The sequence below is a fragment of the Chaetodon auriga genome, chromosome 17, assembly GCF_051107435.1.
Source record: "Chaetodon auriga isolate fChaAug3 chromosome 17, fChaAug3.hap1, whole genome shotgun sequence".
Taxonomy (NCBI): Eukaryota; Metazoa; Chordata; class Actinopteri; order Chaetodontiformes; family Chaetodontidae; genus Chaetodon; species Chaetodon auriga.
In genome coordinates, this window is record NC_135090.1 from 4,951,413 (window position 1) to 5,023,501 (window position 72,089).

The following is a 72,089-nucleotide window of genomic DNA, read 5'->3' on the forward strand; positions in this document are numbered from 1 at the left end:
TCAGGATTCAAACTGACCTATAAGTACAACTGTGTCAAGTTTTAATGCGTATTGGCGGCATAAGGCATGAGCTGCACAAAAAGTAAAAGTGATTCTTCGAAATTCAGTGTGTGCACTCAGGACATTAGCATTAGCATTAGCCAATCACTTGAAAGAGTCAAATTATGACCATGACCAGTTTAATAAGGAAGTGATGTATGATGGCATGTTGCCATTAAGGGCTTTATCAATAAATAGAAAGCAATGTCTGTTGCATCTTTCTGTCAGTGATGCCCAGCCAACCTTTTCATACAGGACGTAATGATAAGTGGAATAACTGTCAGCAGTGATCAATCTTAGGGTGGAGTGATGAACTGAAACTAGGGGTTTAAGAGCGGAGGCAGAGACGGGTCTATAGATAACATCACCATAATCCAAGACAGGCGAGACAGGAGGATTTGCTCCGTTTCTGTACAAGTATACACTTTTTATGGAAGCTTGCTGACAATGTGTAATTTGAACATAAGTTTTTGATCCAGCCGGATAACAAGATAGTGCTCTGTTGCAACTGTAACCACATCCAACAGTGATGTCACTGTGCACTGACCACACACTGAGTACACTTCACATCACTGAAAGAAGTGAAGATGAAGATGAGAAATTAAACCACTGGAGGTCTGCCAAAGTAACATCACCAGCAGACATTAAGTTCCTCTTTCAGTATGTTTTGAACTGCGCTCGCCTCAGCCATGGTAGCCACTGCTCGCTTGTTTAATCCTGGTTCTCCTTCCGATTAATTTAAAATATCAGTATTTCCTGTTAAAATGTGTAAATTCAGCCATTGTCTGTATTTGATATTGCACACTTCAGTACACATTGATATTCAGTATGTGAATTTGCCAGTGTGGGAGTGTGTTTGCTCTAATGGGAGCAGAGTTTATTGTAAAGTCTGACAGCAGCAGGAAGGACCTGCAGCATCTCTCCTTCACACACAGCAGGTGAAGCAGCCTGTTACTGAAGGAGCTGCCCAGTGCTGTCAGAGTGTCCTGCATGGGGTGGGACATGTTCTTAGCCATCCTTTGTCCCACTACCTTCACTGGGCTGAGGGGGCATCCCAGGACAGAGCTGGCCCTCTTAACCAGTCTGTTTCTTCCTGTCAGCAGTGAAGATGCCGCTGCCCCGGCAGACCATTCTCCAGAATTTGGCTGGTGCCACCACAGAGCCAGAAAGGTCCTCAGGAAGGACTCTTTTTTCCTTGAGCCTTTATGTCAGGAGTAATCCAGGGTTTGTTCTCGGAAAGAAGAACAAGTACAAGTAGTGAATATTCACATATTCCCAAGCAAAGGCACAATTAATTAACCTATCACAAAGCAGCTACTGCACAGAGAAGCTTTGGGGACCCTTGGGGCAGTTGCCTACTTGCCAGGTTGGCAATCGAGCCTTGGCAAAATCATGATGATGATTCATAAGTTTCAGAAATTTCAATTTGCATCTCACTAAATGCTAAACTGTTGAGTGTTTATTATTTAGAGAGTAGTCAGCGAAAGAGTGTTTTGCATAGAAATTGCCTGAACAAATTGTAAGTTACTGCAAACACAAACAAAACAATTACATTCATAATACACTGACGACTTCCATGAGTCAGGCAACAAATAAACAAATGGAACAAAATCATCATCTTGGCTGCAAAATGTAATGCAACCTAATATTTCAAGAATCAGCAGGGTATTCACTAACACTGATGTTGAAGATGTGGACAGCCACACATTTGTCAATTTTAATCCACTGCTGTTAATTAGGACCTTTCCATCCACAAAAGGGAAGGCTGATGTATGAGCAGGCGATGTTAGGATTTTTGAATATTAGTGGCATTATACAGCAATGTTTTGATAAGTGTGGAGATTGTATAGACTTTTCCTCTCTTACCTCTTTCATTACAAATTTTTGGTGCCTTGTAGGGTCAGAAGGTCTGTAATTCCCCTCCACAACATCCCTTCTTTCCATACTTCATAAATAAACATGACCCAAAGAGAGATTTTGAGGTGAAAGGTAACGTGTCAAAGTGCATTCTCTATAATGGTAATCAGTGTAAAGAAGCTCAAATGGGTTTATTTATTCTGCAAGATCCTAGTTAGCAATCTGAAGCAGGCTGAAGAGATCTGACTGAGGCTCATGTGAAAGATGCAACTGTAATCCACCACAGATCAGAAAAAAACAATGTATAACCTCATCCAAATCCACAGAAGAGAAAAAACCTTTTGGTAAGTACATTTCTCAAATGAAACAGAAATGCCCTACTGTGTCAACCTTATCACCACCAACACCCACAAGTACGCCTCACCACGCCTCAGGAAAGGTGGAATTAGCTAATTAAACTAACTATCTCTGATGTGTTATTGTTAAAATGGTCACATTTATCATCCATTTACTGGAAAAAGTAACACTGTTAGACCATCTCAAAGCAAAATTTGCTCCTCAAAGGAACACACAGTGGATATCAGGTCCTTGGTATTGTCAGAGAAGCCATGTTTTGTATAACATAAAACACACACACACATCCAGGAGCCCTCAGCATGAACTCAAGGAAATAAAAAACAGACGTCCTGATTTTCCTTTTTGTCGGACCACAGGACAGCAACATCAGTGTTTTCTCCAAGCAGCGGGGAATGTATCACCAGCCATGACATATGCAATTTTGATATGCCTCAGCAGCTGTATGACCACATGTTTCACCCACTGACTTGTACGGTTGATGTTTACCACATTTGCCTGCCAACAACTAGCTGAAAAAAGCTCCTCAGGAGCACTGAGGAATGGAGCCTTTACCTTTGCCCCTTTCATTGCTAAAGCTGTGATTAAAGAGCAGACGTGACCATCCCCTCTTCTTATTTCTCAATTTTTACATCCTCACTCCCTTTCCTTGCCTCCTCTCCTTGCCTCTTAATCCCTTTCCACTGAGATGAGAGCAGGGGAGACAAGTAAGGGAATCAAGGAGTGAGGATTTGATGCAACTGACATACAGCAAAATCCTTGCTTTGGTGGCATCAATTAAATATGATGTGTGGCACGGATGCATCATCTGTCCATTGTTTTGTTATAGCCTGCTGTTACATTTTATGATCTCTGTCAGATGAACATAATACTCTTTGTGACGCCTTATATATCTACTCTCAATCACATTCACAGCGTGACATTATGTGATAAGAATGTATAAATGTCATCAATTTTATTTACCTAACACAGATATAGCCTTGATATATCTTATTGTGTGAAGTACTGCAAATGTTTGTAAGAAAAGTACTGTGCAAATAATGGCATAGATTATATATGACTATGATGAGTGACAAAAGACACACTCATGTCTATCTATCTAAGCAAAGTATATTTATAAAGAAAGTATATTCTCTCTTCCCCTCTCAGTTTTCTTTTTCTCTCAGCCCTGAGACTGATAAGAGGGAGCATTTCCTCATCAGTTCCTGTGCAAAATGACATGACGTTTAATTGCGCCTTTGATCATCTTGAGTAACTAATACAACTCCTAAACACAAAAGGAACATTAGTTCACAGTTTGTATATTCCAGCTGTATTTCTCGCCTCTTTTATATGCAATAGGGGACAAAAAACTTCTGCAAAGGCTACATCTGTGCGCCCTCGCTCACAGCTCCTCCGGCGAGGCTCCCCTGTCCTCGCTTCTGTCTCCTCAAGATGCATTTTAATTAAGAATTAAGACATTCTTTAAGATGTCCTGCTGAGATCGATTTCCACAGGCAGGGGCACGGAGGAGAAAAGAGACGAGGAGGCACAAAACAGATAAATGAGAAGAGCCCTGTGTGAGGAGTGTACTGAGCATTCGCTAAGGCTCTCCCCTGAACAGCCACTGTCCAGTTATGGTTAAAGCTTTGGAGGTTTTTAGAAACAATTTTCATTTCAACCTTTATAGTTTCACAACTGAACCTGACGTTGAATAAAGGACGGACAGGAATAGTCTGACATTAGTGTTGCGAGCCTCTCATTTCATCTCTCATAGTGGATGTTTTCAGTGGATCCTTAATCACACCTCAGCTAAATATCCATTTACTTGTGGGTCCCTGAAGGTTCTATTCTTGGGCCTGTTCTATTTTTCAATGTAATCATGGCAATGATTATTATTATTATACAACATATATATTGTTGAATATGTTTTAAAGCCACTTTTCAAGCTTGCAGAGGCTTACAATAAATGTATCATTGAATTTGGTTTAAAATGATATAGCTGTGTCTTTGTGACTCTTGTAATAACGTATTTTTACAAGCTAGCAACACCTGCAAGTACAGTCAGCCAATCAAAATGCAACAAATCACTGAATACAATATACATACTATAAGAATACTGTGATGATGAGCGTGGTTCCTGTTTTCATTGTTCTGTATATGGATCAGTTGTTGTTGACGGCCTGCAGGTCAAATTGTATAACTTGTGATAAAGATTCTAATGTGAAGTCTTCAGATCCACTTGCTGCCAGTCGTTCTTTTCAGATTCTTTTTAAATATGTTTTAGCTTTGTTTTGCAAAGTTCACTCATCTCAGATTCTCTCTGCAGTCAACCTGTCCATCCAGGATTTCAACCTAACTCAGTTCTTTTTCTTCTCCTTTTGGCATTGTCAGCAAAAACTGCAGTGCATGTAAACAGTGCAGGCTGCTGTTTGTTTCCATATTTATCTGATAAAAGAGCACAAGACAGTTGGCATTCTCGTGGGATTCACAGGGCCATCAAAACCCCAGTGCTCATTCACTAGTGGTTCAGTGTAATTACTTCATTCCAAGGTTTCCATTCCTTCCTGACGACCAAAGACTTGAAGAAATCTGTGCCAGTCAGTGGACATGACCTTCATATGTGGTCAGTCCAGTGTTTGTAGCTTTCAGACAGCCTTCAGGTCCGTCCCAAACTTTAGCTGTAGTGTGAAAAAGTTCTGTCTCTGACAAAATGTCCTTAACTCAAGGTTCGCTTGCTACCTTTTTCCAGACCTTCTGAGCATGTCCCACAGTGTTCTCCAGCACTGTGATTGAGAGGCTCAGCAAAAACTGGGAGACATACAGTAACAAAAGCTGAGCAATGCTACCCATGTGAAAATAATTTTAAGAACCCAGCAGAAGAAACGCAATCAGTTTATTTACCAAGTGAGTATTGTGCACATGCATTTAACTCATCCTAACAAACACCATCAATGAGCTGCTATTGTGCAGTGATTAAGATTGCAGAAGTTACTGAAAAAACCCAGAAAAAACCCTCAGTGAACTCAAGCCAGCACTTATAAACTGCACACATAAAAGTCCCAGGCAGGTCCAAATTGAGACCACATAGCCAAGCATTAGCCAACATCTCTTTTATGATCTTTTATTATTACAGCAATTTAGAGACGATTTTATAGTAATTGCAGGCATAAAGCTGCAAAGGTTAGAGCAGTCAGAGTGAGGGGAACAGTTTTAGACACATTAGACAAATGTTTTGGGAGTATCTAAAGGACAGGCACACCACTTTTATCTCCATCTTTGAAAAATAAAATTAAATAAAGTTTTACAGGCTTTATAAAATTTAGTTTTACATGATTTCAGATGGGTTTTGGCCAGGAGAGGAGGTGAACTTTGGTCTCTTGTTTTTAGTGAATGAAAGAAGCTCTTGTGGGGAGACTAACTCTAAGTGGGAGCAGGATTAACAGCAGCAAAGGGTGAAGCCCTCTTGTAGAGAAACAGGAAATTGAAAAAGCAGTCTCTCAGCGGACCTGCACACATAACTGGCAGTAGCTGGAGCAACCTCTAATTACTAATAGAGATGCTACTATCAACCAGCTGAAATGATACATTCTGTCCAGACTCTCTGCAAATGACAGCGCATCATGTGAAAGTGCACAGTGAGCCTATAGTAAAAGATGGCTGCATCTCTGCATGTGTAAATCAACACAGCAACCGTCCAGTATGTGTTAGCGTGTGCATGAGGGCAGCTTTATCACCTCTCCTCACTAGATGTGCAGGGAATGTTTTTCATTGTGTCAGCAGCTGTCAGTACCAGATGAAATGCTGCTATCTGACATGTAGTGTTGACTGCTGCAAATTGGTTCATGCTTTTATGGTGTATGTGAGAGAGAGTAAGACAGAGTGAGAGAGAGAGAGAGAGAGAGAGAGAGAGAGAGAGAGAGAGAGAGAGAGAGAGTGACAGCTTTACTGACTTAGTAATTCAAAAAATTCATGTGCATTTACATTGACCAGGCTCTTTAATGGCATTTCAGGCAGACATTCATGTCAGGGATTTATAGCGCATGGTGAAACAGACAGATTTGGCGACAGAGGCTCTGCTGATTGAGGGCTCTCTGATTTGAGCACTGTGTTTGGAGTGGTGAAGGGAGCCGCTGCATGAGTGCATAAGCAGAGTTTGAAAAAGCATTAGAATGGGATATTAGAGCAAGCTTCAGGTTTTAGTGTTCATACTGACTATTTTTGATGACTGATTTGTTGCCATCTGCATCAAGACTTTTCAAGGAGTGCACAAACTGCTCCAGCTGTCCAACTTGTTCTCATCCCAGCCTCTGTAGCATGTGGCTAATGTTGTTAAACGGTCGTCATTTGAGTTTGTTTCGACATTCGTTTTTAATGTCACTCTTGGTTTCTCCTGGGACATGAACCCTGGTCTACTAGGTGAAAGCTGAGTGTTTGTTTGAGCCATCAATCCACCCCACTTCACTCATTTGTAGACTTTCTTGCTCTTTATACTACGTCACCTTATTCTTAGCTTCTAATACTGCTGCAAATGAGTTTACAGTAGCAATGGTTGAATCAGTTAATTTTACTTACATTTGAATCTGGTTCATTTATTATAGGTCAATCATACAAATAACAAGTTATATAATAATGATTTCTTACAGAACTAAGTTTGCTGCACATGTATTTCATTGGATACAGTTAGAAATATTTTATGAGGCTCATCATCTTTAAAGTAATTACTGTGCACCTGCACAAACTATTAAAACTATTCTATTAAAACTATTAAATCAAGCCCTGCTGGTTTGTCAGTGTTGATATACATTTTAATATTGTAAAGCAGACATGAGGACATTCTACAGTTACTTTGTAACGTCCTTATCAAGCTTGACAAACATTTCAAACAACTGGCACATTCAAAGACAACATGGTTGGCTTGACATAATAATGATTCAAAGACATGAGGAATCAAATGGACGAGTGTGTACAGTGAAGGCTGTAAAATTGATTAAAGCTTCACTTCTGTTTTTACTAGCCCAGATGACCTTATAGTTTTTATATTCAATGTAAAGCACTTGTTAGCAGCTTCCTTCCTCACCACCAAGCACCATGACTTAATGACATCTTAATGTAGGCAGGGTCAACGGAGGCTTTTTAATGAAGTGTGGCTATTAATAAGCAAGCTAAATGTCACGGATGCAGACGGCATTTCCTCCACCTTCTTCAGCACCTTGTGTGATGAAAATGCTGGTGCCCTTCCTCCCCACCCTGTCTCCCACCCACTCAGCTCCAGCGGCGCAAACGGACAATGGCATTTGAAATGCAGCTCGCCTCCAGACATTTTCTTTTCATTTTGGTTCTAATGATTTCACTTGTGTTATGAACGTTGAGTCGGCGCCAGCTACTCGGACTCATTAGCAAGAGTGTCATGATCATTAGGGGGAATCTTTGAACTGTGGGACGAGGCGAGTCAGGGCCCATAATGGGTGAGTCCACCCCATTCAGAAAAGGTCTCTTTCATATTTTCTGGTCTCTGAGAGAAGCTGCAGACATGGTGAATGGATTTATTTTCTAAACCATCCTTTAGCTGATGGTTGCCAGTTACAGACGAATGAATGAAGCGGAGCTTAAAGTTTCTGATGGTTTGTTGCCATATATTAACTGTGGATGGCTCCCCAGAGATGAAAAGCATCTGTGGATGCAGAACATAGAGCGTTGAGCATTTATATTATCTTTCACATACAGTGGGTCTTAACTCCAGAGTGTAATATCCACAAGAGCAGTTATCAGATTTGTTTTCTTGTATTTCTCAGGGATTTCCAGTTTGTATAGAAATGTATACAGCTGATAAGACTAGCTGCTGGAGGATCAGTGGTGGGAGTTGAGCCTCATGAAAAGGAATTTTCCCTCCTCTCTCATGTTGTATCTTTTAGTGAAATGCCGCAGGACAGAAATCGTGATAAAGCTCCCTATGGCCATGGCAGATTAACCTGCCAGGGGGCCCAAGGGCAAAAATGTGTAGTTGGGCCCCCTTCTATTCCTCCTTTGTTAGATTAAAACTGTGTATCAATTACTTTGAGGCAGTTCGATAAAACTTTATTTAGAAGTTTGCACCATATGAGTAAAGTCTAAAGTAAAATGATCAGTGTCTGACAACTGGAGTCTGATACAGGACATCTCTACAAGGCAGCACATTAGGACCTGTCCAGTGGGGGTGGGGCTCCCCCACTATTCAAAATCCTGTTTTTGTTTCCGATTTCATGAAACGTTTGCAGAGCCAATTTGCAATAAAAGCAATGGTAATGAAATGCAACCGGAGTCAAAGAAACACTACACAAATGAATGCTTTAATAGATGTCACACTAAATTCAGTAATGTTTTGAAGGTGGGATGTGGTCATGTGTGCTTAGCGTGGTAATATTGTTACAATTGGATTAGAATCAAAAATCTGTCAATGTGCTGTAATGCACAATAGAAAGATGAGTAACTGTTATCTGCCATTTTATAATAATAAAATCCTAATAAATCTAATGTTATAATTATTTAATAATGCCTCTATTTGTTAAGCCACCTACTCTCACCAGTTGACCACATTATTGGGCCACCTCAGGTATGTGGAGAAGAAAACTGCTGCAGTCAAAGCGTTAAGGTTTTGTCTCTTGCAGTGGAGTGGTGGACAGGCCATGGCTGGCTGATTGGCAGGAAGACCACTGGTGAGCTTCTCTTTTGTCTCAGCACCCATAGGGCCACTCATGCGCTCAGTGAGAGCCGTCTCTATCAGCAGTGACAGCCACACACAGTCCAGAGTGAAACCCTGCGTGAGTCTGATAAGGTGGGAAGCTAAATGTAAGCTGCAGGGTAAGTCCTGTCATTATGCCTGCATGCAGTCTACCATAAATGATGACGCCCATCTGTTTTTGATTTCAATCCCTCACAGAGGTTAGCTCTGTGGATTAAAGCAATCATCAGTCCGGCAGTCACGTCCTGCTGGCAGAGCCCCACGTTGGTCATGGACTGGCAGGGCTTTCTGTAGTCATGACAACTTTGGTTGAGAATAATGCTGTGCAGCAATTTTAAAGTTTAGCTGGAGCAGCACTTGCCAGCATTTTCCTGAAGCACCTGAACCTACACAGGATATGAATCCCACATAGGTTAACATATATACAGTATTTGGGACACATTTGTATAATCCAAATGTCACATTGAAATTTGAAATACTTAAGTAACTAAAAGCCCTCTTTTGAAACATAACCTTATCAAACAGTGTGATGCGGTGACAAAGACATAACTTTCCACAGCCTATAACAAATTGTTGTTTAGCTTTGCTTAGATAAAGAAAGTTTCTGTTTCCAGGACATGTGGCTCTCTATTTGCTGATGGCAGTATCCATCACCATCTTTGGCTACAGGCAACAATGACTGCCACAACACAACATAAAACACCCTCATATTAGCCTGCTAGCTAATATCTCCTTAGCATGTTAGCTTGCTCAAAGAGCTAAACAAGCATTCATTTTGGAAAATTACACTGCTAACATCATGCACTGGATAGCCAGGGTAGTAGTCTGTCTTAGCACTTAGCACTGTTAACAAAATACTGTTTGTGATTAGCTTGTAAGGTTGTTTAAGGCTGTTTATAGTGTCATGGTGTAATTTCCGTTTCAGCTGTCAATACAACATGTAAAACACTCTGCCATTTTGGGGTCTGGAGGCTAAAAGGAGCATATTTGATGTGTTTCTAAAGACCTCAGTTCTTCCAACCAGTTATATAAAGTATTAACAACAAATCTGCAATTCTCTGTCATGATTTTGACTGCACCAAGTAATTTCAGCAAGAGTTTAAAGCTTCAGATTATTCTGTAACCTGCATGTTATTTTTCATTTCAGTCTCTTCCTTTGTGATTGCTGTAGAGTTAATAATACAAATAATATGTTGGACTTATCACAGAACTTCATATCCAAGTATGATCACTTTCTAATTAAATTATATCATACAGAGGGAACAGTGGAGCACATCCACCCTGTGGTTCAAGCCTTCCTCTTTAAGTATAGCTCACCACAGTGAACTGAGACAAATTCATCCAGATTCCAAACCAACTCTGCAAAACAATGGCTCAGTCTTCACTTTACTTGGAAAAAAAGTTTGAGGTAAAATTCAAAGTATTATAGTGTTAGTAAACATAGTGAGACCAAGATCCCCCGACCCAAGGATTTTGAGAAAATCCATCAGCAAGGCAGCCAATTCAGATGCAGGAGGACTTCTAATGGAAATCTGTGTGCTGGCCCGTAACCTTGGGAAGGTAAGATTAATGGGGGTTGCTAGTGTTTGCGATAAACAGTATGAGGAGGAGGAGGAGGATAACACTAATGCCAACCTTCACCAACCTTGGTGTATATCCGCTAACTCCACCAACTCTTAATACTTATAAAACACTATGCAAATTTCCTTGATGGTTTTATGATTTACTGATCTTGTTGCATTGCATTGCTGCTTTCTATATCCAGTCACATCATATTGAAATTTAAATGCAAAATACTGTAATATATGTAGCTGAGAGAAAAGATGACAACAGATGCCACCTGAACTCCTTTGTATGTGTTTGACTGCATTCCTATTGTCACTATGTACATTGGACATAATACTCTTTTTGGTGATAGGAGTGTTTCCCACAGGATATTGTGAGGCTGTAGTGGGTGCATCTCGGACCCTCTGGGGTCCAAAATTAAGAGGCTAAATCTATGAAGAACTTTGTAGTCCTTTTGTGAACTTGAAAATGACTCCAGAGCTAACAGGGATGTGTTGAACAAGAATATTATGGATAACAAGTCGATGAAACTTCCTTTTCAATTTCTTTAAAATCTTCCATTGTTGAAATGAAAGGGATATAATTTTGATTTTAGCATCTAATGATCATCTAAAATGCTGTAGTGAAAGACGAATGTATGTAATTCAAATTTCCCCCCAGAAGCATTTAAATAACCGTCGCAGCCATTCAAGTATAGATTTAAGAGTCACAATGCAAAGCCCTGGAGCGGCAACCAGCCAGGCCAACAACAGGAAGCTTGTATGCAGACCACTGCAGCTGCCACAGCAGACTTAAGCATCAATGGCAGAGGAAAGCCAGGCCCACAACTTAACAATAGTCGTCATTTTCCTCCCACTGTTATTCTCTCATTACATTACATTATTATACAGCTATTGCGAAGAGTGAAATGTTCACAATATGACCAAACCAGCATGAACATTAACACAAACAACAAACAATGACAATGGTATGCTTCCAAAGCAACAGAAACACCAACTCGTGTCCCATTTGCAGTGAAGGAATGCGGGAGTTAGAGATGCTTTCCTAACGCAATGACCCAAAACACAACATGAGAGATGTTCTATATACTTATGAGAAGCATAAAAATATTCAGCTCATTGTGAATGTGTGGTGGCCCATCACAGTTTAGGTAATTAATGGAAACACTTTTACACTGAATCTGCCATTCTGTATAATCTCTACATAGTGAAAAGAGCTCTTCATACTGCATGCTGTCAATTGCTTGTTTACCAGTTTTGATGTGCGATATTTTCTCTGATGATCACAGGTGTAGCTAATGATTGTCTCTGAAAGGCATTTACACTCAAGGATTCTCTCTTCACCATTTCCATTAGCCTGTTCTCCATACATGCTCATTATTTGAACTAAATGGCCTGTTGATGTGTGCTGTCTCACTATTACAGTATCTGGCTCCCCTGAAGATACTTCAAAAGAGAAAAAGCACTCACCCAGTTCAGCATTCAACTAACTCTTCACTAAACTAGGCACTGGCAGGCCTGTCAAGCATCTCTCTACATGGTGATGTGGTGTGCACGAGGCTCTAAGAAGAGCGATGCTCAGTATCTCAAGTGTTTGGAGCGTGGTGTCTTTTTGTCTTTCAAAAACCAGAAACACAAAAACAAAATGAGAGGTAGAAAAATACCTGTTCAGAACTGACACATCGACAGTTTGTCAGCCAAAATCCAAATATATCTGAATTTAGAGCAATGACCGCAGCTCAGTCCTGCTCTTTGTTTGTTTTGGTGAAGTTCACAATCCAGCAGCTTGAGGCAGACCTGTGTTAGATACCACACATTCGGGCCTATCAGCCCCGACTTGCAGTTGAGGACACCATCATCTACCTGCTTAACTGTGACAGAGGGTTATGTTTTTTGACTTCTCCAGTGCATTTAACATCATTCCTCCAGCTCTACTGGGCAACAAGCTGACAGCAGTGCAGGTGGACACCCCCCTAGTGTCCTAGATTGTGGACTACCTGACTGGCAGACCACAGTACGTGTGCCTACAACACTGTGTGTCAGACAGAGTGGTCAACAACACTGGGACCCCGCAGGGGGCTATCTTATCTCCCTTCCTCTTCACCCTCTACACCATGGACTTCAACTATTGCACAGAGACCTGCCATCTTCAGAAGTTTTCTGATGACTCTGCGATAGTTGGATGTATCAGTAAGGGTGATGAGGATGAGCACAGGACTGCTGTGGACAACTTTGTCACATGGTGTGAGCAGAACCATCAGTGTGGACATTGTGGAGGATTACAAGTACCTAGGGGTACATATTGACAATAAACTGGACTGGGCAAAGAACACTGACACTCTCTACAGGAAGGGCCAAAGTTGGGACTGAGGTCCTTCAACATCTGCCGGACTATGCTCAGGATGACCTCTGAAAGGCTAAAAAGAAAGGCTAAAAATCCAACTCTTAGAACTAAGTTAAAAGGCTAAAAGACCAAGTGTTAAGACACAGACTGAGAGCAAAAACACAGAGGAGGAACCGGAAGTGGATACCTGACCAAAACATCACCGATACATATATGGAGCTATTGGGAACATCACATCAGGGGTATGAGCCTTCCCCCCAGTTGTTAAAGTGGCCAGCCCTTGGTTAATCACCAGGGAGGAATTCTCTTCTCTTGTTGTGGATAGAGCAATTTGGGTAATTGATAAGTGGCTGCCAGTGAAGAAAACCCATGATTAAACAGAAACTCATCAGCTCCTTCACTGGAGCACTCGGTGGAGATGGTGCTGTCGGTCTCCATGGTGACTGAAAGATGCTGGTCTGAAGTTGCAGAGGAAATGCAGAAGTGGATGTTTAATTTTCTGATTGCGGTGGATAGCACCCTCTAGCACTCAGAGCGGCCTTGGGCATCTCTTGTGTGTTTATCTAAGCACGAGTGGTAACACACTTTGCAGTCCAATGTCATGATGGACGGATTTGAAGCACTCTCCACTTTTCTAATTGAATCATGGTCATGCAAGATGGATTATTCCATTATGTGCACAGTAATCTTCAAGAAAATACGACGCTATCCCATTACCCAGTGTTTCCAGGAAACCAAAACAGAGGCCTTTCAGAAAAGGACATCATGCAGTTTTCTCTCAGCTTCATTTTATTTTCTTTATGTTTGCCAACAGTTTAAGTAAAGCTAGAAACAGCTGTTGCATTAGAAATGTTTTATACAACAAATACACCAGAAGAAGCTAAAACGTAATAACGCTGCAAAATAGCTAGATTAGTATCGAGATCAGCACAATTGCCTTAAATACTGTACTGCTGTCATGGGTTACACAACAAATTAGCATCTTACACAAATGTACAGTTATTTATATTCATACAGGCTTTTCAGTGTTCCATTTTCAGTCTTACGTATGTTTTGTATCAAATAGAGAAATGACAAAATAGTTAACAACAACAATGTAAGGTAAATTACTAAGGTACAAAAAGAAGAATACAGGAGTGCAATGAGGGAAGGGGATTAAAGGAGCAATCAGTAAAAATGAAATCTGCACAAACAGACTGACAACAGACAGAAACTCTGTTTAGCATATATTCTGTGTGCGTATGTTCTCTGCTGGCTCACCACACACACCAGGTTCTCTCACTGTTCCCTCCCACCTCCTTGTAGTATATCCCAGACACCTTATAAAGTGTTTCACACGGTATGCTTGTACCAAAGAAGCTACAGTTAATGGATGGAACACAACAAACCAGGACTGAATGAATAACTGCCATACAGTGAAATGCCATGGTTTGATACTCCCAGAAATCACATTGGTCGTTAAAATCTGAAAATATTAACTGACAAAAATGTCATTAAAAACAAAATCCGTGACTACCCATTACATTTCAAAACACAACTTGGGTTATGTAAAAAAAAAAAAAAAAAAGAAAAAAAAAAGAAGTAGCCTATAAACTGAGTGACCATATATTCAAACCCTCACCCATAAGTGTCCAACACATTCGCTCATGTATGCGCATATGCTCGCACCACAGTGTTTTCATCAGGATGAAGGTCAGTCACTTCGGCACTTTGCACGTCTATGCACCATTCAATACCATGGAAGCCATGAACGCAGCATTTTTGATGAAGAGTATTTATGAAGGAAGGAGTAAGCCTCCTGGAGCTTTTAAAAAAAAACCACTTTCTCTTCAGCATGATAGCTAATCGTTAGCATACTAATAGGTTCTGTCAGAAAGAGCTGCAAATCTTAACCAAGGACTGTGAGTGACCAACATAAGCATTTAAAGAACCATACCCCAGATGCTAGGGGATATAAAAGCGGATCTTGTTGGAAAACAAATGAAAGAAGCTGTCATTTTGCAGGTCAGTAAGAACTTAATTAACTTTTCCTAATTATGATAGTTATAAGGAGACTTCATCCCCATGGTTATTCCATAGTAAATGAGAGTGAAGGTCAGAGGTCACAGGGGCCCGTGGGGCTCGAGGAGGGTGGGTTTAGTAGTAAAATACCCTGAGGTGTGTACCAGACTGCTTGTTTGTAAAGATTGAAGCCTCTGGTGCCGTTAGGCAACACTGGATGATCAGCATTGATCAGTTACACTTGGATACCTCTGCCTCTGATACTTTGTCATTGTCACTTTGTTCAATGAGGGTGTGAAGTATTACTGATTGTTTCGATTAGACTCCACCATGCAGAGAAAATTACAACGACAGCATGTTAACCAACAATTGAAACCATTTGAATCTGATAGAATGACGAAGTATTGCCAATGAGATTAATTCTGCTTATACAGTGTGATGAAAAGCAACACAAGGATTCATGTGTTAATAAAATGAAAATCATGCACACACACACACCCACATACCTCAACTCTGAATCTGAATGTGCTTGGTTTCTTTAATATTTTCGAAATTCTAAAATCAATTTATTTGAAGTAATAAGCATTTGTTTATTTGTCAAAATATAATACACCCTTGTCATTCTTTTTAGGAAAACTAACTCTATACACTTCTGTCATTCTGCCCTTATATAGCTTGAATTTGCAAAAGCAATGGTAGCTGAGAGACATCCTGCACTCCTGACAGATGCAGCACTTGACAGAAGCTAAGCAGAGAGCAGGTATATACAATACACTTTAAATCACCACTGTCATTGTTTGCACACAGAGTCCTCAGTATCTGCTGAATCTGTAAACAGAGCATTTAAGCACTGGATTTTTTTTTTTTTTTTTTTTTTTTCATTTGAGCCACATGAGTCAAAAGCATTGTTGTGACATATTACAATCCTAAAAGTGTAAACAAAGCGTACAGAATTACGGGCACACCAAAGTCATTTCACCTGTGGCTGAATCCAAATTTCTTAAAATGCGAAAGCTTTTTATTATCTACAAAGTCACATTCATTGACTTTTTTCTCCCTTTTGTTTTTCAAGTCAATTCTATTTGTATAAGTATAACCCAAAATCACAAATTAGTCTCAAGGGGCTTTGCAATCTGCGCAACATACGGCATCTTCTTGCCTTAGACCCTCATCTTCTTTGATTTATATTCATTAACTGTCTCACTTTTACCATATGTGTCATAATGCTAATTCAACATTTCAACATTAATCAAATCTATCGCATATTTTAACGTTTGCTTGTCAACTCATATTTAGCCTTCAAGATATCGCCACATGACAAAAAATATTCCCATAAAGTCTGCATTATTACCTTTGACATGACTCATCTGGTATGCAAAGTTGATATGGTCATTAACTTAATGGCATCCACTGACTGATGTCTCCCAATTGACTGATGTCAATGTTGGAGTAAATAAATGACCCAGAATAAATTACTACTCTGGTTTATGCCATTCAGTATGTCTTCAGTGTGCTATAGATATTCAGTGTGACAGATTGCAGGCTTTCTGCTCATTTATAATGCAGATCGATAATCTCCTTGAAGCAGTTTGTTTGTAGACATCAAGACAGACATATCTTTCTACACGGTTCCACTGCTCTCCGTCTAAACTTCAGGGTTTTCCTTGACTTCCTCAGTGGCATGTTTCCTTAGTGACTCTGCTCAGAGTCTCAATGCGGGCTTGAATCCACCCATGAAAGTCAAGTAGGCCATCAGAAAAAAGTCAACAGAAGCTCAAGCTTCTGTTTAGTTTCTGTCCACAAACTAAGCTTGATTATGACTTTATGATGGATATTTTCAAACAAGATTTCCTTTCTTCTCCATGTAGAGGGTGGTCGACCATCTTGTGCAAGAAACTATGCCGTAGTTCATCATCCAGCTGGGTATCATTTGTGTGGGTCTGCTCTGTAAGGCTCATATGTTTTGTGTTAATGTTAAAGACACAGATGAAAAGGCTTTCTCTGATGTTGGTTTTTCTCCTTCAAAATAATCACCAAAATCTCATTTATAGCTTTGAATGCACAGGAAAAGTGTTCCTTATAAGGAATGACAAAGCTTGAATTGAAAAGCTTATTGATTCACGCTTCTGTCGTTTGTAGCACATCTTCACCCTGACAGTCAGTTGATTTTGTTCCAGTGCACTCTGACGAATGGTAACTTAATGATGTGGTCGGTGCTTGACAAGAGAAGAACCTGTAGGTGTTTCTTTGTGCTTTTTGCATCATTCAAAAGTCCTGTACTCTTGTACTCTGGTCCTTTGGTCAGAAAAATGATAAGACAGGGAATTTCTGTTTCGTAATCTTGCTTTAACATTTGGATACGCTCTATGGGCTATCATCCATCTACGGTCATGGCCTTTGTAATGCATCATATTTCCACTTTGTTGTGAGAAGACAGAGAGTGAATTTCCCTTTATCTTTAGCTCTGCCTTTGAATGTCTAGTATGTCAGCCAAATTGAAGAGAATAAGTGATATGACTCAGTTCTTTGATTTTCTCCTAAAAATCTCTTAGAACTCTGTTGTGGAGATCTGGGTGACCTCTGATTGCAAATCTTGCTGGATCCTCCTCGAGCGAGAGCTGTGGGGGACCCAGTCCATGCCTAGTCATGCTGGCTTCTTCCCCGCTTCTGTTGGAGCGCAGATGGATACCGGCTCCCTGGTGGTGTTGCGGCCTCTGGTGAGAGTGTTCTGCTCTACGTGGGTCCGGCAGGGAAGGCAGAAATCCCTGAAGCACCGCTTAAAATTTTCATCCAAAAATGCGTAGAGGACAGGGTTCAGGCTGCTGTTGGTGTAGCCCAAGGCGATGCACAGGTGCCAGCTGGCTATCACAAAAGGGTTCCTGCTGTCAATCTCCACCATGGTTTTCACAATGATGAAGATGTGGATGGGGGTCCAGCAGATGATGAAGGCTGCCACCACCACCAGGACCATGCGAGTGATGCGGCGCATGTTGCGGTCTTTCTCCTTGGAGCCTGAGAGCAGACGAACACTTCTCAGACGCAGGATCATCAGGCCGTAACATATGGTGATGACCATCACAGGAACCACAAACGCAAAGATGAAGACGCAGATCTTTGTCACTGTGTCCCAGTACCAGTCAGGGTCAGGGAACTTCAGCATGCACATGGTTTTACCTGAAAAGAGTGCAGGTAGAATTAGAAAGAATTTGTTAATGTATGGTTATGGTTATGTTCCTATTATGATACTGATTTGTGGTTTTAAAAGGCCAAAGCTACAGAAAAACATCTGTACTCACAACATACTTCAACCCCAAAATACTACTGTTGTTGCTGATGTGCAAATTAAAAACTATCAAGAATATATTCTATGCATGTACAGATATTTTGCCTTTTCAAAGTTGTGACGTGAGCTGTGAGTTGAGTTGAAGTAATCTAGACTAAGCAATCAAAATGCCTTAAAACGTATGTAGATGTACAACAGACATCTGGAAGATTTTATATTTCTGGGTGAATTAAAAAGTGGTACAGTACCCTGAACTACTAATGAAAAATAAAGTATTATCCTCAGGTTGGATTGGAGGGTCCAGTGGCCTAATGTTTCAAAGGCTTTTCCACTCACTCTGAGTCCAAAATGGGACTAGGGACAAGATTCATAATAACCATTTTTCTTGCTTTCCCTTTGTGTGACATGTAAGCTCTGATGAAGGCCTTAAGGACAGGAAACTTGGCCTAATAAATGCTAATTAAGCTGATCAAGAAATGTTGAAGACGGAGGAACTGTGAATTGTGTCTGTTCTTTAGCACTTTAGCAAAGATGCAGAGTTGAATCTTTATGGCTCATCCAGTTCTGGAAGACAGCTAATACTGCTTCTAAGCATGAAGACTTGAATTGATAATGAAAGATAAAACAGTAGAAGAAAACACTTTCTCACCATTGTCTGAGACTTTGGTCACAGCCATGATCATAATAGGTACCCCAATCGCAGAGGACACAACCCAGATGAGCACGTTGATCAACTTAGCCTTGACCGGCGTCCGGAACTCCAGCGCCCTCACAGGGTGGCACACGGCGATGTAGCGGTCCACACTCATCATGGTGAGGGTGAAGATGCTTGTGAACATGTTGTAGTAGTCTATGGCAATAATGAGCTTGCACAGGACTTCCCCAAAAGGCCAGGTGTTCATGAGGTATTTGGCGCTCTGGAAGGGCAGCGTGCTGGTAGCCAAGGCATCGGCAAGTGCCAAGTTGAAGATGTAAATGTTTGTGGCTGTCTTCATCTTGGTGTATCTGGTTGTGATCACAGAACAGAGAGAAAGTGTTGCCAATAAGCAGCAGCCGTAATGAGAGCAGCTGGGTATGAAAGTCTCTGTTATGGGATATGGGGATTTGAAAGTGATTTTCACTGTGGTGCATTTTTTTATGGCTTGGATGAAGACTTAATTCCTTCATGCTATAGATTTGCAGGGTAGAGCTGTGACTGTCTAATGCTCATTCTTTACAGCTTAGTTATTTTTTCTAAATGAGTGATTTGAGATAATGGCCACAGTTGGCTTGTTGGCCTCTGATCAAATAGCATACTTGCACAAAAAGCACCAGAGAGTTGTAAAAAGAAATATTACTGGTATTGAATTGAGGTTCATATATATTGTATGTGTTGGACATTGCTGTTAGCATGGGACTGTGAGCGCCTCTGTATGTGAGATGAAGATATTTATGTCACGTATATGAAAAAGTAATGGCCATGAGCACGGAAGTTGTTTCATTTGCTACGACATTGGTTTATTGGGTCAGGATCCTCCTCTGCGATATAGGGCTTATTTTCAAAAAGGCTTCTCTTGTCAGCAGCCTAGCAAGATGTATTCATATGGTATATAAATCATATCTCATCTAGTTTTCTAGGAGATTGCAGAATTTTTAAATCACTGCATCCAGAAACAATCCAACTTACATGCGTAGCAGACTGCCCGAATTTTAAGATATACTGCGTAATAGTCACAATGCTGCATGAATACATTAAGTTGATACTATATGGCAGTGAACAGACTCCTCTTTTGTAGTTTTGAATGATAAAGAATTGGCTGAATGAACAAAAATGGTAGATAACACAGAGAAGAAAAATGAGGAACATCATTTATATTGGTGTGTGTAATCTTTGTTGTTCTGTTCCATTAGAATACAACCAAGCGCGGTGAGTCAATGGATGTGTGAATGGATTTTTTCTTCTGCAATGTCACACAGGCAATATAAACAACAACCTAGGGGTCTTGGTGGTTGCAGTAATGGGAGGGGGCTTCATATTTTCAGCAAGATATTTCATTTTTGGGGGATGCTGTGTAAAACTTTAATAAAACAGAATGTGATAATTTGCTTTTCATTTTGACATATTCTCAATTGAAAACAGTACAAAGACAGTACATTTAATGTTTGACCTCATCAACTTCATTGATTTTTGTAAATATCGGCTTACTCTGAATTTGATGCAGCAACATGTTTCAAGTTGGACAGCAGCGACTAAAGACTGGGGGAGTTGTGGAATGCTCCAAAAACACCTGTTTGGAACATTCCACAGGTAAACAGGTTGATTGGTAACAGGTGATAGTATCATGATTGGGTATGAAAGAGGCATCCTGGAAAGACTCGGCCATTCTCAAGCAAGGATGGAGCGAGGTTCAGCATTTTGTGAACACATGATTATATAAAGGATATTACTACATGAGCCCAGGAACACTTTGTAAAACTGTTGTCAGTAAACATGCTCTGAAATGATTGCATTCTGTTTTTATTTTACACAGTGTTTCACACACTTTTTGGAATCAGGGATCCTTTTTAAGCATTATTTCTGTATACAATAATCTAAGATTTTCTTTTGCTATCTGTTTTTTTTTTTTCTTCTGTAGTCTTTATTGGACTTAGTCAGCTTACAGGGGACTTTTACTTTACTTTTGAGTCAATCACCATGTCTTATTGGTGGAACTAATTAAAGGCTTATTTCTTGCACACAATAAATGAAACCTGCACGGTTTGATGGCTTGGTATAAAATTAGTGTCATGTCTTAAGTAGCAAATATCTGATCCAGCCATGACAGTCAAACTCCCCAAGCAGGATAACACTGAGGGCTGATCAATAGAAAGAGGCAGGAGTTTGACACTGAACTAGACAGTACTGGTGAATTCATGAACCTGCACTGGCATGAGTGTGAATAACAGTGATAGTGTCAGGGGATAATGTCCTAACTGTACACTTGCATGAATATGATTGGATTTTGCAAGCTGCACAGCTTGTGAATAAGCCAATGATTATAAACATAGTGAAAGCAACCAATCAGCTGACTAATGCTAGTTAATAATGGAGTTACGAAGCAAGTTAGCGTCACGAACAAGCTTTAAATGTCATAACAAGCTATCTCTGCCACTTTCTGGTGTGAGTCTGTAAGGCTGTGATGCTAATAATTTATTGGATTGCTCTTCCTGGGGTCCATGAATGTGATGTCTTTCTGGGAAACCAACACTAAGCTCATGCCATGCTTGTGTGATTGAGTCTTCCTTCCAGCTCCTTCGAGTTCCCTGACAAGAGTTTGTGAGCTGTTGAACTCACAGATAAGATTTATACCTAAGCTGGAAATAAGGTCATCAAGAGTTGAATTGATGATGTGTATCAAACCCTTTTGGGAGTTGGTCCATTGATGATATATTAGGGACTGAACTCTGTGAGATTTTGTCTCATATAATAAATCAGTCTGATGTGAACATAAGCTTTCATCTGAATCAGAAAGTAGAATTACAATGACTGCTGTCGAAGAGTCCCATCAGTGGTTCCATTATTAACGGTCAGCTCCAACATCTGTCTCCTGACTACTGTCTGTGTCTCCTCTGTGCAGATGGGGGGAAATCTGGTTCAAATTTATAAAATGAACCTGAGATAAAATAGAAATAACATTTCTAAATAGTATTTAACCATGGGGGGGAATAGGTCTGTTGATGTCATAGAAAGAAAAGAGAAGGTGTAATTACGTACATAATTAACGGCTGCATTGTATTCAGGGAAGCCAGTAACAGCGAGGTGCTATTGAGCATGCTGGATCAATGACATGACTTACTGCGACACTTAAATGAAATTAAAGCCCCATTCAGACATTTATTTCTCTGGGGGAGGTGGGTTGATTTTTCATGCTACCTGCAGTGTCCTCTTTTCAGTAAGCTTTTTTGTGAAATTTGACTTTTGGTTGAAAATGCAGTAGTTAAAAGATGGTGTTGCAAATCTGATGGAGGCAAACATGCTAACACCAACATAAAGGCTATCTGTGAACCAATATGAAGACAGAAAACAGAAAGGAGGGCAAGACCCTGTAAAACTCATGAAAAGTTCAGGTAGCGAAGTTACTGTTACTCTGTGCTTAGAGAATGATTTTTTTTCTGCCAATATTTGCTTACATTTTGGCAAATTGGCATCTTTAAAAGGATGCGAACCCTTCAGTGGTCTGAGCACCAGCCAAGAGGCTTTTGGCTTCCTCTGTTGGCTTTGTTGTGCTGAAGGTCTGTGTCAATTACAAAGCACACCCTGTAATTTCCTGACTAATTTAAAGTGCTGTCTGGAAATCTGAGTAAAATTACCAGAGGGCACTGTGAATATTTCATCTCATGCTTTACCTGTAATGTTAATCCCATCCAATTTGGGCTCAAGTCATATTTACTGTCAATAGTTACAGCTTTTTTTTTTAATGCTATCTCTTCATCTTGTAGATCAAAGGTGTGTCCATTCAATGTGAATTTGCAACACACCTCCATAGGGCAATGACTCTATAAAATGAATTGAGCCTTATTTTTTTCATCTTTCAATCTAGACAAAAGGAAACAGTGAACTCATTGAAGTCAGCAGCAGATGGCTGGTTTTGAACATCCCCTTGTATGTTTGATCTTCCTAATCCGATGTCTATATTAAGTTCGTCTTACAGAAAAAGACAGCAGTGAGCTCTTGATAGTTACGTAAGGGCCGTCTATGAAACAAGCACAATATTAATGGAATGCTTTGAACTCTTGGAAAACACATAAAAACCACCACATAGACATTGAGGTAAAATAGCATCAGTCATTGATAGGAAAAGGAAAATCACCATTTTTCCATCACAGTCATTATATGAGACTCCAAAAACTCTATTATAGACTCACACAGTTGACAAAAAGAGCTGTCTGTTTACTTCTGCATCTCAATCTGTTCAGAGCCTTTGGTTCAGAGCCCAAAGCCTGCCTTTTGACATGGGGAGAGGATTATTCTTATCGTCACTTTCATAATTGAACCGTGATTCCATAGAAATTGCTTTCCGCTCTGTCTCATCCAAGACAGGCCTGCACACAGTGTATCCCACTTGGCGGCAAAACCTTCACTTTCTCCCTCCTTTCAGTAAACAAGTGCTGGGTTTATCTTAGATGCAACGCTCGCCTGGTATATTATGACCCCGTGGAGATTTGAAATGAAATATTGGAATAGGGGTTAAAAATGATGTAAGTCTGTATCCTTCACTGTAGGGTCTGCTTGTACACACAAGTATGGTAAATCATAAAACAAACGAGAATTGAGATTGGCTGGTGTAGCTTTCTTGGCCCCGAGATATTACATCACATCCACACTGGCACAAAAGAGCTTGATTACATTATGAGGCTATCAAAGAACTCATAGTGTGCCATAAAGTAGGCAGAAGTGGTGGCCGGGTAGCTATTTTATGCTATTAATGCACGAGTCAGTGCATTAATAGCATCACATCACTGGTCATGAGGTTATGTTTTAGTTAGTTGTTCATCATATAATTTAGAGGGGAATGCTCTTAAACACCCATCTTTCTTTGTGCAGGCTCGGAGAAGCATATATGTGCCAAGAAATCTAAATGTGATGCCTTTTTCACGTTACATTGAAACATGTTTTTCTTTGGCACAGTCACACTCTGTGATGTTTTAATCACCCACTTCCTTTTTTTTTGCTTCCTTACAGCGTGGACCCCCTGCTACAAGGCTGCCATGGCTATCCAATCCCTTTCTCCTCACACAAGGTGCCACAAGAGAAGAAAATAGTCTCAAAGCTGCACATGCTAGAATGCACATGTACAGCCTCCACTGACTGCGGCAAATACTAACCATCAGTGACCTGAGGAAAACGGAATATGTCGTGTTAAATGGATAAAAGTGAGTTAATGACATCCTAAAAAAAAAAGGAAAACTAAGGAGTTTAAAAAAAGAATCAATGAAAGACAGTTTTATTTATTTTATTAACTGACTGGAGGTTAGTAAAAATCTAATGTTTAATGTTGTATGTCTTCATACATTAACATTGCAATCATGAAACTAACTATATTATCTCTTGATGTATTCAGTCATATTTTGGTTCATCTGATAACCTTTTACAGTAGAGTTTCTCAATAATATAGGACAGCCTATATATATATATATATATATATATATATATATATATTTTTTTTTTCAGTAGCCTTAGACTTTCCCTTGGTACGTTGCTTGTTTTCTATTGGAACAGCTAATTAAAATTCTTCATGTCTTGCATTTTTGATTGGCTGCTGTTTGTGATCAATAACCAGATGAGACTTAATTAGAGTCTAAATGTTAAATTTCTAGCCATTGCATTTGGCATTTGCAATAACAAGAGCCAATTAAAGTTTAAATGTTAAATTTCATTTGTTTAATGCTCAGAAATATAATTTCTCTTCACATGGCTTTTAATGATATTATTATTATAATAGCTGTTGTTTGGAATTGAATGATGAATGATTCTTTTTCAATAACATAACAGAATAATAGTCAACCCTAATATTCAGGAAAGACAGTTAGCCTATAGACACATTTATACATCCAGGAAGTGATCATTCTGCATCCAGGGGAATGTAAACAAAAGCAACAGATACTGTATATATATTCATGCATTGTATAGTGCTGTAACATCTGTAACATCTCGTAACTAGGGAGGCCACTGCTACATAAGGGACAAAAAGTGGTGGATATATGGAGACACAGATAACCTGAAAACATAAGTCATCACCGTCTTGTTAATCCTACAGGTGATGAATTTAAAGGAGCTTCTGTATGCAGAGACTCACAGAAGAGAGACTCTGTATTCATATTGTCATTCAACTCCAAAGGCAAACAGTATGTATTTAGTCTACAGCTTTTCTAAAACTTCATCATCAGCAGCAAAAATCAACATACAAAGCAACAAACTCTCATTTCACATGCAAAAGAGGAAAAGAGGGCCATGACTCACCAAGTCCACTTTTTTATTAAATATCTTTTTTTTGCTGCTCTTGAATGATTCAAGTTGTCTTTTGTCCTTTTGCACAGCCAGAGAGAGGTCCTTACAGTTACAGTTCAGATATTTGAAGTTTGTCTTTGATCTGCTCTTCAGTCTGTTAATGATCATCGGAGATAGAATCCCCTCTACAAAGCATTTGAGCCTCTCACACTGCAGACAATGAGACAATCTTGAACATGATATTTTGGAAAATTGCGACCCACTTCTTACCAGTGGATTTTGTGATATCCTGTCCAACTGTCTATACTTCCCAGCTAGCACCAAACTCTTCATAGAGTTGGTGCATAATGACTGTCTCTGTTATTTTGAGGCCATCCTCCACCTGCTCCAGGGCAGCAAAGGAGGGCTCCTCATGGAAGCTGATTGGCTTCAGTTTCACCATTACATTTTGTGGTGAAAAATCAAACCACTTGTCCCATTGCTGCTTGGACAGGTATACAAAAAAGCTGTCCAAATTTCTGCTTAAGTATCTTAATTTTGAAGTTTTGAACTTCCCTGTAAACATCTATGATGCAGAGCTTTGTGTCCTGCAGCTTTTTTATGAGCTTGTCCAAAACACCCCTCATGGTGAGGAAAAAGCACAGATAAATCTCACCACTTCCACTTTTTTTCTCCATCCTCCAAAATCCTCTTCAGTGCCACAGGGCAGGTCTTTGCAGGAGACGATGGACAGCTGGATGAAGAAACAGCCGTGGTGTGCAAACACAGAATTTCAAATCACTAACCCAACGTCAGCGAAGGCAAAAAATGCACGTAGCTCCTCTGTTCAGGAAGCACATAGTGAGATGTGACTGTAGATATAAAACAGTTGACTCCATATCCATTGACAGCTAACCGCAGGCGTGCTTGCAGGTGTAATGAGCTATGTGAGCTGAGCACTAAGCTTTCAGAATGAGACTGCTGCTACGGCTCAATAACTGGTAAACAGTGCTGCTTCCCAAAGCTGACACTGGTATTATCTGCTGCACCGGCTGTGACGAGTGCAATATCCACTTCATGCTTTTCCAGACAGTTCATCACAGCTTGATGAATGCCATTTGCAGTTTCATCACTGTCATAAACATCAAGTAGCTTGCACTACACATCAGACACTAGACTCTCTAAAAAGGAATAAATGTTTTTCTCTTTCCCTTGTTTGAGGCAACTGTGAAATACACTGGCTCCCCTTCGCTTGGGGACAGATCATCCAAAATATCCCGCAGTCTAAAACAGTCATTATAATCATCTCAGCTTTCTTTCTTCCCAAGTGCCTCCTCTTCAAAGTGGTTCTCAACATCGAAGTCATGAAACAAAACAGCGCTGATCTTAAAGCCGTCTGCAGATTATAAGAAATTTGCTCTTCGCTCAAGGGTGAGAGCAGAACACAGTGCAGCCACTTACAGAGGTTTACATCATCAAAAAGTGAAGCATGTCCAAAAGCACTTAGGGGCCCTGTGATAGGATGACAGGTGATCTCACCTGGCCAGGTGATCAGCAGACTACATTTTTTTTTTTTTTTAATGTCATTGCTACTGCTGTTGTATCAGATTGAAGATATGTAAGTGTGTGTTCTACTGGTAAGTATAGAGTACACAGTCACTATATGGGACAAGAGAGGTCCTGTATGGGACCAACCAAATTAGCCCAATATATGGGAAGTCCCCACTAATATGAGACAGTTGGCAACCTTACTTGTAACAGTAACCAACAAAGTTAGCAAACAGACATACAGTTCAACAAAGTAACCTGAGCAAGAGAGTTACCAGCAGTATCAGAGCTTCGTGGATGGTTTGGAAGAAATGTAGGAACTTCAGTTTAGTAGTTCAGTAACATTGTTAGTGTTAGCCTGTCAGCTAAAATGCTAGATACATATATATTACACTGGTACACAATAGCCAGCTTCAGCTGGGTAGCTAACTGAAAAAGCTAATGCTCAGTGTGTTTTCATTTAAACTGGGTAGCCACAGTCCTCTCATTTTCTCTACTGATGTTCCACACAGACACACAGACACATGCGTGCCAGCCCTGTACTACTTGCTGCTCTGACATATGTGAACAATCCCATCTCATTACCATAAGCATTAGGAAAATGCTAGGGAATAGAAAAATGATGAAATGTGTGTCAGGACCAAAAAACAGGACAGCCAAGAAGCTGAAAAATAAAATGAGCAAAAGATAAATGTCAACAAATAAGTCTAATAATTAAAAACAATAGTAGTGCAAATTCATTATATCAAGTGATTGTAGGCTAAATATAAGATAGATAAGATAGATCTTAATATGGTACATTTTAATCATTTCAATAAATAATGGCTATTATTCTTCATTGAATCATTCTGATAATCTTTTACTGCCTTTTCTCAGTTTCAAGTTCCACACAGATCCACATTCAGCCACTGAGAATTAGCATTTGTATTTAAATCAGTCCTAATCCTTTATCTCTATGCTAGTTGCGGTTAAATGGCCGAGTGAGTGGCTACATCCACACACGTAAATCCTTTATTTGCTGATACACAAGTCAAGCTCGACTCTGCGGTGTTTCTAGCACCGAAGGCCACACGAACACTGGTGGTGAGATGGATAACAAACAGTGAGACACATTGGCCATGTTGACTCAGCCAGGGAATTAATAGACTCACACACACACACACACACACACACACACACACACACACACACACAGTCATGTTTCCATCACTTTTAGGGATTTACATAGACTTACATTGGTTTCCTTGAGGCTTCCCTAACCATAACTCTTAAGTCTTCACCCTGAAATTTCATGATTTATGTTGTGGGGACTCGCTTTTTGTCCCCAAAAGAGAGGTGAGTCCCCACAGTGTTACTGCGTAAACAGATTTATATCCCCGCAACCTGAGTCATACACATCCACACAGGCACGCAAACACACACTGCTCCTGGCAACAGGCTTTGACATTATCAGCCAAATTTCCACACCCATTTAAGAAAAAAATGATCTTCCTGAAGCTGTAGTGACTCTTTTGCATCTACCAAAACACACTAGAATATAAATGCACAGTACAAAAATGCTGTCCAAGATCTGCTCTCTTAGTCGAACTGGAACAATAATGCATGAGAAGCAGCTCAGTTAAGGATCCACTTTCACACAAAGTAATCCAGCCTTCGGCTTGGTGCACATCAAACTGATTTCAAACGGAGGCCACTTGATAATAAATTGCAGGGGCACTGAGCCATTTCTTATCTAACAGGTGTGGCAGCAGCAAGAGATGCCGAGACAGAAGAGAGGAGAGCTCGTGCTTCTGACCTATCCTGCATGGTCCATCCCCAGAGGTGTCAGTTTCAGCCTCTCCATCAGCAATCACACTCTCAAAGCAGCCCAATGCCCAATTCACACTGATGTGAGCATCCATGCAGACTCTTCTGTAAATGGGCTTTGTGTGCATTTGAGTGTCTCTATGTGGAAAACTCAGTGGAGGGAAGTATGTAAAATGTATGACTTTTGCCAAATTTATAAGCAGCCTGATGCATCAGGCGAAAAAAAAAAAAAAGGAAGAAGAGAGAATAAATCAAAGATGGACTTTGGGTTCCTTCAGTCAAAATTTTAATTATTGTTGAAATGATTAGTCAAGATCAAATGACATTTTGGCAATCCACTAATTTATTTATCAAGAAAACCATTTCTCTGGTTCCAGCTTCTCAAATGTCAATATTTGTTGTTGCTTTTCTCTTTTAATATCATTCTAAATTAAATATCTCGATGATGTTCCACTGTGTCTGACATTTTAGACATGATTCATTGCAAACATAGTTGATAGTAAAAATGTTACACTAGTCACGAGTTATAATCTTAAGGAACATCATTCTACCAAACTCGGGCCGCAACTAACAATTCACGATCTCATAATTCTGCTGATTATGTTCTTGTTTCATTGATTGAATTGATGGTTTATAAGAATGTGGATAAAAATGTTCCAAACCACGAGGTGGCATCTTCGAATAACTTTCGATTTAGAAGCTGAAACAAAGACACATTTTCCTTGAAAAATGACCATTTATGAAGTACAATAAATAATTATCATTATGCTCATACATTGTTGGCCCTCTTGGTTAGTCTTCTTTTTGCAACAGTGTGATGCAGTGAATCTTCTCAGCCCACAGTTTGTGCGTTTCGTGCTGTAAACTGATAAACGAGTCGCTCTGGCTGTGTTTCTAACAGAGTAACCTGCTCGTTGCCCCCAGTGGTTGATGTGTCATTTTGAGCAAGAAACAGGACTGTAATGCAAACCTGCGTAGCCAGAGCTCCTTCATGGCTGACAGGATTTGTTGTTCCAGTGCTGTTTTGGGAACTTTGGCAGGACCAAAGGAAAATATGGATGAACAAAGATTTTAAACATAATGCATTTTTTTTCACACTAAGGGTCCTAAGGGTGCCAGGGTTTTCATGTCCCAGCCTTCCTCAGCACATGGTGTCTGCTCGGTTACGATGCAGATAACTCAGTGGCCTATATGTGGAGCTTTGTGAATATAATAACAATTATCACAGGTCTGTCTGCTGAGGAAGACCATGTGGTGTTATTAAAAGCTCTGGAAAAAAGATAGTAAGGGGACATTGTCTGTTTAGTGAGTGAAACTCTAATTGCTTTTGTATACTGTAGCTTCTATCTAACCTATTCTTATTTTTATTCAATATACTTCTAATTATTTATTAGTAGTATTAATTAACTTATTACTTATTACAGTCCTTGTTCTGCTGCAACACCTGAATCTCCCCTCTGTGAGACCAATAGAGGATAGACTGATCTTGAGTTAAAAGTTTTGTCAAACTCTGGGACCTGAATGATTAAAACACACTTGCTGTTACCACCTGTAACCACAGGGGTCACCAAAGCAACCAAGACTAAAATTTTACAAGTTAAAACTTTACGCTTGTGTGGTTGTCTCTTTGCCTCAAAGTCATCATTTAGTGCCACCATGATGGCAGTATAGAATAAAATTGTTAGGCTAGTAAATCTATAGTATGCATCTGACCGTTTTAAAAACTAAAGGAGGATAAATGACTCCCCACATGGAGGTCAGTGGTTACCTCATGTTTCTTTTATTATTATTGCATCACATCGGTGTCTAAGTTTGTGTGTCTTCTCTGAGTTCGCTCCCTGCAGAGTTTGCAGATGTTCCACAGGAGATTATATATTCTGACGGGGCTGGTTAATGTGCTCAGCTTCCCTCTGCCAGCGTCTCTAGGGGAGTCTGGCATCAGTGATGATTCCTCTCACTCACACAAACACAAATGGCAGGCGAATCGCTGTGCACAATTTGATTCACTGCTTTTTTCCAAGCTCTCATCCATCTCCTGTTTCCCCCCCTCTTTCCTCCCTCACTCCATCGTTCTGTTTTGCCTTACGTGCCTTGTTTTGCCCATAATTCTCACTTCCACTCTTGAATGGAAATAATGGGCAGGGTTATGAATATTTATGCATTTTTCCTTGTTCAATATCCAAAGATTGCCCCTTGCAGAAAATGGCTTGCTTAAGGCTTTTCCAATATTTAACCATTGTTTGTTTTCTTTGGTCAGTCCTCCTGCTTCTCTCTTTCACTGTATATACATTAAGATGATACCAACAAACATTTAGGTCCCCTTTAAGAGTATCTTACTGTGCACATTTAGCCTGTCATGTCTTGTTTGCGGGCTGAAGAATAACCACTGGCCTCAAACACTTTGCCTCCACCTGGCTGTGTTATCCTCTGCTGAAAATGGGGCATTTTAAATGAATTATGCCTGCTTGTTTAATGCACCGACACAGCTGGAGTAATTAATGCTTCAGGTGATGTTGGGGGAACACATACAGAGATTAGAAGGTAATCAATATGATGAGTGAGGACAAGCAGAGCTGCTGCAAGAGATATAAGCTGTAAAAGATAAAGCCAGGTCTTTTAGCTTTAAAATATCTCAGTGTGTAACATATAAATATTTAAAACTACTGACTATAAAGCTTGAATTAAATATGGCTTTATCATCCCTGTTTATATGCCAATAAGACCAAAGGCAAACCTGGATATTTAACTGGAGGATTTCCTCTCAAACCCAGTGGACAGTGGAGTGCGTGGCTGATGGTCCACAGATCTGTGTGAGCTAATGGGGACTCTGTTTGAGCAGTGCTCTCTGCCTGAGGTGCAGACCGGTCAGACGGAGACGCAGTTAAGAAACTGTCTGAGACAAGAGGTTCCACTGGCCTCAACACTCTTTGGAACAAAACATCAATGCAGGCAGGAATGCAAACAAGCACATAGCTGCCTCTTCTCAACTCACACCCATAGAGACGACTTGACGGTTTTTAATGGGGCCATACTGAGCTACTTGAGAAATCTAGCACAAATATTGATGTCAAGTCTATTGTGGATCAGTTGATTAATTCTTACCTTTCTGCACAAAACCACTAAGTTCCTCTGTAATTACTGAGTAAAGGAATCCCATTTTTCATGCAATCAAACCTTTGTATTAAATTGAATCAGTTGTTTTGAGAGTGGAAAAGAGGGGGATAGTAAAAGCCAAATGCAAGCTAAAACCAAATTAGGATTTAGAGTTTGTATCAAAATGCAACAAGATGTGTTAAATTTGTGAGATCATCATTAAAACAGTAACACTACAGTGAGTGCATGTTGGTGAATTCAACATACGATTTGGGCTGTGTCGCTCTTATCCATGGTCACTTAAAGCAAGTGACAGTCTCAGTAAGTGACCGTGATTAAAAAAAGCACAACAGCAGTGTTTACCTGACGACCCCGTACATGACGAGGATGTTGCCCAGAAGTCCCACCACGCAAATGACGGAGTAGAGAGCCGTGATGGAGATGGCTATGATCACACCCGCGGCGCTCCGCACCGGACCCTGCTGCTCGGTGTAGTTCTGCAGCCTGTCGCCCATCAAGCCACGATCCTCGTCCGGGAAGGTGACATTGAAGGGGATGACGGAGTAGAGGTCGGACAGGGAGAGCTGGGCTCCTGGGACCGTGTACGGCTCCATGCTGCGGCGCTGTTCACTCTGCCCGTGGTGCTGAAAACTTGCTCACAGTTATGTGATGGAACTTAATTGTGTGGAAGAGGAAACCGGCTCCGCCTAAGAATAACAAAAAGAAGTGAACAGAGTCAAAGAGTTTCCAAAAAAATGAGTGGATGCAGAGAGCTTCTGCGGGAAAGAGTTGAGGACAGATAGAAGAGGAGAAGGTGGCCCCTTGGCTGCAGTCAGCTGTGTCAGTGCGCTCAGGCTGTGTGTACACAGCGCCTCATAGCAGAGGCGCGCTCTTATATCCGTGCGTCGACGTCAAGGCTGCGCATTACGCGCGTCGAAAGGGAATAGTTAGGCGATGGGTGCGCTATACCTGACGCTACAGTCAGACAGTCCTCATTTGATCTTTGTGATTTGTGATGTTTATGTTTAAAACTGAGAGCTGAGGCAAAGAAATGGTTAATTTTGAAAGATCAAATCAAACAACTCATACCCAATCATAAGAATTTAGGGCAGAAAAAAGTAGCCAATGCTTTGCACTATGTTTTCAATCATGAGATGAGGGGTATTGGTTGGTTATCATCTGCAACCTCACCACTAGATGCCACTAAATCCCACACACTGGTCCTCTAAGGCAGCCGACACAAGACACAAGAACTGTACACATACAAGTTAAATTGATTTATTTGCTCACAAGCTGTGAAAATAATCAACCCAGCTGCCAGCAAATAAGTCCAAAATCAATTGAGTTCCCTTTGAAGTAATTTAGGACTGTGCGTGACAGAGACAAATGGGTTTCACAATGTTTTGACTGGCAGCCCAAATCAGTTGTCCCTCCTCACAAAATACACAAATCAGCAAATGAAGTTTTCAATGGCACAGCAATGAATGAGATGATGATGAAGAATATTACAATTGCGATAAATATCTCACTAAAGCAAGGTTCATTCACAGCTTTCAATTATATCATGCGATCTTCATCAGCACATTGTCGAGTTGTCATGTAAATAGAGTTTTTTTTTTTTTTTTCTGAGCACTTTTTTAGAGTAAACACCTCTTAAAATGGTTTTGCTGCTCTCCAGTGGTTTAACTTCTCACCTTGCTGCAGTGACTCACAGGTGGACTGTCGACGGTTACAGGTGCAATGGAGCACATTTCTTATTACACCCAACAGTGATGCTGGCAGAGGTCAGAGGTCAAAGGTCAAACAGGCTTGAAGCTCTCAACAAGAGAGGGTTGGATTGTCTGGCTTTCCACTCCCTCAAGGAAAATCTACAATTCCATGAAAACTGGAAAGCTCCATCTGCTGATTAAGCTGCCAAAGAGCTACTAACTGACCCTTGGCTAAGCGACATCCTCCTTAGTTACTGTTGCTATGCCTTTTTTTTTTTAACACTTGGTCTTCATTTGCTGGTGTGTGAACCTCATCAAAGCAAACAAATAGCAGGACTGAGCTGCTACCATCACCCTAATTTCTTAGCTGCATCGTGTCTGACAGATTGGAATGTCCACTCATCTTAAGCAGATTTTTTTCCAATGTAACCTGTAACTCGGCAAAATAATATAGAAAGCTAAAAACAACCCATTGCTTTTGGACATAATGTTTGATTACTACTGGAGACAATAAGCTAGTTAATCAGACATACTAAGGTTTGCAGCCTACGTCAGAGCAGATAAGATAAAGTTTAACTCATTTCTCACACTTGCTCCTCTGTTTGAGGTTTTCTATTTTTTACTTTATTTTATTTTACTTTTTTTCTATTTTTCTTAGCACCCCCCAACATTTAAACTCATTATTAGGTATCACATATACAACATGCTTGCCTTGGGACCATTTAACACAAAACAATACCAAAAAGAAAATGACCAATGAAAAGAGAAACTATTATACAATATGAGGAAGATTTCTGCACATTTAATTCTCCTCAATGCCACATCCACGTGAAAAGAACCCTTGTCAGAACCAGTCTGTGCTGTAGCTACTGTCCATCACGACACCAAGAATACTCTTCACACATCACGTCTCCACTGCACTGCCCATGTGGAGGATTGATTAAGGTGAGCCAGAAGTGCAGGCAAACAGCAATTGCAGGGTCTTTTGTTGGGCACACAAAGGTTGATCAATCCTGGACTCCGCTTGCTCATCATTGCTTATCTAATGTCTGTGATGTGCCCCCTGGGAAAAGAAATATATAAATATATATGTGTTGTACAATTGTGCTGAAATTCAGATGGATTATTAGCCACTTCTAATCCATCATGGACCTTAACCGTTCATGTGTGCCCCCACACTGTCTCTTCTGATCATCCTCCCGTTCAGCTTCTTTCTTGGCCACAACACATCAGCTGACCACCCTCACCACCTTTCCAAGACAACATGCATGTATCTGAGTGTAATGTGCATCACTCCCTCTCCCCTGACTCCTTTCCTGCCATCACAGTGTGAATGGAACTAGCTGTTTCACCAGCAAGCTCCTTTGGCATTTAATTAGTGTTGAGTTTTGCTCTCTCTAGTGCACTTTTCATTTGCTTTATGCTCGGTGCAGTTCCCAGAGTGCCACCCCTATCGGGAGATACCACCTCAGTTCTTAATTACCTGTAAGACAAAATGTCTAACGAACACTGATTAATTATGTCGCTGTGCATTTCACCTTCTCCAGACACCTGCATTTCTTCTTTGTTACGTTAGACAATCTGGTCTCCACCCGAGACAGTTAATGAAGGGGATGCTGAGGGATAGGAAAAACATTCTCGTCTCCCCTCATAGTGATGACTGAAAAGTGGACTGTGATTGAACAGTCATTAGCTCAAATTTCCAGGCTGGATGGTAAAAATTGGCTGGTAAAAAGTGAAAATTGGAGGGAGGAGAAACACTATTCACTCTATGTGCGACTGACCTGCTGATAGACCCTTAAGCAAAGCACTTAAATCCAATTTCACAAAATCACTCAACAGACCTGTCAAGCTTTGGATTTCTCCACATGTGAGGTAACCTGCATGAGGCTCTAGTTACTTTTTGTTGTATTTTAGGGTATGAAGGTGGTGGATTTTTAGGCTTGCCAAAATACAAGAGCAAAAGCATAAAGAATCTGCTGTAACGGAAGATGTGACCAATAAAGATCTGAAGCGCTTCCACAGTTTTCAGTGAAAAGCTTGACAAAAAGGCTCTACATTCACCCTGAAAAGCTTCACACTTATCATTCATCAGAGCTCACCCAGACCGACAGACAGGATGAATAGCAGTGGTGAGATGGAGGATATTTATTAGCATTTTGCATGGCTTCATCTTTCCAGCAGAGGGAGCATTTTTCTGCTGGCTATAAAATAGATGGGAGAGGCGCTTTAAAAAAAAAAAAAAAAAAAAAAAAAGCTTCACTTTTCTTTTTTCACATCAAATGAAAGGAATCAACAGTCAGACGCTGAAACAGCAGGTTAATGTGAACCCTGGGCAGCAGCATCTGAAACATCAATTTGTCACAGTATGTTGTCATTGGTCTGGAGTTACAGGCAGTGAGGAGATAAGGTTCATCATTGTGATAAATGTAACGTGGTGTCTGTTCATTATGCTGAAATTGATAGCATGTACCAGGCCTCACCCTGTACACTACAGTGTCTGTGTTGTCTGTATAATGTATGGGACAAAATAATGTCCGGAGGAGCTAATTATATTTTTAATTTATTTTAATTTCCCGATTTAATAGAAGTTCTCAGATGTCCATAAGAGTTTAAGTGTCCCTTGATACTGTACTTGCTGTTTCATTGTCTTTAGATTTAGAAACTTTAAAGTAGAGTTACACACTGTAAACCTTATCTGCAATAAACCCGAGGGTAAAAGGCTGTGAATGTGTGTTGGGGCAATCAGGCCAAACATCTCACCTGACATACTGGTGGGGTTCAGGGTCAAGATGTCATTTTCAGATCCAGCTAACTTGTTTACTAACCTACGTAAGATAGGGTTAGCCTGCCTCCAAGGCTAAGGAGCACTTCTTTGACCAACTAACAAGTATATGCACTGTGTATCCACTGTGTGGATGCTGTTCTTGAAGAACAGATCTTAGCGACTCTGTCCTGCTGTTCATTTAGAAATGTTTACACTGCAGGGACCCATGCAAAGTTACGAAATATTGTTACCAACGTGAAAAAATAGAGTTCGCAATGTAAGCTGAGCAGCCAAACGTAACTACATCAGATGCTCAGGATTTTAGCATAATATCATGTGCATAAGATACATATTTTAAACACCCTTATAGGATTCCTGTTTTAAAATGAGTAAGTTGGAAACATTACAAAGTTAGTCATGGACAGTGATTTCAATCGAGCTAATGATAGACTGATTGGCTAACTAGCTACCCTGTACCTTATAAAATCTGGCATTGACATTCGCCATTTCAGTTGAAATCTGAAGTCCTCTGTCTGTAATAATAATAAAAATACTAAAAATTCATCTGGCACTATTATTATTGTAAACGGCATATGTAACATGCAACAATGTAAAGTTTGCCACACGTAACAACAGTAACTAATTGGGATATGCTCATGGTCAATTGCATCAATGGCTGAACTTACAAGTTGCTGAAACAGAAGCATCAATAAATGAGAAGCTTAAGAAATAAATGCACCCCATCACTCCATGTCAAGGTTCAGTGTATCACAATGTCTTTTCTGCACTTAAAGGAGAGAGGCATCCTGTTACACACAGGCAGGCACTCTGAGACAAAAACAACACATTTCACCTTACACCTGTGCATCATGGTAGCTCGCATCCCTTGTGGCAATCGGCTATTGTTCACCACGAAAATCCTTGTCTTGTTTGGTGATGTCAAAAATCAGTGAAGTGACTGAAGAATGGTCACGGCTTATGAATTTGTCGGGGGGGTGTGTATGTGCCAGGCAAACCTGAGGCACACAGTCATGCACCTGCCACACCATGCTGGAAATAGGAATACTGTCACACATAGTAGCTCGTGTCTACCATTGATTTAAGTTTGAAGGTGCAAAAAGTAAAATTCTGTGTTAGAATATGCCTTCTTATCAGAATATTGACAGAGTGTTAAACAGCAGCCAGTGAGTCCTCCTTCCAGAGAAAACCTAAGATGGTTTGGTTGCAGCTGTGAAAAAACATTTTGGCACCTCACAGTTGGATGGTCCATTTGTCCATCTGTCTGTTTGTCAGAGCATATCTCAATAACTCCGACTGCCATGTGGTGAGCGGTGATTCTAAAACGATGACCCCATGACCTTTCATCTTATGCCACTGCAGGTCAACATTTGTGCACATGAAATATCAAATCAAAGGCGCACACAGTATTTGCATGAAAATTGAACCTTCATCTTTCCTGGAGATACTTCTAGCCTTTTTATTTTGGCAGCTCAAATTGTCAATTTAGTAAGCTGCATTTCCATGAAAGCTCCTTTGAATATTCATGGTTCTGGAGGACGATTCATTATGTTTTTGTGTGACACTCTGACCCTCCGTCTTCTGCCATCATGTAGCAAAATATTCCACAAATCAAATCCGTAGATGTCGGTGCTTTGCCAAGAAATTTACTCATACACAATAAAACTTATAACATAAAGGCTGACATATCAGGGAGATACAGTTTATTTTAGGAAATTGAGTGGCAGATAACTCCTAGATTTTACATATAATTTCAGGATTAATAAGAACAAAAAATGTCAGATACTGACTGAGAACTGGGGACATGTCATGGTAGTGACCTGTCAATCACAAGGTAGCCGCACACTAAAGCATGCCCTGCTTTCACATGGATTTTTTTCTAAACAAACATGAACGCCACGCTGTGTTGAAGACGACTTGAAACTGAGATTGAGACTATCAACTCTTCAGGAAACTGAGGGAATAAGTCACGTGAGAAGTACACTCATTTTCCCATAAGCTGACATACAATCAGACTGGGACATCATCAAGTTTCTCTTTGAGTTCACTTTCATCTTCTATTAATCTTATTGTAGTAGCAGCTGAAAAGTATGATAAAGAAAGAAACCCACTGAATGTTCATTGCTTGATATTTCAAAAGTTCAAATTAACTGAAGCTTCAAACAGGATAAAACACAGTGAGAAGTCAGACTGCAGGTATACTGCAATCTCTCCCTTGAAAGGCTGTTGGATTCGTTCACTGTAACAGAGAAAGAAAAGAGGGTTTTAAACCACCAAGTCAATACCACAGAAGTCATGTCATAGTAGACATTTTTGCCATCTGGGACAGTCCAGAAGGGGCCGTTTTAGAGCCTTTTGAATTCTGTCAATGGCACAGCTGGGCCATATTTTTTAGTTATGAAGAGTGAAAAATCAATTATCACCCTCTGAGTCCCCCAGAGTGCAGAAATGCCTATACTGCAGCTTCAACTTCAGAGTTCAAGAAGGGGAACACATTAAAAACTCATCATGGATCATTTTTAATGTGAAAAGACTTCATCTCAGTGTGCTGTGATGCTGGCAGGCCATGAGCGTCAGATTTAAGATCAACTACTCGGCATTTTTCAGTTAGGTTGAAGCTGACATGCTGTTCTGTAACCTCTGACGTGTGTTTACTGTTTAGATCTTACTGATTTGCAGTTTGGAGACCTCAGAGCAGGCAGCTCGGCCAGCTGCAGTATGGGAGACTAACTGTTCTCTGGAGCCTGCATTTGACCCTTTGTGAATACATGCATGTGTTTGACAGGGATGAGGTTCTTCATGCAAAGCAGTGTATATGACTCTGAATTTACTGAATTTGTGTTAGTCTTACATCTATGTCCTTGTCTAAACTAAATGGACTTGTCTATGATATGAACTTTGATCTTGCTACTCGTTTTGGACTCGGGCTGATGGAAACAGGTGTTGTGCTGCTTCATGTCATCCTCGGTGCCATTCAACTGAAAATTGGAGGCTTTCTGGAAGCCTCTCGGAGCAGAGCAGATGGAGGGGTGAGCAGGGAAATGTCGAGACACATTAGCTCCAGCCTTGTTTCCCTTCACACTCTTGGAAAAAAAAGACGTTAGCGGAGCTGGATCTGTTATGTGGCTGGGTTCCTGCCATAACATATGGTCAATGCTGCTGGTCTCCCATTCTACGCCAGGACTTTCAGTCAAGCAATTATGCTTTGAGGCAAAAGCAGTTACGCAGTTTAAGTAATATCACTATTCAGCAATCATTTCATCTGTGTTTTTCTGCAAATTTGCAGAGGAAGTGCAGAGTTTTTTCCTGTATGAAATGACTTCAATCTGTCAGTCCGTGGAAACTCACCTCTGCTGCAGTGTGAGACTTGTTCTGCCTCTACGAGGTTCAATCAGTGAAAATCTCTTTTTCTTGTTGTTCTATCTCTGTATAGAGAACATTCTGCTGCACTTAACTGTTTTCTCTTGTGACCATGTTTCACTCAATATGTTGCCCTGTGCTATTTCTTTGTCAAGCGCCACATTTCTTACTTCAGAGAACTCATGGCGATTAGAATTACACTGAGGGTGGTATGAGTAGCAGAGTAAATCATAACCATCTCTTTGCAAGGTCATTAAGTAGCATTTACCAGTGGGCTGCAGCTGACACAGTAACCCCCTCGCTTTTCCCAATTCTAATGTCAATGCATTGCTCTGGGTTTGCCCTCTTAGATCAGGACACGGTCTCTTGGCGTTCTTGCTTTATTGATGATTGCAATGCCAAGCCCACATCTGCTCTCAAAACTGTTTGGCATAAGAAGTGATGCTGGAAAACTAAAGCAAATTAAATTAGGCTTGGCGTTATTTTACAGGGACCATAAGCTTTAAATAACAATCACAGTGGTGATGAAGTTGGCTGCATTTGTTTAGCGTTTACACATCATAGAGAGAAGGTATGTCTTATAACTTAAGATCTTGGTTGAAAGTCATATAGGTGGTGGTTGTCTGTACAGTGCCAGCGAGGACTGCAAACAGCAAGACTTTGTGTTACGCATTGTGCAAGCAAATAGGCTATATGCTTAAAACACAGAAGGTTAAACGATGTACTGTAGATGAGTTTAAAAAGCTTCCAGTACATGCTCAGTCCACATGACAACAGATATTTTTGTGACATGAACACATACAGATAGTAGCTTGGCATTACACTGTGTGCAGCGGACGTGCTTGTGTGTGTCTATCAATAAAAAGTGATGAGATGGAGCTGCTTGCAAACAGAAGTGAGGTGAAGTTGGTGAGAAAAACAGCAGTATTGTTTTTTGTACTTCAGTCAACTGTCTCCTCTCATGCAAGCACTCCACTGCTGAAGCCAGCAATGTCGATGAAAGAGTTTGGAGTCGGGGGCAGTTTGGAGGACAAAATGTAATATAAATCTAAAACTCCCAAGTCTGTGCTGTGCTCTGTTTAGATTTTTTTTTTCATCAACTTGTTGAGAGCAAAACAGCTAGGTGTGACTGATGGTGTGGCCGCTGAAGAGAGAGGCTATAATGGGTACAGACATGTATTTCCAGCTCCAGGACTGCCGCACAGAAACACATTAACTCTAACTTATCTTCCCATATCATTTCTGCTGGCCTTCCAATCAACTGCTTCTGGCTTAGTACGCCTCCCACTGGGACAATCTTAAAAGAGAATTTCTCAAGACAGAGAAAAAGGTGATGCTCAGGGGGATTGGAAAGTTGGTAAAACAATGTTTTTCACCATTTCAAAGCTCCATTCATCCTTGTTCAAAGAAGAGTGGTTCAAAACAGTCCTTGGAAGCCAGTCTGCCATATGGTTGACTGGAGAAAGGGCCTCATGTGCCTCCTGACTCCAGAGCAGAGTTGAATTGTAATATTGCAGTGTGTCTGCTACAGGTTGGCTAAAAGAATCGCTCTGTAGCAGCACTGAAATATTTGTGCTCCTGAACGTGATGTAATTGTGAGTAACAGGAGTGCTCCGAGGTGTGTTTGCGGTTAGAAGTACAAGAGCAGAACAACAGAGCACATTTCTGTTGCTGATACACCTAAAGGCAACATAAAGCTTTGATTAATGTGTGGAGTCATATTGCTTGGTTGGTGGAGGAGATGGAAGAAAATACAAAGCCCAGAGAGAGAAGGCTGTGTGCAGGATGGGAATCGATTCGGCTAATTAAGCATCAGAGATAAGCAGATTGCTCTCTAATCAGTAATAGAGCCAATTAGGCTGGTGTCTTGGTTGGGTTGGTCTATGAGATAGAATATTATCAACCCTAATAGATTTTCTTAAAAAGTCCTGAGTCTCAAGAACAATTACGGTCTTTAAATATGTTTGGTTCTGCATTTGCCTTCTTCTAGAGAAATGAGAGGGAGGGGGGAGGGGCACAGAAAGAAAAGGAAAGAGCAAAAGATAGAAGGCGAATCATGGAGCGCTTAGAGCATGTGACTGCGAGCAAGAAAAAGTCCACTGTGGTTACGGCTATAGTGGAACGCTCAGTGTTTTTACCCCCCTGGCGGGAATCTGACCACTACACAGATGCTGCTGCAAACAGATGCTGGACAGAGAAATGTCCACTGTTGAATTCTCCAATTAGATAACTGTCCATTTTAAGAGCATCACCTCTCAGCCTCTGGAAGCCAGCTGTTCCCCGTGCTAGTAAATAACAGCACTAAAGCTGGGTTAATTCTTGATGTAAAGGGTAATATAAGATAAGTTTAGGGTAAGTGAGCGCCATCCCTCCTCTTCAAAATTAACACATCACGATTGCCTTTAGGGTACCTGCAGATTTATAGTTCAGTGTCAGATTTCACCCAGTGGTCACATTACTGCTAAAGTAGACTGATGTATTTGTGGTATGTGATGAGGCTGTACATGCTTTAATTAAATTCCCCATAGTAGCTGTGATGTCTGATATACAGTGAGGAGGCACTATAAGTGTACACAGAGTTTTAGAACTAGAGTTACGTCCAGGTAAAGTCTAATAAATGATAGAGGATAGTGTGATAGAGCTGTCATGTCTTCACTTTACATACTGAAATCTCCCAACTCATAACGGAAACATGAGCAGCCTGTGAGAGTGCTGTCTCCACATGGCTGTCTGTAATACTGATGTGTAGGTACATTTTTGAGGAAGCCCACATCAGCTATGCTCTTGACTGCAGCATAGCTACAGCAGCTATGTGCCCAGACTCAGAAGCCATGCCATAACCCCTGAATTCAAATCTACTGCTAGCGTCTCAGTGAGACTGCAGCTAAGCACAGCGGTGCTTTGAGCTATATGCTAATATCAGCATAGCAACAGCAACGCTAACTTGCATTTGACAACTACAAAGTTTACCATGTTCGTTGTCTTAGTTTAGATTTTTATGCCTCCATGCTGGCAAGAGGTGTGACTGGAGGTTTTGGGTCAGCTGTCCGTTAATATATTTGTCCCCACAAAACACATTATTGACTGTAACTCAAAAGTTCACACATTAATTATAACAAAATTTCACACAAATGTTTTATAGGATAAAACGATGAAGTGATGATATTTTATATCCAAAAGGTCAAAGGTCAACTTCACTGTGACATCATAATGTTCTGCAAAAACACGTTTCTGGTCTTAATTCAAAACCATAACTGAGGAACAGAAGGGCAGATTGTGACCATATTTCACATTTGGTCAGATACTGAATTGGTGACACTAATCTTGGTGTCCACCTTGAAAATGTGCTGATTGTATAGATCTTCTGCGCTGGTTGACATTTCACATATTTGAAGCATTGCAGCCCACCACAAGCTCAGGTTTGTTTCAAATATATTAAGCCTAAAAGTTCTGCATAATTCTGGGCATGGCCACATTGACAAACAGCTAGCCGCAAGGTTTCAACAACCAGGTTTCATCCGGCCTGCCTCAGCCTCACCCATGCTCCACCTCTTTTTCGGATTAACTGGGAATTTGGAGTCAAGCACTGCCAACATGGCCACGACCAGAGCCACTGTCAATAATGGCTCTTCAGAAATGTATGGGTGACGTCACAGAGACTACATCTGTTTTTCAGTCTATGTGTGTGAAAGAGCTCTCGCTTTGACCACTCAATCTGTACATCCTACCTGATCGGTGCTGTACAAGTGCAACACTCAAAACAGATGAGAGGGAAGTGAGATAGCTCACTTGCTAGCTACTTCCTCATCCTTTGATCATAATTTATGATGTTTAGAATGTGAGTAAAAATGAATGAATGCATGTATAATGAATAGAATCCATTCACTACATGTGTAGATACTGAATCATTGTCAACATTTAAAGCCATCTAACATTGTCTAAATCTTCACCATCCAATCATCACTGAAATCTCTATATCTAAAGTACTACTTAATCCATGTATGTATCCACAAATATCAGAACGCCTAGGAAACAAACAAGCAATCCCTTTGTCTTAAATATGATTAAAGTTTGGGGGAAAGATAAGGGAGGTACTAAATGTAAGGCGCTCTTCATCCCCCTTTAATCTCATTAAGGGAAATGACTCTTTTAAAGCTGGGAGAGCTGATCCAGAGTCTTACTTATGGGGGAATAACAGTGTTGCTTAACCTGATTGAGGACCTGTTTAATGCTTAAGTTATGCTTAAGTTAGAAGAACCTTGAGCCAAATTTCATATTCCAAACAAATAATTGTTTGACGTTTTGCAAATGAGGAGTTTTCAGTGTTAAAGCCCAAAATCCAAAACTAACTGTCACCCCTTTGTCTACTCTGAGACAGGGATCTCCAGTTGTTGCCATGGTAGAGGGCAAATCTCTTTATTGTACAACTGACTGATCTAATGACTCCTCTGTGGACAGACTGAAAGCTTGGAAGGAGGACACACAGGAAGACATCTCCCTGGAGGAGAGGGGCAGCGTATGTCTGACAGCCCAACAGTCAACACAAGATTACAGCTATCGCAGTTTAACTGGACTGGCTATGAATAGAGAGGTAAAATAATCTTTTACTTAAGCTTTATTTATTTGCCCTTTCATTTGGCCACATTTTAAAATTCACTTCAGTGCCCTGCTGCATATCTTCTTTCCTCCTTTCTTTGACAGATTAACTAAAACCTTCCTGCAAAATCTTTCCCTATAAGCACTGACAACATGGGAGATTTGATTATTTTTAGAATTTCAGTAACTTTTCTTTCCTCTCTACTTTCTCTGGTTTATCCTCAACAAGTGAAACACTCTGCTTTATATCTTACTGGAAGTATTATGTGTTTAAATAGGACTGAGCAGAGGGTCGTCTAAGCCTTGGCAGTGTGTCCGACCTTCAGGCCTCTGACTTGGCATGCCTGGATGCAGTCTGTCTCATCCCCCACCTATGGGACAGCAGAAGACGTGGAGACCCTCTTGGAACAGACTTCAAGCGCTGCAGGCACCGGGGCAAATCTAGCCTGTCTAGCTGGCATCTGTCTCGACCAATGCATGATTCGCTTCTTGGCTGCCCGATTCAGAACTCCTCTGAATGAAGGAAAAGATAAAGAGGGGTTTATAGCCGAAGGCAGATTCAACAGACAGTAACATTCATTCATCAAAGCAGATGAATCCCAAATTGCTGCACCATTTTCAAGAATTTTGTCAGCTGCAATAAAGTTTTGCTCACTTTTGCTGATGAAACACTCTGTGATGAACTGGTAAAAAAATGTGTAATGCAGTGTAATGTGACAGAATTCAAGTCATTTATCTGGCAGAGCCAGGCAATACAACTGTATGCAAAGAGAACAACTTCTTTCATTACATTGTCTTGTCAGGCTTCATTTTCGAATTAATCTCGCTGGATCTGGTGAAAACAAAGTCAGTGGTCTCGTGATTCCCTTCCAGGCTATTAACAACACAGATCAAAGACATAATTCAAGCTTATCAGACACAAGTAAAACAATTTTCCATCATTTTCTTGCTTGGCTTTGGTAATCCATGGCTCAAATCACATGTCATCTAACAGTATGGGGGATAATGCAGAGAGACCTTCTGCTGTTCATTCAGTAACTCTCAAGCCCGTGTTTGATAAAGCCTCTTCACTCAATTTTAAATTTAAGTCTGAGCTTGAGGACACAATCTGCAATTCATCCACCTGATGAAGCAACTGTTCTCCTTGTTGATTCTCTTGAATCATTGCAACAGATCAACTTGCAAAATCTACATCATAGAAATTAACAGCTGAGTGCACAACAACAAAAAGATCCTCAAGGGTTGCAGGGAACTGGAAAAAGAAATACAAAGGAAAAAGAAAAACAAGGAAACTGAGTTGAATTTCTGATATTTTATTATGTAATGTTAAGTTTGTGGAGGGTTACGGGGGCAGGGAGAGGCTGGGGGGTCTGAATAATAAATGATCTGAATATTGGATGACTGGACTGGATGAATTTTTGGTCAGCTGTGTTGCAATGCAAGCAGTTCTGTGGCCAGATTTCCAAAATGGAGAGCCGTTGTAAACTCTACTGAGCATTTTTTTTAATGTTAATTCAGGACTGTGTCCATGTTGTGGCCACTGCAGTCTTGACTGAAACTGTGCTGTGATATAAATAACACTGACACACTGTCTGTCACATCTTCTTCACCTCCATACTTTTTCAGGTTGATTTAAACATATATTGTAAGATAACACATGCATTATTAATAAAACATGCAGTGTATGTCCTAATAGAAGGCAATGGAAGGCAAAACAAGACACTGCCACTGTTACAGCCAAAAATACATGGGGCACATGGTGCAACACATCCGTTATAACTGAAGCTGCTACACTGACAACGGAAGCATCACGCTGCTCGTCTCTACTTTTACATGCCAGGTCTACTTCTTTTTTTATCTATGCAAAGCTACATGGCCCTCCAACAGGTAAAAACTACATACAACTGTACAACAAGTACAGTCTGCTTAAAAATGATTCAAATAAATATCTAACTGTCCCAATGCGACACAGAGGAGCAGCATTGTGACTGTCGATTTCACATTAAGATAGATCAATGAAATAAAAGTGTATCCATGATCTTGTAACAATCCAGCTAATTATTTCAGTTCCAGTTATAGCCTGTGCTTCCAAACCCTGTATAACCCTGTATTATCACTTGGCAAAACTTAACATGCACAAAGTGAGGTTGGCACGCATCTATATGCTACAAAGACTGAATGTGTGCAGCAGGTAAAAAAACCCCCTGCTCTGCTCCGCCAACACCAAAAGCTCAGGGAGGCAGTTTGTTTTCAAGCGCTTTACTTATTATAGAAACTAGAGAATTCAGCATCAGCATGCTGTACCATTTGGACCATTCGCACTATTTCCACTCTGCAGGTGAAGAACTGACATGTTATTTGCCTGAAAAATGCATGAAAATACACCATATTTTACTTACCACCAACAATAAATGATGATGAATGATGAAGCATGCATTATTCCAGGTGCATCAATATGTACTTCACCTTATTTAACACATATAATGATAACTTGTGATACTGCATGGATTATTAGCATGCAATGAGCTATGAGTAAATAGCTTGTCATAATGTATTGAAAGCCCCATCAGTCCACCTCTAGTTTACAACTAGTCAAGAGTATCCATAAGACCCTTTATTATTTTTATTGAATCATTACTTCATCAGGCAGTCTCAAGAGACACTTGAGAACAACAATCATTCACAAGAACACAATCAGCAAACACAAACAACACAGTAAACTAGAATCAGAAAAAAACATCAAACAATAAAGTTTTAAAGTCTCCAAGGGGAATGTAGGACTCCAGTTTGAGTGCAGTTTGCAGTTCATTCCATTTAAAAGGAACATATTGCCTGAAACCAGAGATGTGAGGTAGTTTGGAAGCTTCAGCAGCAGAGCTTTATAGATGGATAACATGAGAAGGCTATTTCTTGTCAACTGGAAGGAAGTCCATCCAACCGTCTGGGACAGAGAACAATGATGAGTATGAAATCTTTCATTTGTGATAAAGGGTAATGCACCATGAGCATTGATGGGGCAGCATGGCATTACAGAACATCTCCATAGTCGAGAATGAGTCACAGTAACATTTCTTTGTAGATTTTACAGATTACAGTTGAATGACAGATTTACAGCAAAGTCCATAGATATAGGACACTGATTATACTATCATGTTTTAATGTGTAGAACACGCTCTGTTAGTGCTTGAGCCATTGTGACAGATTTAAAATGTACCATTTCGCTGTTTCACGGTGAAAGAACTTATATCCCACTTAAAAGAGCACAGAGTGAAGGGGGACCTGTGGCATGCCCAGTGACTGGTTGTAAGAATACTGTGAAATCATCATTTATTGCTCATACATCCAGGAAACAGAAAGCACGTTTGATGAACAGCATATGCATGACATATAGAAGGAAAATGTTTCTCAGTCTTCTCATGTCATTGCATGTGAAGATGCTCCCCAAAGCTCACATGATGCAACAACAAATGAAAGCATTGAACTGCCACAGAATTTCAATGAGACAGTTCTTAGGAATGTAGATTTATTCTACCTCATAATCAAGGCATCGCTGTCTTCCAGCTTCAACAATACAGCCGATTGCCGAAGAGATGATAAATGTGCATGAGTTTAGGGATTAAATAAACGTTTACTTCCACTTAAAGTGCTTTTAAAACTGCAAGTCTGCATTCACCCGTTCGTGCACATATTAATACAGTAGCTACGCCACCTGCTTATTATGAGCGTTATACATTCACACACCAATGGCACAGCATCAAGGGCAGTTTTGGAATTCAGTATCTTGCCCAAGGTTCGATTCCTGGCCTCGGCAGTTCGTTATGAGAGTTATGGAAGAATTCAACGTCACAACAGTCTTGTGAAACAGACTCAGATGTTTGAGTCAGTGATGGACACAACTTTAAGTCAAACCAGTTCTTCACTGAAAATCCAGGATGCCTGAAGCTAATTATGTACCAGGATGCTTTTGATGTTGTCAGTCCCCTCAGCTCTTCTAAGAAAAGACAAAAAGTTGTTATTGTCTATCTCCGTGGCAAATCTACCGGCTCATGTGTGGTCCAGCACTCATCACGTGTTCCTTATCTTACTGTGTGGGGGGAATGACCTACAGCAATTTGGAAGCGCTAAGGATTTCTCAGATCAGTTAGTGGATTTAAAAGATTTGGAAGAACTGGAAGAACTGTAGGTGGTGAAACTGTCAAGGGAGTCTGCACTGTCTTACTGGTGATAATTTAGGTTCACACAGCATTGTTGGATTTACTGAAAACTTAAGTCATTCTCAGTCATTTTTAAGCTACTGCGAAAATCCACAAAATGAGTTTGAGAGTGATGATCCAAATACATGTGGTCCACAGCACAACCCTGAAAGTCCTGATTCTGCTTTTTGTGAAGACAAGTTGAAGACAGTCGAGAAAACAAAGGCATTAAGGTAAACTCTGTTTTCAATGCTCTGAAATCGTTTCATGTTTGCCAGCTTGGCTGCCCACCTTGTTCAGACCATGGTATGTTTGAAGTGGCTGACATATTCACTCTTGAAGCGGCACATCAAGCACAGTACAAACAATCTGATGTTCTCACAAAACCATGTGCAGTCAATGCTGAAGCATCCAAATCTTCAGGTCAAGCCATTCAGAACTGGAATTTCTTAAGGTTCCTGTCTGTATCGGTTGGTGGCAAAGTGCAAAATCCAGAAGATGATGTGTGGCAGCTAACTCTTCACCTTATTGTTGATGTTGAATGCAAGAGTATTTGGAATCAGGAAAGTGTTAATTTCTTGAAAGTCCACTAAAATCAAAACAGCATCTCTTGCGGCACTGTCCATGACGAAATCTGAAATTTGAACTTTTAATCAGAATATGGACGATGCCTTTTAAAAGTGAACACGGCTACTTCAAGAGATGAATCAGGCGTTTGAAAAACCTTCGAAACATCTGCCTAACTTTATCCAAAAGACATCAGATGTTTCAGGCATGTCTTTTAGCTGGGTCAGGATGCTGTCAGATTCTGCAAAGACAGTTGTACTTTTTAGTTATACATGCAGGTGGAGAGTTTGGCTTTTCAGAACACAGTACTTTCAATCCATGGAGTTTGGTGAACTTATCGTTTTAATTAAAAATAATGCAGCTATGTATTTTGTGGTGCATAAACATAAAGCTGACTATCATCAAAACAGAGTACAACGTTGCCATGTCTAAACATTAACAACTTGGTAGATTTTTGTCCGTTGCCATCAATCATTGTTTACGGGCACCAAGTCATTTCACTGAAAAACCGTGTCTTATTGAAATCAGCATGATCTTGGCCACAGTGGTGGAGAAACCACAATAAAAATGCATGTATGCTTATAAGAATGCTGAAATACTATTTGAAAAATTACTTTTGTCGTCTTGAACACTGGTGTCATTCTTCTTCAGTTCCAGAATGAACATTTCTACACAGTGTCATCACTGAAGTCTTACCTGACCTTCCAGAGATGACAGAAGATTCACACACTCCCTCGGGATGGAAGCATATGATGATTTTCATGTCAATCAGGAGGCTGATTTGCTGTCTTTGTTCACTGTTTTGAGATCAAAAAATTTTGCAAAGGCAAGTTATTATTGGATTTTTTCAGCCTTTCTGTAAAAATTCAGTTAAATCCCATCATGTGACTTTTACAGAACACAGTTTGATGGTCCACTGAGATTGAATGGGATTCAGTGTACAGTAAGTGATAAGCGCATGTTTGTTACTGAAAGAATCAGTTTAAGAGCAGTGCTGTCATGTTAATTCAGCAGGGTTCCTGGATTTATTGGTTTAAACATTTTTGTAATTTACAACAGTTTTAAACTGTAAAATTGACAGTTTGTTCTGTGAATTTGTTGAAATTTTTACTGTATTTTTTACAGAATTATTCTGGTAACCATAGCTGCCAATTATTTTCTGTAAGAACAACAGGATTTTATTTTACAGTGAAAGGTTATTTGAGTTTCAAGTTTTTCTTCTGAGATGAAATAAAGCAACAGCAGCTCATGTTGCTTTGACTGTTACACACTTTTTCCATTAGTCCTAACCCTAACCACACTGAGATTACTTTAAAAATGAGATCACCTTTGCATATTGAATGCATTGTTTGCTGTGTATCTCATTGTTTTACTTTTTGTGAGCTACATGGTGACTGCTCATTTTGCCGCTTGTCCTGCAAGGTTTCAGGGAGTCTTAATGTATCATGTACTTCACGATGTGTGTGACCTTCTTCCTGTAAGGAGAGCACACCTCTGTCTTTGATTCTAGGTCAGTGCACAGTCAGATTTCGGTTGATAGTGTCTCATACAGACTCTGCTAATGAGCCACCCATGTGGCTGCACTGCTGCTCCTTCCACCACCGCCTTGATGAGTTTATCTGCTTTCCTCTCTTGTTTAAAGTCTGCGCATCGACAGAAACTGTTACACAAATTGGTCATGAATTTGCTTTCAAGGCCTTTCTTACCAGTGACGAATCTGGAATATTCTGCTCTCTGTCTTGGGTGTATACTTGTCAAAACACTCATTCAACCACAGAGTCAGAGTGCAGATTTTCTCTCTGACTTTTCTGATCTGGTCAGTAGGAATTAATTTGAAGAGCGTAAGGTGAAACAATAACATAAGTCATTTCCTGGTTGTCATTTTGCTCACTTGTACCATAATGCCTTGGATGTCATGTTTTAAAAAAGATGATGATGATGATAATTTTGTTGGCTGATGTCAGCATCAAGTGAGCAAGCAATGATAAACCAAAGTCTTGTGAAATGTACGACTCTACAAAATACAGTTTTTCACCAGTTGTGTGTTTTCAACTTTCAAGTGATTCATTTCTGCTTATGTCTGGTCAGACTAATCTCCTGTTTAACAAGTGGGTCATGGTATTAACAGGATGGTTCAATATTTTGGTGGAATATAATTATTAATATGAAGGCAGAGGCAGCAGCCCATTAATTTACTTAGCATAGACGCTGGAGTTAACAGCTAGTCTGCCTCTGTCTGATGGTAGCATAAAATACACCTACCTGCAACTCAGCTCAGTATATAGCATGTTGTTGCCCAGGCCACTGATTTTGGCTGTATCTGGAATCACAACACATTCACTATGTAGTGGACTTTATATGTTCAAATACATCACCTGAAATTTTTGCACAGTATAGTACTCACAAAAATTCACACAGTGGAGTTCAGTGCTCATGGCATTTACATTACTCTCTGCTAACAACACCATAATGCCATGTGTTGCATTTTATAGCTGTGAAAACTACTATTGTGCAACACTAGACACATAAACAGAACCAGGGATTGAGTTTGGACACAGTTCAATGGAACACATAGTAAAATATGATATACATATGAATATCATTAAAATCTATACATTTGTTTACTTAGCTTATTATTTTCTGTGGTGTGTGGGAAGACAACACAAACACATGAAACGTGACTTTGCTTTCTTACCTGTGACAGGACGGAGAAAGAAAGTTGACTCGAAATAACAAAAGCAAAATATGTGCAACTTAAACTACAACATAAACTACCTAACTAATGCCAGCGTGGATGGATCAACAAAATTAAACTAATTTTAACCTCAGTGAAAGAGCCAAATAAAACTGCAAGACTATTTTGTTTGAATTCCACTTTGTTGTCTTTGTTGAACTTCAGGCTTTCTTTGGTTCAATTGGGTATTATTATCCCCGTTGCAGTCAAACCTAGAACTGGTCCAGTAGTATAAACAGAGTTGTACTGGTGGATACAAGTGCTACACTAAGCAAACTGCCTCTTGGCTTTAAATGGGCACCACTACATACAGTCAGTGTAACGGAAGTTTGGTTCAGATGGCATGAACCGAACAGGCATCCTAATGAGTTGAATATATATCAAATGCAAATATATATCAAATAGTGAAAAAAAATGTTGCCTTTCCTGAAGCTGTTTGATTCGATTAAGAAAAGAAGCAAGAGAGGTTGGAGATCAGAGAGCTAGCTAGCTGGTTGCAGATAATATAGATGGTTTATTGTCGACAGATGGAAAAAACACAATTGTGTGAATGAAGCAAAGCAAAACTATGCTTTGTGTTGTAACTGAATGCCTAGTCCAGCAGGACTGTGTCCACAGTGAGCTAATGGTCTACTTTAAGATCCCAGCCTTTTTACATGTTACTTAGTGTCTGGTAATGAGAAAGTGACCCATTTTTTTTCCTCTTGAAAGACCCTTTGCTTCAGCAGTGGTCATCCTGTGAGCTTAATGGACTGTAAAATGATTTGCCCCATCAGCTGGTTAAATCAGACCTCTACACTAAATGCTGGACATACAGTAAGTGCATTTCACAACGACCATCAATTTCAAAAGACTTTGTCCTCTGTCCATGTGTCCCACATGAAGTGGGCATTACTCTACTGCATTGTACAGAAACCTAAGGAATATCTCAACCCAGCCTTACACAGACAAGTGATTACTGATGAAGAGCATGAGAAAGAAGATCAAAAGGTTATTTCCACAAGTCTTCGCAGCCGTGATGGATAGTATAGGCCAAGCCGTACATGTAGCTCTTTCAGTGAAAAGAACTTTGTAAAGGGTGATGTATTACACTGTGAATTCTGGATGTGCTTGTCATTAATCAGCAAAGGTTAAACATAAATTCTGCACAGCGTAAAAGCCTGTCATAAGTAATTTGAGAGAGAAAATGCAGAGCGTGTAAAACAAAACCTAACTCATTCTGCATCAATGAAAAGGGCTGCAACGTACAAATTAGAGGCATAAATTGTGAATCGTTTTCAAAATGTTTCATTCAGTTCAGTTCAAAGAGTCACTGATGATGTAGTTTGTCCAGGTTCATAATATTACAATATCATTTCTGTAGGGAGTTTGGCATATTGGTACTGTTTGTACCAGATCAGTATAAAATTGTGTAAGCACAAGGTCTCACGCTATGATTATCTCTGTGACTTTCACACACTTTTTCTGAGGTGTATTGTACTGTATTGTGCTTCCAGAAGTGTGCAAACACAAAAACTGTTATTTATCATCTGTACTGAACACCTCTACAACAAAAGCTTTTCATCAAAATGAAAAATAGACTTTCATTTGAGAGTGTGATCTGTGTGGCAAACAGTGAGTCTAATGTGCAATCTGTTCACTATAACTCCTTAAATGATGACAATGGTAAGATGAAGGTATCCCAACCATATGGAAATCAAGCACAAGTCCAGCCACAGGTTGTTGCTGATGTCCCAGGAATGAAGGAATGCTGCCTGCCAATTGTGCATGACCGGGATGCAATGACGAGCATTGAACTAATTCATTCTTTGCTTTTCTCTGTCATTTTAGTCTATGATTCCAATACAAGACCTAAGACACATTACACACTGTAACCTGTAATCTAAATATATCTTTTGGAATTGAAAAAGAGCCAGGACAACCAGTCCTATGTAAACCTTATCTTGAAGTAGTTTCCATCCAAATGTATTCCATCCAAATATATCACAAATTTTAACTGAATTTCAAGAAAATCGGTGAAAGAAAATGTGAAAGAAGGCTTGTTTCCATCCACTATTCATATGCAATTGTTAGGATTACAGAAAAAGACATGGACTATAATGCAGTCTCTAGTTCTGAAATTCAATTTTCTTCTATGGTCATCACCTTTTTGAACATATGTGCTGATTGTGATTGTGATGATTATGTTTAATTTGATTCAGTAAAATATCCCTGATTGCAACTTGAGTCAAATAGAAGAACCTGCTGCTCGAACAGAATATTGTAGTACCACTTAGACCTCTACACTGTTGTTGCCATGGTGAGGCATTTGACAATTTCTCCACTGCAGAGGTCAGTTTTAGGTGGAATATGGTTGGTTATTAAAAACATTTTTTCCCATGAACCATTAGTTAAGGTTTCACTTGGCTTAGACAGCTAACAGCTACTGTAATAACTGTAGCTGGGAAAACTGTAATGGAAATGCTGACGTTTCAGCCAGATTGCAAGTTTATTTAAAGCAGCAGTAGGAGCTTCAGTTTAAAACTAGTGAGCAGTCTAGTGCACATCCAAGCAGCTAACTTACAGATTTATTTATGAATGTATCCGGTTACATAAAAATGCTGTGTTTATGTGTCCTTCACATTACCACCACAATGAATCTGGATGTCTTCCTTAAATTGATACCATCAGTCATCGAGTCCACAATTTTGTGCAAAGCATTCTTAATCATCTGACCTGTGTTTTTCATCAGATGAGAGGATTAATTCTTATGTGAAATAATTATGGTTTTTGCTAGGTTAGATTGACAGAAATATGTGAAAGCTATTTAAATGTAACGCTGTGTCCATATTAAATTAAACTTGGCATTTTAGAAACTGGACCATGAACATGGACTGCTGCTAACATGACCCTCAACACTTGAAAACAAGACTTTCTACAAAAGAGGCCCCATCTGCCAACTTCTTCCATCCATACCACTATAGGTTTGTAAGGTATGATACTTTAGGAATAGTCACAGCAGCAACAGCAATCATTTTGTTTCTTACAGGAATAAAAAGTTCAGCTGTGCCTCATGAGTCTCTGTGTATTTGTCCACAGATATTTTATATACTTTTCTCTATCCCTTAACTCTGTGGCTGTTCTGTTTCCCACCAGAAGAAGCAGATCAGAATAATTGTGTTTCTAACCTTGTCTTGTGTCTCACTTTATTTGGTCTGGCATTTGGAAAAGCTTTCTTTGTGTCTATATTTATGACACTTTCCCCTTTGAATGTGAATTAATTTTTTTCTTTCTGTTTGTATTGTCAGACTCAAATGAACAAAGGTCATAAAAGCTACCTGCTTAAAAAGGCTAACAGCCATGTCTGGAGGATGCAATTCACAAGTTTGAACTCGAAAAGATGATGAAAGCCTAACAGAGTTCAAATTGAGTTTCTGAAAACATAAAAAGAGCACAGACAGATAAAGGCCATAGGCTGAAACCTGGTGAATTGCTGTGCATTGCAGTGGGGGGAGAGGAGCTGTAGAGAGTGTGGTGATGCCAATCCAGCAGCACACTGCAATTTTGGAGCCAAGAAAGAGTGTCTTTCGGGGTCTGTCCTCCTTCTCAGAACAGGTCAACAACACTTTCCATAATGTCTTGGTTCCTAAATTGGGTGACGGCGAACCCATACAAACTTCTCTGAAATCACACAAATGCCGTCATTTATGGTCTGTTCATTTCAGTTCAGTTCAGCTCTACATTTTTCAACTAGCTGATGTGATCACAGATGAAAAAAGAAAACATTAAGAAACGTTTATTATCCTTGAGCTCCATAGTTTGAATTATAATACAGGTCGATGTGTGACTGTGCTGAACAACATGAAGTGATGAAGATTGTTTGGGTTACATTTAATAGTGAAGGTCCCAGACACAAAAGATCAGCATTTTGATCATTACCAGGATCATATTTATGTTGCAATATGAAGATTAAAGAGGCATCAATTTCATTCCAGATCAGCTATTTTATTTACATCTGACATAGTCCAAGAAAACTGAATTAAGACAAGTTATTTCAGAAGTAAAAGACAATATTCCAAACTTTTCATTTCAGTTTTATTCACAGCATTGCTCTGGTATTGGGTTGGGTTTCTTCAGAGGACCCCCCCCCCCACACACACACACACACACACACACACACACTTTAAAGAGGATGACATTAATTAATGGGATTGCCTGTGATTGTCACAGCCTCCATCATGATCACCTATAATGTCTAATAATGCATTCTGTCAGGCGTGCCTCAGGTGCACCAGGTGAGCCTGGCCACAAAATTATCCAAAGTGGGTTTGGCACGCCCCCAGCACACTGGGCCGGGCACTGCAAGGTAAACAGAGCTTTTCAAACATTTCTCTCAAAATACTATCAGTAATTATGATAATGTTTGTGTGCATGTTTGTGAGAGTAGCTGTGTCTGTGTTGGAAAATACCATTTTGACTGAGCAAAACATATCAAATATTAGACATTATGAGTACAGCTCATATTCTCACATTCACACTTTGCTTGTGTTATGTTTTCATAGGGAGAGGGACAAGGCATTGAGGGCCTCAGTAAAATTTGTGAAAAATGTTTAAAACATTTGTAAGCAAGTAATCTATTGTGATTATGTGAATAATATCTTCTCTCAGAACTTAGATGGTATAAAGGTATGTGTCATGGGAAAGTGCCAAACATAAGAATTCCATATAAATTCAATGCAAAGATGTATATTCTCTCACTGGCAGGACTGATGAATGCAAAGAAGTATCCATGGCAGCTGAAAATATTTTAAGTGTTGCACTTATCCAGAGGCAACAAGACAAAGATTACAGAAATGCAGACACATAACTGGTGCATAATTTGCCAACTAGCTACATCAAAGATTTGTACAGTCTGTACTTCAGTGGTTTGGGGCACATAAACAGCAAAACACCCCACTACCCACATTTGCATTTGCATTACCTTTGGTAATCGTTTCTATCAGTTATGTTGTGTTGTGCTCACCAGAGATCAGGCAACATTGCTCAAAACAAGTCCAATGGAGTAAGAAGTAAAATGAGCAAAAAGTGACAGAAAAATAAGAAAAAGGGAAAGTGACAGTGTAGTCAGATTAACTACCATTTATAAAACAAAAAAAAAAATGCATACCCAAAATGTGACTATTAATCCTTTCTTGGCACACAAAACCAGAGTGTAGGATGGGTCAAAGATAACACTGGAGGTCACTGTGTAAACTATGATGGATGTTTACAATGGACAGTTTAGGGATTCATTCCAGTATTCACCCTTGTTTCAACTTCTTTTGAAGTTTGTTTGCATCCTGTACGATCATAACTGCTTGTGTTAGTTGCTCCATTGGACCCATTTATAGTAATGTTGCTGCATTCCGAGTATCTCAGCATTTACTTTGGTCTGCAGTCATTGTATTGGTTACTTTGGGATTCAATGGCTCTTCTGTTGTTTAGGTAGGAAGACTTACTCGTTATAGCCAACTGCTTGTGGTCGCACAAGCAGTTTGATGGTGATCCTTTGTCGTAGTATATTGCTGCTTTCATGCTCAGCTGCTGATTCTGACTTGATGCATGTACATGTGGCGCAGTGGGCAACTCTAAGGGAAGCATGTTATTGATTTTCCTGAACTACCTCATTTACTAGTGTCAAGCGGAAGGCTGTGGTAGAGATACTGCTGATGACGGATACTTATGTTTGGAAGTTGAGTAAATCTCCCAGTTCCAACATATCCAAGCTGGGGATTTGATCAATCAATTGACCAGACAAAATAAAATCTGCAGTTAGGATAAGAACAAGAAACATATATTTCCTGCTTCATCCTCACTCAGCAGTCTGCTAATCCAGTTAGTCCATGCAGTCTCATTTAAGTTCTCTGATACAAACTCATCAATCACTCCATTGAAGAGTCTCATAGCAAGCCTATGGCAATATGTTATTTATATCATCCTGCAGCAAAGACAAAATTTACTGTAGTCTGATGTGCCTAATTAAGACTCAAAATGAGCTTTGACAGCAAGAGAAATGAAAAAATGTCTAAAAAACTATTAGACCTACACTCTGATTCAAAACCTGTCAAGTTGCTTCTTTTAACATATAGAAGTATTTTAACTTGCCAGTAAGACAAGACAGTTTCCATGCTGTGTCCATTGGAGTGAAGAGCTGGCAATGTCAACTGGCCCAACACCTCTACTGACTTTGGCTGTCATGGCTAAGCTTTATGAAAAGGCATTGGTGAGCTTCTGTTAGATACACTGATACAACACCAGAGATGCTGTTTTTTGGCCACAGAAGCAGGACCCCATGGATTGTAATGCTGGTCTGTACTTTAGTTTTCAGTAAAACATCTCAACTACTAGATAGTTTGACGCTCATTCTGGTACAAACATTCCTTGGCCATGTATAAATTTTAATATTAATGTAATTGCAGAATGATATCGCCTGCATGAATTGTTGATGATAGACTTATTCAGAAAAGGAATACTGTAAATTCTCAGAGTTGTCTATTTACCACGGCTGCAGAGAAAGCTGGCCGTATTGTAGAGCTTTCTTATACCAGTGACATGTCTTCAACTGTATGCATACAGCTGATTGATTTGAATGTGCTGTTGATGGACTCTTTTCACCCACAATGCAATGCAGAGTGTGTGTGGGTGGTGGTGGTGGTGACAGCTCCAGAAAGATACTGGAAAACAAGTATTAAATCTTCAGAAACACATTTCACTGTCTTTTTTGTGAAGTTTAATTGGCAGTGACTGCCAAAAGTCCTGTTAGTATGAAATGTTGTGCTTATACTAACTGCTAAAACAATACACCATGACATTTTGTATAGAAATAGTATATGGATTTGGTATATCCCAAATATGTACCAGTCATTTCCATTTAACTTTTTGGATCATGTTTAAAGTGATGTCTAAACTCTAAACATTTGTTTTGACATACATTTCATATTAAAAGTCTTCCTGCAGCTCAATAGGCATAATCCCACCTTTTTTCATGGTCTCATTGTTAACAATCTGGAAGAAATACTGAGTTTTGAGATGGTCTAACAGTGCTAAGAAGAAAATTATAAAGAAAAAAAAAGCCTAAATTGAATGTAATAAGTTTGAACCTCAGATTGGTAATTGTGAATTAGGCTACATTTTTTATTTCATTTTATTTATTTTTGTATTTATTTGGAGCTATGCTAATAGCATGGCTCTTGGGATGGAATATCATGGTTAGTTTATCTGTCCACCACTTTGCTCCAGACTGAAATATCTCTACATCTACAAGATAGATCAAGATAAAATTTAGTACAGACATTCATGGCCCTCAGAGGATGAGACAACTGATTTTGGTGATCCCTGACTTTTTCTGTAGCATCACCATGAGGTTGACATTTGTGGTTTAGAGTGAAATGTCTTAACAACTACTGGATGGATGAAATTTGGTAAACACATTCATGTGACCCTCAAGATAAACTATACTAACTATGGTGATCATATGACTTTCCATAGTGCTATAATCGGCATCATTTATTGGCATATTAAACGTAAAATCATGAGCCAACATTAAAGGTGTGCATTAGCTGTTCACTGGTGTTTTGTAAACACATGAAAAAATTGTCAAATTCAGAAAAGACACTCTTGAACATTTCAAATCAATTGTTATTAGGAAACGGCGCCTTGTATTATTAGAAGATGAACAAGATTTGTGTGTGTCCTGTAGCATATTCCTAGCTGACAGTGATAAATCTCCACCCTGACCCCGTCTTCTGCCCTACCTTTTGGGTGATGGAGTTGAACTTGGGAGGCTGATAAAGAATAAACAGGCTGAGAATGAAATTGAAGAGGCAGGGAGAAAGAACACTGTGACATCTGTGACCCTCAGCTTGGAGCCCTATGCAGTAAAAGTTGATGCGCCCTTGCAAAACAACATCCATATGGAGAGACTGCACAAGTGTAAATCTCCCTGGGGCTACCATAACAAGCCTTATTAAAACAGATTCTGTTATGTGGGGGAGACCTCTACTGGTCCTTCATGAATTTAATCATATGACAAATGCCCCCTCTCTCGAAAATGTGTCCCCAGGGTAATCATCAAGGTGTTCACCAGTTACCAATCGGCACATGCGTTGTACAAGGCGAAACCACCTGAGATTATCCCTTCCCATTCCCTGTCAGGATTGTGGAGAATTGAACAAGCACATACAGATGCACTGACCCTTGCAGGACCACACATCAGCACATTGGGAACCATAACTTGTAAAAATACCCCCTGGATGTAGTTTCCAGAACATAACTCTGAGCAAAACCTGTATAGTCTGGTGGCATTTAAAATAATCATGTCCTCACAAACTGGTAGTGGAAATAGTGGTACTGGTTGCAGGAATTACAGGCTCTTACACCCACTGATGAACAGGACATGATTCATGAATTGGGTGTTTACAGTTACCATTAGAGGCACCATCATTTTCCAAATGGATCACAATGACTATAGTCCCCAGTACAGTATACTCCATGTTTTTGTGTTGAAGTCGCTGATAGCTAATGTTTGGCAACCTGGTAGTTCAGTGATGGAGAAAGCCATCCAAAGTACAAGGGGAAAGCTCCTGACATTATCCATGTGTGGGATGTGGAGAATCTAGCAGGTATAGATATACTGAACCTTATGGGACCACACAGCAGCAATTCTGCTTTCTGTTGTTTGTAAAAAGTTGTGTGTGTGCAAAGTTGCCTTCGTCTCCATAGAAATATGTGGTGATTCAGACCCATTTGAACTGACATCTTAGCTTAGGGATGCTTCACCAGATGCAGCAGAGACACTGATGAATGATTCCAGAATGCACAAGCCTATCCAGTCGCCTCTCTTAGCTCTGCTAAAGTTCTGCAAATTTCTGCTCTTTATGTTTATTTTGACAAATATTAGTCATACCTTTTGTGAATAATACCAGACTATGAGCATATGATATATTTTATTCTTATAAGACTTGAAAAGCCCACAGACCCGTAATCTTGATAGGGTTATCACTGCTGCTTGAGACCTCAATCAGGTCAACTTTTGGAAGATTATGGGTTAGTAAGGTTTTAGAGGGTTTTCCATCCACAAGGAAAATAAATACTCTGGGTCACTGCTACAAGCCATCCTAAAACAGCTACAGAGTGGCATCACTTTATACATTCAGGAAGGGCAATCCTCCTCTTTCTGAGGTCAAACAAACTACAATGCATAAGTGATTCAAAAGGTCAGGAAATGATTAGGCCAATCAGACACCGCCCTACTGTCTGGAGTACATGGCAGTCTGGTGCACGTTCCCGGTCACCACTGTTGACATCACAGATGACATCAATGGATTCAGTTCAAAACTCCTTTTAAATCATAAGCTAGGACTAAGTATTGAATCCCCTTCTGTACTTTGTACACACACAACAATGTAGCCACTTTCAACTCCAACACTATCATCACAGAAAACAATGAAAAATCTTACCTGAAGAAAGTAAAGGACCTGGCCTGTTTCACCTCAGATGCTTGAGGAAATTGTGGGTATCCCCTGAAATACTTGACAAATTTCTACTCCTTCACCATCAAGAGTGACCTGAGGGGGAACATTACTTCCTGGCACAGAAACAGCAATTAACAGGAATGCCAGGCCCTTCAAAATTGGTTCCTTTGGCTGAATATAGCCGGTGCTCTACTATGCCTAAAGGATATTTACACCAAGTGCTGCAAGAATAAGGCCAAGAGAATCATTTCAGATCCCAACCACTGGTGTAACAGCCTTTTCTCCCTGCTGTTGTCAGAAAGAAAATACCGGATATACCAGGCCAGCATGGAGCGACCTACCTTCTACCCTCAGGCCACTAGGATCTTAAATGAGGTCACCGTCAACTATTCCTATTCTATTTAAACACTTCTAAACTTTTAATGCACAAATACAAGTAACAGAAAGCATTACATTTGACAAATAAATGCGACTGATTGATTGATCGATGTAGGAAGCAGACACACTCTTATCCGGCAACTGGCCCTACTCCTTGTGTACTCCTGGTTAACGATCATTTACACCACAACCACGCCTGCATGTAGCCTTCAAGCCAGATGATTCTTGCAAGTTCATGAATGCTACAAGTGGCTGGCCTTCCACTCAATAAGAGCATTCTCCCACAGGGGTGGTGCACTATTGAATGCATATTTAATTCATTTTATGTCCAATTCAATATGAGCATTATATGACATAAATGATAAGATGCAGAAACAACTTCCAAAACCCAAGTTCATAACAAGATGGATTCAGATGGCAGGATCCATGGCCAAAAGAAGTTGGCCAGTTCAGTGTTAAAGCACTGTAGAGAAGGTTTAATGAACCTCAAATTCAGACAATGAGAGTAACTGCCTTCAAGGGCCCAGAAACTTGCATGCCTCAGAAGTCTTGTATTCTTTTTTTTTTTTTTTTTTTTTTTTTTTGGGGGGGGGGGGGGGGGGGGGGGGTAACTGCTTAATTGCACATTATATTGTGAAATGGACCAACTAACTTGCATTAGTAGTTAATCTTGAGGCTCTGTGCAGTAAAAAGGCCCTGTGTTAAAGACAGAAAGTTTGACTGCACCACTCTCATCTGTGTATGAAATATGAAGTTGGATGGTTAGCTTAGCTTACCATGAAGTTGTGAACTGGGGAAACAGCTAGCCTGCTTGTGTGTAAAGGTCACAAAATCCACCTACCTGCACCTCCAGAGCTCAAAATTAATGCTGCAGTCACATGGATTCTGGCAAACATTAGACAGCAAACTAGATATTATTTTAGTGGACGAGAGCAGGGTGATAAAACCAGATGAGCAGCACTGAGACCAGCAGAGAACATATGCAATGGTAATGGTAATGGTTTATTTTTGTTTGAAGTGAATGAAAGAATGATGGTATTTAACATTCATTTTAAGTTCACAAAAGAATATTAAGTGAAAGCTGAATTTTATAGCCACATACTGTGCAATTAATGCCATAAAATAATGGACACAAAATAATTGTATTGCATACATTTATGGAAACAATATGACATCACAATAGCAACATATGGTCATTCATGTTTTGTTTTGCCATCCTGCCACTCTGTCAGACATTGTGTTTCCTGTGTCATCCAGAAGGAGATGTCTGTCTGCCTTCTACCTGAATTCATGTCAATGCAGCTGAACACACGATATGTTGTTTATTTTTTATTGTACAAATACCAAAATGCCATAAAACCACTAGTAGTTTATGTTTACGTGCCAGACTATTTCTAGGCCGGCCACAGTAACTTCCTAAAATCTTTCCTGGGTGCCTGGTAACCTCCACGAAGTCATAATACCTGGCCAAGATATTGCATGGATTGGACAGGCAGACATGAGCTTGACAGATGCAGATTGCTAAAGAAAACAGAACCCTGCTTGAATACATCCAGTAGTGGTAGTGTGTCAGGCGCCACCATGTCAGTTTTGCCCTGGGCCCCCATTTGGCCACAGCCTCAGGATACATTCTACCTCTGTAGTTGTGTTAGGTTTGCTGTGTCAAATGTAATTTTACACATGCATAAAATATTACACAGCTGTAAACATTTAGTACTGTCCCCAGCAGTCTTGTCATTCCTCCATTCTGTCTATTCTAAAGAGTCAAAGACCATAAATGGTTTACTTTAATATATCATCGGAATGAATTTATTATTCTCAAAACACTACACAATGTTGACCACATTGATGAGAGACTTTAGCAGCATAGATATGTGTGTCTGTGTGTGTGCTTGGTAGCATCCATCAAAATACTGTATTTCATCATTATATTACAAAATCTCTAAAGCCCTGTTTGTTTTTCATTTATGTCTTGGCATTATTGAATGTAGATGTGTGTGAATGTATTAGCAAACTGCGGCTAAATGTAATTATGTTAACACAAAGCTAGTGTGATATTAGAGCCCTCAGCAGCAATTTGGATTTTTTATTTCGGGCATTACCACAACCTCACTCTGCACCCCAAAAGTCTTACATTCTATTACTGTTTGATATCCACTGCTTGCTGACAGTGAATATCAGCTAACACTCATCACATGTCACTTTAACAGCAGAAAGCTTTGTTTCGCTCATTCAAACACCCTTAATGCCTGCATATTTAGGATTCTGCACAGCTATCATATTTTCACATGTGATGTACTGGACAATGCTCTACACTGCTTGCTAAAAGCAAAACCACATATCCGCAGACTTTCAAGTGGAATATCCTTTTCATCTATACTGTATGTGTAGTTAATTTAATTTCTAACAGTATCTTGCTATCAGCAACTCTCACTCTGGACCAGCTAAAACACCTTTATATATGTGTATAGATGAATGCAAAGTGTCAGTAGTGTAGGTTAGGAATGACATAAGAATGACATGAGTAGGATTGACGACCCACAATTCAAGTTGTGTTTCTTTTCTTCTGGCAGCTAAATCCTTTTAAGCTGAAATACAGGTTGTGAATGATGTTTCTGTAGCTTCAGACAAGAAGCAGAGCTGCGCAGCTTTATTTATTCATGTCTCTAAAGTCTTTGATATTGTTGATCATTGACAGCAAAGCTTGTTTAAAATAGGAACGCCTTACCAAGCAGCAAGATGGTTCACTAATTATCTCTCAGGCTGGAGCTTCTGTTTGAATGGGCTCAGATCAAGCTGGCTTACTGCGCTTAATGGAGTGCCCCAAGGTTCTGTGCTTGGCCAGCTTTTATGTTCTCTTTGTGTAAATTATTCAGTATCAATGCGCAGGGAACTAATTATCATAGTTATTTAGATAATACAGTTTCATATGTAGTATCTCCCCATAAAACTACAAATTGTGATATTGACATTTTGTTTTTGTATGGCTTGAACAAAAGCCTAATATAACCCTGCAACCATACCCAACACTGATATGACCAGATCCTGAGGTACACCTGTACTTCACTGCAGCAAGGAGAGAGGTTAAATCACTGGAGTTGAGCAAAAATAGTGCTTTCATGTGGCGTAAAGTTAATCTTTAAATATCTATATCAGGGATTCTCAAAGAGACCTTCGTCCACATTTGGATCAAGTCAATCTGCACCCAGTCCCAGATGAATGTGGTTTTGATGTGACTTGTTTCCCTATTGTTGACATCATTGCCATGGCAACATTGACTGCTGGAGAGAGCGTTGTGTGTTGTTGCTGCTGAGCTGACAACTCACCAATCACAAGGGATGATTAAATATTGTATTGTTATCACCAGTTATTCTGGACCTCCGACCTTGAATAAAAATCAGATGTGGACCTTTGAGCAATATGTTTGAGAACCTGTGGTCTATATGTATCGAACAAATAACAATACAGAGGAGCATAATAGTGTTCCCACGTCACGTCACATCATGTCAACAATCATCATGTCCCATTTTGTGAACCGTTTTAAGCAGGCATGACAGAAGTAAGAGAGACAAAGAAAGAAAAAAACTAATTTCTCTACACAGTGGCAGCAGAGTGGAACAAGCTGCTTCCTGAATAGAAACTCCTCAGACTCCAACAGGTATTCAGACTACAGCTGGAGCCTGGGGAGCTCTGTGAAAAATGTTTCTTGAGCAAAATGCAGCATAAACCTGGAGGTAGCCATGCAAGATGGTTGTTTTATTAATTGTCCCAGAGTTACATCTACTGTTGTTATTGTGCATGCTATGAAAGCTGTTTGTCTTCATCTTTAGAGACTAAATTAATTTGTTCGCTTGTTTACATATTACTGTCCTCCCATCTGTGTACTATCATAAAATGGTTTCTCTCTTGTGCGTGTTGCACAAATGGAACTGTGGCAACCATTAACCAGGTTTGCTTTTGACTCGAAAACTTTAATCTACAGGGAAAGAGTTGTTTGTGTTTGTGTCCTCCTTTAGGTTTAACACTCCAAGCTGTGCTCCTGTGTCAAACTATTGTTATAGTGCAAGCTGTGTAGATTCTCCTTTCTTTGACTGAGCTCACATCAGCAGGGTCATACTGTGCATGATGAGACACCCAACCAAGCCTATCTGCCAACACATATTCCCATCCACACAGACTACCAGTTAGAGAAAGGTTAGTCAAGGTTTTCTGACAATGTTGGATGTCATATGTTATCTAAGCTGCAACACTTTGACCTTCTGGGACACATTTGCCCTTTCTCTAGATGGATGGCAACAGTCTTGACATCGTAACATTTTCAAACCAAGGTTCTTCAGCGTGTGATATATCAGAGAGTTCCATGAAAGCGAATAAAGTTAAACACGTAAAATTGATTCATATTCCTATATTAACAGTGGGTCAAATGTGAAATGGGCAGTTTGTTGTAATGAACATAAAGATAATCATCACCAGACTCTGCAGTTACCGTGGTTTTAGCAGCATCTTTCAGCTTTGTTTTGATTTATGTGTCACAGCTTTACTGTTTAGGTTCACTGTCATCACTCTCATCAGCGTCATGTGTAACAGCAGCAGCAGGCAGCTCTTTTCAGTGAAAAAGCTTTTACAGGTAGTGTACAGGGGAACTGCCCTTTATCCAGAAAACAAAAGCCCACTGCTCTGAAGGCCTGCTGTTCCGAACATACCCACTCTGCCTGGAGCTTTCTCTCAATGTCTGGCTGTATTTTGATGTGTAGGAAAGGACAAAGTCAAGGTGCCTTGGTGACCCTCATAGTCATGGTAGCAATAGTCAGGTGACCTTCATCGTCATCATGTGACACAGGTGACATTCGTAACAATAATAAACACGTAGTTACAATGTGAAACGAACATCTTGATTCCACTCACTAAAACTTGTCTAAAACGACAAACCCTGTGGCAGTTTCCAGGTAACTTCCACTTGAGCAGCTACAAAGTAGAGAAAGGTGAGAGTCATGTCTTTGATCGTGTTATCTTCATTTATCCTGGTGAACTGAGGCCGGCAGTGCAGCCATGATGCCCCAGGGGCAGCAGATGTTTATTATCCCTCCAGCGCTTTGAGAGACACTGGGGCTGCAGCAGGGGATACAAGCTGCTGCCATGAGTTGTGAGAGCTGTAGGTCCTATATAAGTCAATTATAGGACTGTTTGATGCAGTAAGGAAAGACGTTTCTGTGCCATAAAACATTACTGCTTTCATTTGGGCATTAATCATAGAAATGAAGTGTCAGTGCAATAACCTTCAGTGCATATAAATAACACAATAATGAGTTGATCAAAGCTTTGGTATCAGAGTAAAAACATTGTGACCTTTTCCAGTTTGCACAATTTGCCATTCTGTGTCATACTGTAATCATCTTTCTTGGAATTAGCTGTTGTTGCCATTCATACCAAACAGTGTTATTTGGTTGGCACCACTTTTGCCTAAAGGTAGAAAAGGAACTATGTGTTATAATAGATACACTCTAATCAGGGCAGAGATTTTGAGAGTCGGCTGATCAAGGAGCTCCTGTCCATGCTTGGGATCCGTAAGTCACGCACATCTCCACACCATCCGCAGGGGGATGCCCAACCAGAAAGATTCAGTCGCACTCTCCTGGCAATGCTTGGTAGCATGGACACTGTAAAACAAACAATGCTAAAGTCAGCATATTAGGCAACTAGTATGCGTACAACTATACTAAAAATGATACTACTGGATGCTCGCCATGTTGCTTGATGTTCGGAAGGGAAGCAAGGTTACCAGTTAACATCTGTTAACACATCACTGGATGGAGAGAGTGAGTCTTCTTACCTGAGGCAGCTACAAAAAGTCACCTGAAGAATAAGCCACACTATGACCAAGATGTAAGAGATCTGCCCTTGGAAGAAGGTGACAGAATCCTTATTCGGAATGTTGGAAAAACAGGAAAGCATAAACTGCAAGACCGATGGAAATCAACACCTTATGTTGTGGTGGAGAAGTTGTGGAAGGCAGTCAGTTTACAAGGTCAAACCAGGACATGGCTCTGGTGTGGTCAGAACTCTGCACAGAGACCATCTTTTGTCCATAGGTTATCTGGTTAGGATGTCCAATCCTCCTGATGATACAGGACCTGTTAAGAGAAAACATGTCACAAGATCACAGCATAATGGACCAAGTCAAAGACCAACTACGTCTGCTGATGCAACAGTGGAAAGTGACACAGTCTCATCAGACCCAGATTTTGAAACTGTCCATAATCCTCATGCTTTTGATTTGGATGAGGTAAGGAGACACCTCTCAACACCCTATCAAAACCCTGGAGATAATGAGAGCCAGGATGAGGAGAGCTCTGAAGTCTTGGAAGATCAACCAGCCATGGAAACAAATGATGAAGAGTATGAGACGATGAAGAGGAGAGACAAGTGATGACGTTGCTGAAGAACAGGATTTAGACAGGGAGAAGAGTTCAGCTCCTACAAGCGTTACAAGGAGCGAAGAAGCTTCTATCCGGAAGTCCCAGAGAAAACCGAAACCAGTAATTCAATTGACTGACAGTATGATCAACCTGGAAACCCATCCAGTGAGCCTGTTAACATCATGCATCATGGGATTGTCATTCAGCTAAATCTCCATCCACCAGACAAAGAGGTCAGAGAACCAGTGAAAAGGTACAAATCATCCAGGATGTTGTCTGGTGATGAGAAAATGAAGCACCCTTTAAAGTTGAAAAGAAACAAAAGGTGTCAGATGAGGACATGCAGACAGTCAGAAGGTGGAGGGTGTAGCCCTGGCTAAAATTCATTAACACATCAGGAAAGAAAAATGAATGTTAAAAATGAATAAATATGGTTAAAAAATTTTAAAAATGTGAGAGTCATAATCTTTACAGTTGAAAGGTCAAAAGGTTGGAGTTCATGTAAATGACCATAGTTTGTTTGATATGTATGGTCAGCACGTGTAGTCAGCCTGACAACCTAACTTGGATTGCAGCATAATGTCAACCTTTGTCTTTCTTTACTTTAATTGGAACATCCTAAAGCTAACAGCCAATTCAGATGCGTGCCTAGGTAAAGGGGTGGGGCTTAGTCGTAAACTGAATAAGTTTCGGGTTTTGGAGAAACGCAGACGCAAACTACCACTGTCGAGAGAACATCACATGTTGTAATAGAGAGATCTACGCAAGGAGACAGAACTTTGTGACTGTAAGAGAGGACCTGGAAATCTCCTATGGGCCACTATGGAGAACAGCTTCCCTCCTTACAACATTTTATCTTACTCGATTTTGTGTTTTGCATTACTGTATTTTTTTCCACATAGGACTGCAAGACAACTTCACAGGGGTGGCAGAGGGCCCCTTTTCACACCTGAACAGGAGGAGGCTATTTGCACCATGGTTGTAGAAAACAATGGCATAAGACTAAGGAAGATAAAGAGTGCCATTATAGAGGACAACAACACCTTTGAAAACATCCAAACAGTCAGGATCTCAACCATTGACAGGGTGCTGAAAAGACACTAAATGAATATGAAGCAGCTGTGCACTGTTCCATTTGAAAGAAATGGTGAAAGAAGCTGTGTTCTCAGTATGTACAGGTAAAACATGTATGAGCATGCAGTAACTGTACCTCACAGTAAACAGTACAACATCATATAGTGATATACAGTACAGTAAGTGTGACCTTTACACATACACATGTGTACACATACACATACATACGCATAGCAAATTTTGCTATGGCTGTAGAAAAGAAGATGCAATATGTGCTGTATACATTTGATGTAACTGTATCTTGTCCAATATGAAAATGCATGCAATTTGATAGTGTCTCCAGGACTTGGATGAGCAACACTGGGACCCCACAGGGAACTGTGTTATCTCCGTTCCTCTTTACCCTGTACACTGCTGACTTTGCCTACAGGTCTGCATCGTGTCACATTCAGAAATATTCTGATGATACAGCAGTTGTGGCATGTGTGAAAGGGGAGGATGAAGGGGAATACAGGGGACTCATCACTGCATTCACTGACCGGAGTAAGAGGAATGGTCTAATTTTGAATACATCGAAGACCAAGGAGATGATTGTGGACTTTGGCAGGAAGAAACTCCCCCGTCTGCCTGTCAGAATTGATGGAGAGGTCATTGAAGTTGTTCAGTCTTATAGATATCTAGGAGTGCACCTTGACAGCAAACTGGACTGGTCCGTACACTCGAGTACGCTGTACAACAGACTTTTCTTTCCAAGGAAACTAAAGTCCTTAAATGTATGTAATGAAATGCTGCACATTTTTTATCAGTCTGTGGTTGCTAGTGTAGGTCGCCGGTTCAATCCCCGGATCAGGCAGGGCCTTTCTGTGTGAAGTTTGCATGTTCTCCCCGTGCATGCGTGGGTTCTCTCCGGGCACTCCGGCTTCCTCCCACAGACCAAAAAAACATGCTCATTAGGTTAATTGGTGACTCTAAAAATTGTCCTTAGGTGTGAGTGTGAGCATGAATGGTTGTCTGTCTCTATATGTTGCCCTGCAATCAGCTGGCGACTGGTTCAGGGTGTACCCCGCCTCTCGCCTGTTGAATGGTTGCTAGTGTTCTCCACTGTGGTGCTGTCTGTTGGGGGAACAGTTTGACTGTTAGAGACAGTAACAGGCTGGATAAGCTGATCAGTAGGTGTGCCTCTGTGATGGGTGGGAGGGCGGAATCAGTCGGGTCCATGGAGAAAAGGAGGATGAGGAGTATGGTGCACGCCATCTTCAACAACAGAAGTCATTCTCTTCATGAGACTCTGGAAGCTCAGAGTAGCAGCCGCAGTAACAGGCTCCTCTCCCTGCGCTGATGAACTGAGAGGTTCAGGAGATCATTCATTCCTGCTGCCATAAGACTGTATAACAGCTCTTGTTAAACTGTTAAACTGTGCACATCATTAATTCATTAACGTATTATCTTATTTATTATTTTATTGGTAATTTTATTGGTGTATCTATCTATCTATCTATCTATCTATCTATCTATCTATCTATCTATCTATCTACTTCATAAAACTCATTTTGTGTCTTCTGGATGTAGTGTATAATGGAACTGGAAGCAAGAGAACCACCCCACAACTTCATCTACATGGAAGAAGCTGGCTTCAACCTAACAAAACGCAGATGGCGTGGTCGAAATATCATCGGCCACAGAGCTACAGCTGATGGGCTAGGCCAACGGGGTGGGAACATAACCATGGGTGTTGCTATCTCAGAGAATGGTGTGCTAACACTTATTCCCATTATTGGGCCGTACAATACAGGGATTTCATCCCTGAACAAGAGAGGGGTCAGATTGGAGATGACTTGCCAAAGTATGTGATAGTTTGGGACAATGTCAGTTTCCATCCCTCCAACTTCATTAGGCAATGGTTTGCGACCCACAACGGGATGCTGATGGAGTTCCTCTCACCCTACTCCCCATTCCCTAAACCCATTAAGGAATTTTTCTCAGCATGGAGATGGAAAGTATGTGATCGCCAGCCACATGCAGTACACTGATGACCCTTCTGGCTGCCATGGATGCAGCGTGTGATGACATCAAAGCAGATGCTGGATAAGACACTTTCCACGTTGCATCACAAGAGAAGATATTCGCTGTGATGTGGATGAGCATTTGTGGCCCAACAGACAGGAGCGTCAGGAGGTATAGGAAGACTGCAATGTAATTCCTACAGCACTGCATGTACAGTTTTCCCTTTGTCCTATGTTCACATTTCTGCTTTTGTTTATTTGTTTTTTTCTTTGTGCTATGCAGTGCTGTCTTTTCCTTTCTGTAGCGCAATGATGTGGTCTGTCAACAAATTACAGTACAAACAGTAAAAGTGTAAATGTGAATCTTGTCCAGTCTCTCAGAACATCACTTCAGAGTACACTGTTATATTGACAACATGACTAAGCAATTTGACTGTCTTATCCATACACATTGACACAAGGACTTGTCATTCTGATGGCAATGATGTGTTTATTGACACAGATATTTACTTTTGAGAGATGAACTAAGGATTTTGAGCAAGTAACTGCCTTTTGCAGGTAATCCATGGTGTTTTGCTATTTCTACGAATTGTTTTGAGAAATGCACTTACTGTTTTGCAAATGTCGAGGATGATTCGAGAAATGTACCAAAGCAACTGAGAAAAACTGTAAGAAATACCCACGTTGGTTTTATTGCATTTTAAGTATACTTGTGGTTAGAATTCATCATAGGTAATTCATGTTTTGAGTAATATTTGTTTAAAAGGGTTAGACCCCATCTAAAAACTCAGTTGGAGGCATAAATATCATTATTAAACTTCCTAAAATTTATTGGAGGCACCGCTAGTTATTTGTAGTTTGGAATAAGGGAAGGGTTAGGGTTAGTTAGCTGTAAAAGTATCAATTCATAAATACAGGTAAAGTGCCACTTAATTTGAAATTGTACCCAGGCCCCCTCCCATAGTAATCCACCTAGCAGATTCACATAATAGTATATAGCTACATGGGACTGGGGTTACACAGAGCAATGACAAGACACGTCCTTCAAGACAACAGATCACTTGGTGGCACAGTAATCTTGCACACCCTCAAAAGAAATACTGAGAGTAGTCCAGGCAAAAGCAACCCACCACTGTACTGTCCCCAAAGAAAGTTTTGAACTAGTGAATGCTTCTTGCTAATATTAAACTTATTTGTACTAATTAAAAATCACTAGGTTAAAAATTGACCCAGTTTGAGACAATATA

General features: G+C 40.2%; 1 protein-coding gene across 2 annotated transcripts; it reads right to left on the reverse strand.

Annotated features, from left to right (window-relative positions):
• Window positions 1-13,628: 13,628 nt before the first annotated feature.
• Window positions 13,629-32,403, reverse strand: oprd1a (opioid receptor, delta 1a). 2 transcript variants are annotated; one of them, XM_076755032.1, is made up of 3 exons: window positions 31,900-32,403; window positions 18,793-19,148; window positions 13,629-18,034 (listed from the first exon to the last, which is right to left on the reverse strand). In XM_076755032.1, the coding sequence occupies exons 1-3, from the start codon at window positions 32,148-32,150 to the stop codon at window positions 17,505-17,507; spliced, it is 1,137 nt and encodes a 378-aa protein (XP_076611147.1). In that variant the 5' UTR covers window positions 32,151-32,403; the 3' UTR covers window positions 13,629-17,504. The 2 variants fall into 2 exon arrangements, with proteins under 2 accessions (XP_076611147.1, XP_076611148.1); XM_076755033.1 differs by lacking the exon at window positions 31,900-32,403 and adding an exon at window positions 31,178-31,234.
• Window positions 32,404-72,089: the final 39,686 nt, after the last annotated feature.

Excerpts from the sequence above, each read along its gene's own strand:
- oprd1a (XM_076755032.1), bottom strand. The coding sequence starts at position 32,150 with ATGGAGCCGTACACGGTCCCAGGAGCCCAGCTCTCCCTGTCCGACCTC. Across the intron at positions 19,149-31,899 it reads GTCATGTACGGGGTCGTCAG|ATACACCAAGATGAAGACAG; the intron begins GTAAACACTGCT and ends GATCACAACCAG. Across the intron at positions 18,035-18,792 it reads GACCAAAGTCTCAGACAATG|GTAAAACCATGTGCATGCTG; the intron begins GTGAGAAAGTGT and ends CACTCTTTTCAG.